The sequence below is a fragment of the Leptosomus discolor genome, chromosome 5 (assembly GCF_034619465.1).
Source record: "Leptosomus discolor isolate bLepDis1 chromosome 5, bLepDis1.hap2, whole genome shotgun sequence".
NCBI classification, from domain to species: Eukaryota; Metazoa; Chordata; class Aves; order Leptosomiformes; family Leptosomidae; genus Leptosomus; species Leptosomus discolor.
The window spans coordinates 10,878,249-10,929,235 of NC_141395.1; the positions used below are offsets into that span (position 1 = coordinate 10,878,249).

The 50,987-nt window shown below is 45.5% G+C and overlaps 2 protein-coding genes across 2 annotated transcripts; one reads left to right on the forward strand and one right to left on the reverse strand.

The window, feature by feature from the left end:
- The first annotated feature begins 5,011 nt into the window (after nt 1-5,011).
- Nucleotides 5,012-37,257, forward strand: ESYT3 (extended synaptotagmin 3). The gene is made up of 23 exons (XM_086465360.1): nt 5,012-5,296; nt 11,186-11,227; nt 12,120-12,254; nt 12,797-12,873; nt 18,694-18,760; nt 19,313-19,402; nt 20,465-20,520; nt 23,214-23,334; nt 24,310-24,483; nt 25,033-25,115; nt 25,556-25,604; nt 26,257-26,346; nt 27,199-27,261; nt 27,355-27,423; nt 28,674-28,739; nt 30,120-30,206; nt 31,013-31,162; nt 31,722-32,158; nt 33,301-33,390; nt 33,982-34,113; nt 35,513-35,618; nt 36,246-36,295; nt 37,186-37,257. Exons 1-23 carry the CDS (start codon nt 5,012-5,014, stop codon nt 37,220-37,222), a joined length of 2,556 nt encoding a protein of 851 aa, XP_086321486.1. The 3' UTR covers nt 37,223-37,257.
- Nucleotides 37,258-38,536: 1,279 nt separating this feature from the next.
- CEP70 (centrosomal protein 70) lies at nt 38,537-50,275 on the reverse strand. The gene is made up of 16 exons (XM_086465480.1): nt 50,253-50,275; nt 49,702-49,801; nt 49,420-49,543; nt 48,919-49,099; nt 48,445-48,614; nt 47,101-47,160; nt 46,308-46,407; nt 45,823-45,911; nt 45,389-45,463; nt 44,206-44,308; nt 43,367-43,537; nt 42,650-42,796; nt 41,990-42,158; nt 40,613-40,727; nt 39,147-39,226; nt 38,537-38,752 (listed from the first exon to the last, which is right to left on the reverse strand). Exons 1-16 carry the CDS (start codon nt 50,259-50,261, stop codon nt 38,691-38,693), a joined length of 1,755 nt encoding a protein of 584 aa, XP_086321606.1. The 5' UTR covers nt 50,262-50,275; the 3' UTR covers nt 38,537-38,690.
- Nucleotides 50,276-50,987: the final 712 nt, after the last annotated feature.

The window sequence follows — 50,987 nt, forward strand, 5'->3', positions numbered from 1 at the left end:
TGCCCGCGGGGCAGGGCACGCTCCGAGATGACACCGAGGTGTGCTGATGTGTCTTGTGTGACAATCCAATTCGTCCCCAGAGCCAGGGAAGTGACAGCTCCAGCTCGCAGGCCATCTCCAGAAGCACTGGAAAATGCTGTCCTCACCGTAAGGGAAGTTGATTTTTTCCCTCCCTCTGCTGCCATCTTAGATTGTGCTTTGTATCCTCCCGCTTTCTCGTGCCTCACCTGTGCAGTTACACACCTCGTGTGTACAGGACGCAGCCTTTCTCAGTGCTCTGCTGACCCCGATGTCCACGCGCCTCGCAGGGCCAGAGCAGCGCGGGATTTGCTGGCAAGAAGGACAAGGCCGGGCCAGGGGCACTGGGCCGCGCCACCCTTTTTCACCACTCTGCGTTCTGCCGCGCTGCCCTCACGCTATCGGCCCCGCTGTAGAAAGAACAAGTGGATGCGTGAAATAAATTGCTGTTCCTGTTTTTTTTACGTGGCCAAAAGTACCAGCTGTTCAGTGCCTCTCTGCTGCCGTTGCACGAAAGCAGCGAGAAGCCATGATCCAGGCAGGCACAAGGCACCGTATGGGGGAGGGAGCACGGTGGAGCAGAGCCTTCGAAAGCCAGGGTCATGGACCCCCTGCCCACCTTTGCACGTATTCCCAACGAAAGCCCTGGTCTGGCAGTCTTCTGCATGTGGTTATTTTTCACGTGAGAAGAAATCACGTTAGCTTTACAGTCCAGACCAGGTTTATAGATTACTCCTAGATCAGGCACGGTTTAGCTAGTCAGTATTGCACAGCGAGGCTTGAGGTTGGTGTTGTTTTATGCCAATGGAATGATTCCCAAAACAGGCCATACATAGTTATTTTCATGACCAGAATAATATACCTGGCTGAATGATGTAACGTGGGCTCATTTTAGCTGCCCATTTCTGGACAGAGACAGGCATGATGAAGGAGCCACAGCTTTCCCTGGGGACATGCACTCCGGACTCAGTGGGCATGTTTGCTTGAGAATGGACCATAGGAGTAGACAGAAGGCTTTCACCCTGTGATAGGCAGAGTCTGGATACGGCTTTGCTTGGCAGGATGAACAGTGCATGGACGGAGACTATGAACCCAGAGGAAACTAAACGATAATTCCTTGTCAAGAGGCAAGGAGTGCCAAAAGGGGCGATTGCTTTCATTTGGTCTTGATACAGAAGTCATTCTGTTAACGCAAGGAGTAAGGCTCTGTCCTTACATAAGTGTTTTCTGTTTTGCTGTGGATGCACAGGGAAAGGACATAGTGCGCCTTTAATATTTGCTAGCAGTATTGACCAGAATTTCACACCAGTCACAAACCCTGAAGGTGCAAGAAAGTTAAGTTAGAAAGTCATCTTCAGTAAACCCTTTGATATCTCACTGGTATGCACTTAAATTGATATTTCAGAATAATTCCTTTGCATATTCTCTACAGTTAAAAGAAAAAGCGTTGGCAGTGGTTTTTCATAACTCCCCACCTTTAAAGTGGGTTGCCTTAGTTACCATGGCCAGCTTGAGAGACAGCAAATTTAGTACTAATACATTTTCAAAGCCCTGCGGTTTCTGTAAAATCTCTGTGTCATAATTGGCTACAACCTATGCTTTTGTCATGGTGTTAATAAGCTACAGAGGTGCTGTCTAAAGTCAAATCAGAGGTGAAGATGGTCACAGGCCAGAACAGTAGCCTTGAGTCATTACCTTAATGACTGTCCTGTGTATATTGGGACAAACAGGTTGTGGAATTTCCCTGTAATTAAAATAAGATTGGCTTCAAGTGGCTCAGATACCTGGTGCTTGAAAGGAGCCTGCTGCAGTCAAGATCATACTTTCCCCAGTAGGAAATTGATAGGTCTTATGTTGTCCTCTTGATCGGTGATTCAGTATTTCCTCTGACATTTAAGAAAACTACAGGAAACAATTATTTTTTAAAGGATAGCTACTATCCATCATAAACAGAGTTAGCAGAGGTCTGTGGGCTGCTGATTTATCTTGCTCTCATGAGTTGGGTTTGAGAACAGCTCTCTGTGTAACCTGGGGTGATAAAAGTAATTTTTTCACCTGTACTCATTTTCTTTTGTTCAACTTTAAAAATTTTAAGTAGTATGAGCTAAAGTTTACAGAAATTTTATATTATTTGGGTAATCGTTTAAAATTCCTAAAACCTCTTTAGATCTAGAAAGGAATTGTCTCTTCACGAGGTGAAGTTGGCGGCAAAGGAACAAGCAGTGCCCAAGAGAGCGTGACTCTTTCTGAGCTCAGGGTCTTGGGGGACAGTGCAGGATGGGACCCGGAGTTCCGCTCTCATGGAAGCACCTCCTTCACCGAACAGCAGCTGCGGGCTGTGCTGCAGGACTGAAAGTGCTCTGTTCATTTGTGCAGAGGGAGGGCTCGTATAACCTGAACCTGGGTTTTTGTGATGAGCTGAGTGAAGAATAATAAAAAAACCAGAAAATTGTAGTTTATGAAATCAGTGAAATGTATTTCACTGCAGCCCCACTATTTTTCCTTCTCAATAAGCTGCCACCTGTTGGTGTTTCTACACTGCATAGCTCTCTGAGTTTGAGCTAAATATCTCAAACTCTGCAAGAGCAGTAGTTTGAAGGAGGAAAACACTGGATCTATCTTTTATTATAGCTTCTCCTGGTAGCAAAGGCAACCTTCTAAGTCTTCAAATCACTAAAAGAGCCACAATATTTTCAGAATCTTCTCTTTTTCTGAATGGTAAGACTTTGGGGCTGAGATTATCCATAGGAAGTATCACCCCATGGCTGAAATGTCATGCTGAAAATGTTTTACAAAGCTTATAATGGCAGTGGGGAAAAATAAATAAGAAGTCAGCCTCAGTCTTTTGGTCACAGTTAGAAGAAAACCAGGTGTGTTTTTGCACGTGAACATATCTCCTGGTGCTGTGATCATGCAAACTAACCATTGCATGTTTTTTAAAGTATGACATCAAGAGGGCAGATGCTCCTTCAGCCGTTAGATCCTCAGTTTCTAGTCTTTCTTCCCAGCTTTACAAACAGAAACGCCCTCTGGGGTCAGACTGCTGGTCCACTTGCTCTCGGTGGCGATAGGAGTTGCCGTTTAGAGAGAGAGCATGAGCCCAGTCATTTCCTGCAGCCCTTTCCCTCAGCCTCCCCCAGCACCCACAGCTGTGGTATCCATGATGTTCGGGAGTACGTTTGTGGGCCTTGTTGTCTGAGAATTTGTCTAATCCCTTTTTGGACCCGCTGACACTGTCTGCCTTGCAGCCTCCTGCGAGTTCTAGAGGTTTACTGCCCACTGTGTAAAGAAGTACTTTCTTAAGTGTATTTTATAATGATTTATCTTTGCAACACCCCCAGGAAGAAAAGCGTATTAATTCTCATTGGAAAGAATGGAAAGATTAGGGGGTTTGATTCCAAAAGTACCTGTTACTAGTGGATGGCTCGTGCGTGAGTTTGTCTAATGTGAGGCATTTGAGGCTTGATGTTTTTCAGATGCCTGAACTGATTTCTATCCCAGATCAGTCATGCGCAATGATTAACATACAAATGAGGATCACTTGCAGTACTGTTTGATTTATTGACTAACCCATAATTAAATATCAATTCCATGGCAAAGCGGGGGCCAAATCTAGTTTTCCCCAGTCATGGTCAGCTTCCTTTTCTTGGAGGTTTGTGTCTGGCTCATCGTTTGTTATCTTGTGCACTGGTATGAAAAAGGGGCCACAATAGAAGCTGGCATCGTTCACTGATGTTCTCGACTTATCCACCGAACAAAGAGTAGCATTTGCCTGATCCAGGGAAAACTGCAGTGGAAAACAGTGTAGAACTGTACAACTACTGCCTATCTCTTAAGGCGTGTACAGAAAGGTATAGAATTAATGTTTCTGGGTTACTCCCAGCATCTCAAAAAATGTCTTAGGGTTCCCAAATAATTCTGCACCCCCTAATGCATAATTCTCAGTATTTCAAAACCTGACCACTCACAATTTCCCCACCAAAATCAAAACAGCGGGAGGAAAAAAGTACTTTTATTCTGCCAAGGAGTGAGTGTCCAGAACCGACAGGTTGTTCTTGCCTCATATCCTTTTATAATTAAGCAGCAAGCAATCACGGTGGGATTTGGTTAGGTCCACCGAAAGACATGGCCCACAGCAATGGCTGGAGCAATCCAGGCCCCTCCAGGGGCAGCCTCCCTTTTTGTGGTGGGTGATCCCACACCTTGCAGCCTGAAGGGGACCTACCCTGGGCAGGTGGGAGCCACCCTGCTGTGCGTATGTGTCTCTTCTCCCAAGTAACTAATGGCAGGACAAGAGGGCATGGCCTCAAGCTGTGCCAGGAGAGATTTAGAGTGGGGTATTAGGAAGAATTTCTTTACTGAAAGAGCGGTTAGGCATGGGAACAGGCTGCCCAGGGAGGTGGTGGAGTCACCAGCCCTGGAGGTGTTCAAAAGACGTGTAGATGAGGTGCTTAGGGACACGGTTTGGTGGTGGGCTTGGCCGTGTTAGGATAACGGTTGGACCTCATGATCTTAAAGGTCTTTTCCAACCAAAATCACTCAATGATGGTTCCCTCACCCCTTTCCCCGCTCGGGCGCGGCGACTGCCCCCTCACCAGCAGGCCACCGGTCAGGCCGCTGCCGGCTGCCCCTCGGGGAAGCCAAGCTGGCCGGGAGGGCCGCCTGCCCCTCGCCTGCCGGAGCGGGGGTCGCCCCGAGCTGGGCCGGGGGAGCGGTGCCCGGGCAGGGCACTACCGCCTGCCCCCTCCGCGCCGCGCCCGCGGCTGGGCGCCCCAGCGCGCCGTGCCCCGCCGGTGCTTCGCGCCGCGCCCGCTGCGGGGCGCCACGGCGGGGCGGGGCGGGGCGGGGCGGGGCGGGTGTCCCGGCGGCGCGGGGCGCCCCTCCCGCCGGGCGGAGGCGGCAGCCGCGGCGGCGGCGGCGGCGGCGGCACGGGGCGGGAGCACTGGGCAGGGGCGACCCCTGGGAGCGGGGGGGGGGGCTCCGGCACAGTACCATGGGTCCCGCCGCCGGCTGCCGCCCCGCCGCTCGGCGGTCGGGCTCGCTGCCGCGGGTGCTGCTCTCCTCCGCGGCGCGGGCGCTGCTATGGCTCGGTCCCGTCTACCTGGCGGGGTACCTGGGGCTGAGCGGCAGCTGGGTGCTGCTGGGGCTGGCGCTGTGGCTCTGCTGGGGACACAACCGGCGGTGGAAGCGCGACCGGCTGGCTGCCGCCTTCGCGCTGCTGGAGGACGAGCGGGAGGCGGTGTGCCGGGGCCTGGCCGCCCGGCAGCTGCCGGCTTGGGTGAGTGAGGGCCGGGGGCGGGGGGCCGGCACCGTCCCCCGGCAGCGGCGGCGGCGGGAGCCCCCGGGAGCGGGGCGCTGCGGGCTCCCGAGAGAGCGGGGTGTAGGGTAGCGGGCGGCTGAAGGGCAGGGGGAAAGAGGTGGCAGCGGTGCCTTGGACCGGGTAGCGAGGGCTCGGACTGCGAAGTCTCGCTCAGTGAAGCCGGCACCGAGCTGGAAGTTGTTTTAGTCTAGGAAACGTGCGTGTTGCTGTAAGCTGGAATAGAGGCTGTATCCCCGCAGAAATCTTCTTTCCAAGATGTGCTGTTGCATTGCGGGTATTTTGGTGTAGAGGATACTCATTTTAGACTTTCCCATCCAGAAAGTTTTCTCTCCGTCTCTTTTGAAAAAGTGTAATTTGGAAAAAAAAAAAAAAAAAAAAAAATCTATAAGCATAATAGTCTCTGCCTGCTGAAAACCAAATATTTAACTTTAAAGAGCCATCCCTTGATAGTATGGAAAGCCAGCCACTGTTCACTCTTCACATTTGTTCCTAGCTGCTCTAGATTTTACAGTGAAGAAACTTGAAATTCTAGCCGCACATTTTATTCTATGTCTTTGGTTACTTGTTGGTAGCCTTTGTCGGCTAATGGAGGAGGATGATGAGGGTGGTTTTTTCCTTCATCGTAATTTGCTTAGCATTTAAAAACATCTCAGGGACTGGTAGGGAAATGCTTTCCTTGTACGAAAGAGAATATCAAAGAGCTCTATTTGTAAGGGGTGTTGCATGGAGCCATTTATAGTCAGCAAACTGTTCTGTATAGCCTACAGCACTTGGCTGTCTTTAATACTGTGGGAAACGAAGGCAGTTGGCACTTCTGAGAAGTGAGGCCAGGGTCTCCTGGCAGAGCTGGTGCAACTCCCTGCACATGTTCCCTCCCGCCGGGCGCAGAAGTCTGTCTCTGAATGAGGTTTCTGCTTGTTTGTATTGACAGAGTGTTTAAACCAGCTCAGAGCGTTAATGAGTGTGGCGGTGTCAGCTCTCGCCCTGATGCTGTGAGAGCAGTGTTGTGTTTTGTCTTCAAGTGCACTGAATCTTGGTAACAAGAAATTGAGCATCCTCATCATTGCTGAAAAATCAGAGTCGCACCCCTCAGCACACACAAACACAATCTCAAAAGTTCTCAGGTTTTGTGGTTGCAGGTGTGCATGGGCAGGCAGTCGATGGAAGGGATTATTGGTTGCCCTGTACTGGGCGTTCACAAGGCTGCACCACGAGTGCTGTGTTCCCCAAGCGCAGGAGAGGTTTTGGCAAACGCGGACACTCCAGCAGAGCCCACAGAGATGGGCTGGGGCTGGAGCACCTGGTGTGTGGGGAGAGGCCGATGGAGCTGGGAAGGCTTAAGGGGGATCTCACCACTGTCTCCCTAGCGTGTGCTCACAGAGAAGGTGGAGTAAGACTCTCTTCAGGGGCTTCGCTACAAACTTGTGAATTCTTGGAGTTGGCCGCCGGAAGGCGGGATGTAGGATCTGAGGATAAAGGGGCTGCACCATTTGCTTTTAGTTTTAGCTTTTGTGCGACTTCTCCTCCTTTCCTTTCCTATGTTGGTACCTTTTGTTCTTCATCACTTTGTGTTTGCTTGTACTTGGTTTTCCAACTCAGTTTTAATTTTCCTTCTATCCCCTTCCTTGCTTTGATCTTCTACTTCTCTGGGCCAGACTTGGAGGCTGATTCTCACCTGCTGTCTATTCACCAGCTCTGTGGTGTTGTCTTTTTTTGTCGTTCATTTTTGCCTTTCAGTGTTCGTAAGCCTTCAATTGAAACAGTTCTAAAAATGTCCCTTGTGTTCTTCTCTCCTGACATGCAGAGGTGGGAGTAGGAATACAATTCACTCTAGGGGGAGCATGACTTGGATTTGCAGTGTTGTAATCCTAGGAAAGGTTCTGGAGGTGTGAAGCAATGGCAGTGTCTTCGGGGACTGGTAAATAGTCATCTCCTCACCTGCCGTGTACTAAAATGAGGAGGAACTGTCCAGTGAAGAGTTAAGACCAATCATTGATTGCACTACTTGGTTAAAAACCGTTCTCCCTACGAGCGGTGCAGTGGCTCCTTCAAATGTGACTCAGGTTCTGCTCAGTCCTGTGTTGGTTGTTAGGCGATACATTCATATTGCAGCCTTTCCTTCAGGGGGGATGCTGGGAGGGTTTCCCTCATCTACTCAACCATCTGTTTCGGGGAGTTTGCAGGGTTATTTTGCAGAACTAGTTTCTTGGCTGAAACCAGCCAGCGAGTTTGGAATAGAGGCATTCCTGTGCTAGACAGCTTACGTGGGCAGGCTGTGCTTCCTTAGAAAACCAGGCTGGAAATCTGCTCGTGTTGAGCAGAGTCAGATCTGTGTCTTGGAGAGGTGAGATTTTCAGACTTCAGCCTATGCGGCGTTTAGCATGACTTTTGTAAAATCAGTCAGTGCCCGGAGCAGAGGTAGCTGGCCTTCCATCTTCGTTCTGGCCCCTGGGGGTGGTGGTGACTTCTCCAGGTAGTTTGGCAGCTGTTAGCAGGTTGCAGGTGAGAACATCCAAGTATGCTGTGTTTCTTCCTGATGTTAAATTCCGTTTACCAGGAGAAATTGATATTACTGGGTACAGAACAGTCCTTTTAAAACTTTGCCTGATAATTCCTTGTTCATGCAAAGGGCTTGTTTAGACTTTTTTTTTTTTTTTCCCCCTCAGCACAGGGAGCTAAAAAACTGTCCCTTAAATAAAAAACAACAACAAACAAACCAACCAACCCCCAACAAAACCCCAACAAACAAAAAACCACTGGTGGGTAGATTCCTGTGTTGTATTTGAACAGAATTGCACTGTTGTGTCAGACACTGGTTTTGCTGTTGCTCTGATTGTTGGTGTGGCCTGCTCCAGGGCAAGGTGGAGCCATGCAGAAACGTACACGTTTTCTTTACTTGCTAGTAATTGGCCCTTACCTAGTGTTTTTGATCTTCAAAGATCTTTTCAAATGCTAAGTAATCTTTGCAGCATTTCTAAAATATTGGCATGCGAAGTATGAGCTTTTGTAGATGGGGAAAACTGATTTTGATAGTGTGACTTGCCCAAGGCTACACGAGTAAGTCTTAATCTGGGATAGTGTTAACTTTGGCAGCTGTTGGTGGCTGCTTCCAGGCTTAGTAGGAAGTGTTTTGGGCTTCTCTTACCTGTGCTGTACTGATGGCAAACTCGAGAATGAGACCTTGCTGCCAGGGCTCTCAGCAGTAATAAGGGTCAGAAGTGAGTCTGAAGTCCAGAGCATATGGTTAAAAAGTGTGGAACTGCAGATGTTTGTTTTTTTTTTTCCAAAACATATTAGGACACAGTAAGTTCTTGGAGCAAGCTGTTGGGTCAAGAACAGAGCTTGGTGGTATTGCTGGGCTGAACTAGAGCAGAACTTATCTTCTGCTAGTGGGACATGCACGTTATGGGAGTACCCTGTGGGCAGGAGAGGCTTTGCTCAGAGCTTATGTCTTACTAGACAGCAGATAACCTAGACGCAACACTTGGATACCAACCTCTGCTGCTTTTGCAGAACTACTCATTGAATTCGTACCATTGAGTGCAGCTGACCTTTGGTATTGGGAACGCTCTGAAATTTGGGGGCTTTTTGTAATAGGCACAGAGCTGGTTTTCACCAGAGCCATGTAGTTGGCCAGTTTCTGTGGTGTTTGCCTCTGTGAGAGCCCTGTTGTCTTAGCCAAGGAGCTCCTGGTGATCTTTGGTACCTTTGAGCTACAGCAGCAATATTTTGTCCGTCTGTCGAAGGAAACTGAGGCACAGAGTGCCTGGGCGGGAGCTGTGTTGCAGACACAGGAATGAGGGGGTGTCAAGCGGGATGGAAATGTATCACAAGCGGCTGCTAATCCTACCACAGCAACCCGAGGTGTGACACGGTGACATGTGATTCATTGCAGTTGCTTTTGGAGTTTGCCTTGGGCTGTCTGTGGCTCAAATAGTGAATTCCATTTTGCTTTTTCTTAAGGTGGGCCTAGCTGCTGCCACCTCCTCATGGTTTTTGCCTGTTTCCTGATGCTCCTGTGTGCCGTTCCAGCTCTCTTTAGCCACCAGCTTGCTTCTTGGCTGCCTCTTGCAGTTGCATCTCTAGCAGCTTTGGCTCTAGTGAATAATCCCAGCCAACTTTGGTGGTTTATATTGTGCTACATTCCTCCTCTTAACGTTGGTGGACCTCACACGTGGGCTGTGACTTTCATTGGGATGTGGTGGCCGAACTGTTGCCCTGAGTCCTGGTGTGTCCTTCCTTTTGGGTCACATCCCTCTGGACAGCTCGCCATGCTGCTTGCAGCCATGCTCTATGCTTGTGACTGATCTGGAGCTGCGGGACACTGGCACTTGGCAGCTGCATTGGAGCTGGGGACCAGCTGCCTTCAGGCTGCCCAGGATTTATGTGCCCTGGTGGAGGACCTTTTGGTGAAAGATGAAAGGCTGGCAGGTGAAGTGGAGGTCCCCAGATTCACACAATCTATCTTACTGTAAAATGTCAGCAGCGGTTCATCAGTATTGATTGTCCCTTCTGGTGCTGTGTTCTCACTTTATCATGCAAATAGAGCTGGGTAGGCTGACATTTCAGTGAACCTGCATTGTCTTGTTTAATGGAAAAGTTGCTATTTAGAGCATCAAAAGAAGTTGCTTATAAAGAGTATGGTAATATCACGTTGTTTTTTTAATGTAATAATTGGAGGTAGTTTGAAGCATTATTTGAGCAAAAGAGATGGGTTCTGAAATTATACATGAAGCTGGAATAAAAGGAAAGCTCCTGTCCATTGCATCTGAGCATCTCTGAGGACCTCTCTGAAAGCTGCTGAATTAAACAGCAAGCCTTTGACTGAAGAGTATAATTCACAGCTCTTGTATAAGGAAGTAGTGTGTTGTCCTACCCAATTGCTATTATCAGGCTAGATGGTAGTTGAGGGAGTCCCTTTGTATTTGGGCGCTCTCGTAGAGCTGAGCAGGGCCCAAATGTCCATTCTGAGAAGTTGCTGCACCCTCCTTCCCTTCTGCAATAACCTGCTACCACCTTGTAGCACGGACTGAAAATACCGCGTCCGTAAGACTTTAAGGTGTGATGGTAGTGAAGCGATTGTGGCTCTTCACTCAACACCTTCTTGGTGAGGTCTGAGGGACCAGTTAGTTACTTGAGAGTGGCCTCATATCCGACTGTCCTGATGGTGATTAAAGAAGTCATCACTTCGGGGAACTTCTTGTTGGCGTTTGATGTGTCCAGCTTGAAACCACAATGCGTGAGTGACTATTTCATTTTAATTTGGCCTTAGCATCTTAAAAAGCTCTGAGAGGTGAAAACACTGGACTGTTACACATGATAGTGTATGCTAAGAGGCTTGAACTCTTACAGTGCTTATTTTCCATGAAGCCATTGGCACTACGTTAGTATTAGCAGGGAAATGCTGCCGCAACCAATAGCTTGAGTTTCCCAGGCAGGTTTTTATTTTCCAAAGTGCAATGTCCTGGTTGAGGTGAGCCAGTACAGGAGAAGCTCGTGATCTCGAAGGTCAGGAGGTTCTTGTGGCTTCCCAAGGCATGACCAAGAGAAGGATGAGAAATCTAATGCTGCTTTGCATCACGAACAGGATATGACACTTGCTTTAATCATGTAAGTGTGCCCAGAGGCATACTGGTTTCCATCAGTGCACGTGTGTTCTTTTGCCTTTTACTGTATTTTATTATTTTATTTGCCTTTATAATTTACTACCTCCTTGAAAATTTGTAAAAGGATGTACACATGAAGGCAGAGGGATCTTGTTCCATGCTCTGTGGTGTCTTCTCCGTGTGTGGCAGTACGCCGAAACAGATGGCACGTGGCACTCACTTTATTTTTCTTTACATCCAGGTTCACTTCCCTGATGTTGAACGAGTGGAGTGGCTGAACAAGGTAAGGAGCTCTGGACTCCAGTTTGTGAGGCCATCTGCTCTGAGCTGCCTCACAGCGCAAACTCTGCGAGCCAAGTCTGAGAAAGTTGTCAAATCGCTACAATACAGCTCAACCGTGTCAGTGACTGTACTTAAGTTTTGGAGCCACTTAAGTATAGAGTTGTCGCCTGCGGTTTTGGTGAGAGCCAAAGGTGTGCCTGGTCAGTACAGGTTTGATGAATTTGACCACGATGCTTTATTCTGAGATATTAAAAAAAAAGCAAGCGTGTGTATGGTATGTGTGTGTATTACACATGTGTATGTGTGTGCATGTATATTATTATTATTTTAGCAAAAGTAGTGGCATCTCCTCTTACCGGAGGAGTTCCCAGAGAGCTCTGAGGCAGGTGCTCCCATCAGCAGGTGTAGTCAAGCTCTCACTGGAACGAAACTCTGTGGAATTCAAAGCAAAACAGCATAACTTGCAAATTAGCATCCAGTAACTGTCCTGTTTTTCTTTTTAGCAAACTTTCTTTTTTGGTGTGAAAGCTTATCTCGCTCCTCTCTAAACAAACCTAACTCCAGGGAACTTTATGACACTTTAGAGTGATTAGGGACTGTTGTGCCTTAGAGACTTCAACCTTGGGCTTTGCTGGCTCAGCCCCTGTGGTTAGAAGTGGCCAATAGACTCTATGGTGCTGAAAACTCGCCCTTCAGTTCCTAAAACAAATTCCTTTTCTGGGGAACAGAGATGGATCCTTCCGTAAGGATGACTTAAGAGCAGAAATGTGACTTGGTATTTTAAAAGGACAGATGTTAACAGGCAGGTCTTCTGTAATGTGTGTGTCTGATTCTCAACAAAAGGTACCTTATACAAAAACATTCAGTGTGTTTCTGCTTTTGCTGTTCTTTAGGTCCTTGTACAGGCTTGGCCATACTTTGGGACAATCTTGGAAAAAACATTTAAAGAAGTTCTTGAACCAAAAATCAGAGCAAAGAATGTACATCTGAAAACGTGCACCTTTACCAAGATCCACTTTGGCGAGAAGGTAGTGTGAATCCTTTGCAACACTTGCGGTGCAGTCTTATCTGAAAAGTTCAGGTGCAAGGGGAGTCTGATGTTCAGCTCTTTATCAGCTCTGAGTGTTTAACAAAATGGTACTGGTACAGCCCTGCTGCCTCCTTTGTTCCCTCATGTTGATTTAAGTGTCTTCACCATGAAGGAAAAATCACACAGGAGGCACACGCATCCCTTCCCACCAGCTGTCAGTAGCATGGGGCTGGAGATAGAAGAAGGGGCACAAATCCACATTTCTTTCTGTAACACCCTTGCAACAGGAGTTTTCAGTGCTACGTAAGGCTTGCAGCATGGGGTACTTGCAACCAGCCCTGTGTTTGCGGACTGCCAAGGCTGTTCACGCTGCGTATTTAAGGGAAAAACTTGTGTGGTTTACTCATGCTTTACACGCAGTTGTGCAAAGTCTTTAATGAATGCTTCTGTACTCCAATTGATGGAAGTGAGTAGGACTTTTCACTTGGGCTTAACTTGAAAGATATTAACTATGTCCTGTCTTGTTTGTCTTTATTTCAGTGCCCTAGAATCAATGGAATAAAAGCCTACACCAAAGAAATTGATAGAAGACAAGTTATCCTAGACCTGCAGATATGGTAATATTGCATCATTGATTATGTAGATGGTTTTTAACTTGCTGCCCATTTGATGCCTGTGCTGGACTGGACATGTGGTCCGCTAAGATCAGCATGAAGTGGAAAGGTCCTTATCTTGTATCAGCCTGGAATGATATGAGATAATCTGTTCCCCAGCTGGATGTCCTCCATACTGACAGAAGTGAGATGTTGTGCACCAACCTTTAAGTCAGGAAGCACTGTCACCTGCACAGGTCTAGGTGTTGCCTCCTCTGGCCCATCGTTGCTGCCATGGGCATACAATGTGTTCCTTGGCTTTGCCATCCATGGCAGTAAGAACCCACGTTTTGGAACTGTGTTTCCTGTTCTGATAGCTCTGGTAGCTCTCAGGCATGGAGGTGCTTGGTCTGTCTTGCCACCCTGTGGCTCCCCTTCAGTCCAACCTTTCCAGTTCTTCTAGAACTACTTGCACTATTTATTTTCTAATTCCTTCCCCTATATTAATCCTCTTGTTTTATTCAGCATTGGTTCCATGTGCCACCCAGTACATTTGCCTTTTTTGATTGCAACTGTTTGCTGAGCAGAAAACTGCCTCTGGCTCTATTGACAACAACAGCAGAATTAGATAAAACATTTAATACCTTGCAGGCTGTTTTGAATGAGCTTGTGTGTTTTGTTAACATCAGAGCCACTGCAGAGCTAAAGTCTCTCCTGGTTTAGCCTGGAGAATGGAATTACTGGGGGAATTACCACTTGCATGCTGCTGTAGCTCTAAGTTTAGTGGGCGATTGAGCTGCCTAATTTAAATGGCTTTTCTTCATGGTAGTGCCAGGAAAAAGCAGTGTGAAATAACGGAGTGTCTTGGCAACAGCACAGAGCTGCTTAGAACTGTGTCTGCTCCTTAATGTGGCAATGGCATGGCAGCATCCCCAGCCCTGGCAAAGCACCATCGCTCCCTGCAAAATGCCATACTTGATTTCCAGCCAGAACACGTTGTGCTTCGGTGCTGTCAGTGAGGTGCTCTTTTGTAACAGCCAGACCAGTTTTAGGACCTTTGGCAAGTCACTTGTGCTTTCCACGTTGAGATCGAGGGATTTGATGCCTTTAAGGCTCTGCAGGAGGTTGCTGCTGTTCTCTGTTAAACTGCTTCTCCCACATGCTCATTTTCGCTGTCTTTTAACAATCCTCTGCAGAGGGATTCCCCCACCTCCTCATTCCTGTCCCTCTGGCAGCCCCATCACCATCTCCAAACTGGCCAAATACTTCTGTTCTTCATCCTGATGATAACTTAACCTGAACTGCCAGCTGATAACCCAAGTGTTTTCCGTGTTCACACAGGAGTGTTCAGACTGCCTTGTCTCTCTGGTGGGGGTCTCTTCTCCTGGGCTGTGTTAAGGACCCAGCTTCTCTTGTGCTAATACATTAACATCAGTTTCTGCAGCTAAGCTGGGTGTTGTATATTGTGTCTGTGGGAGGCAGTGGTTACTTCCAGGAATGGGGAGGAACAAATCTATGAGCACTGGTGTTACTACCTGCCTTTTTCTGGATTGCCAAAAGGGACTTTTTTTTTTTCTTTAATCAAATAGGCAACTTCCACTTCTCTGGAGTGAGGCAAACCCCCATTACAAAATGGGCTCTTAGCTACATCATAGCAGCGAGTGTCTGCACTTGTGCTGCTGGTGTTGGGAGGAGAGCTGGTTACAGGAGATGGACTTGAGCTGCCCCAACGGGGGGCTGCTGCCCCTTGCACTACCTCTCAGCCGCTGCATGCCGGTGAAGTTTAAATGGCTGGATCTGTCCACAGAGCTGCATCCCGTGTCTTGCATCCAGAAGCCTCAGCATGCCTTGTGTTAGTGCTTCTGCTTTCAGTCTTACAGCGGTACAGGAGAAGGGGTTCTTTCCTCCAGTTTTATCAAGGAGGCAACTAATCTCTGAAGCCCAGAGTCTTTGACTTGGCCAGAAGAAGGGCAGGAGTAGAAGAAGACTTTTCTCTCTCAGTATTCCTTTGTGGTCTGTATGGAATCATTTGTGTAGTTCTAATAGCTGGTCATAGGCATATGGTCCTTCAAGTGAAACTGTGGAAAATAGCACTTAGAGGTCCCTTGCTTGTATGGGCGGTAGCTGTCGGCAGAGCCAGTGATGATGCAGTAGACCTGGTATTGCATGGAGTTACCAAAAGAAACTTCAGAAGCTGCTTTAATGAAATCTGTTAACAACAGCTTATGTGTCTGTAGCATCAGAGCGTTGGGAATGGTTATGTAGAGCACTGTCTCATTACAGTCTTGACTGTCCCACGTGAAAGAGCTATACTTGAGATTTTGGCAGGAAAACGAAGGCTCAGAGACGTTTATTTGTGAGGCACAGAGACGGTTTGGCAAAGGCAAGGAAGGAGGCTGTAAGTCGTCTTTCAGAATCTTTTGCTCAGTCCCTGGGATGATGCACTCAATTGGGGTAAATTAAGTTGTGTACATTTTGTTGCAGCTTATAGGACTGAACAGAAATGTTGGTAATATACTCCTTACCCTCAGGTCTTCTGTACAGACAAAGTTTGTCATTTCTCTGTCTGAAGGACCTGGTGCCTGTATTCTGTTCATGTGTCTGCTTTCCAGCACAAATGTACCTGATCTACAGCTTTCACATGACACGTAAGAAAGTATCAGGGTTCTTGCAGTGGCTAAATGAAATAAGAGATCCCTGCTAGACTGGGATTTGAAGTCCTCAAATCCGAAATATGAGATCCTGGCTGTAAATACACTGGCAATACTGTGGGATCTCCAAACAATTTGCCATAAATCTAAATCTGAATCCGTCCCCTGAGCATAGGGAGCTGACAGTTGCATTCTCCAACAAATGAATTAATATCAAAGCACTCCACAAATGTTCTCCAAAACTGCCTTTTTCAAAATGGGAACTTTTCAAGTGCAGCCACTTGACATCCTACAGCTGCTTTTCTTCCCACTGATCCTGCAATTGCCTAAGCTGCTGTGTAGCCATGTAATCACTGGCTGTAATCATCAGAGTTTCAAAGTATTTGAAGGCACATTAACTCCCAGGAGAATATCTTGCAATCCAGTTGCTTCCTATTTCGTTAATCTGATTTAGTACTGGTAATCATTTTGCTTTGGAAATGTTTTGAATTTTCATTTCTGTGCTCTTCTGAAGTGATGAGATGTCATGTAGAAGAATAACGTAATATGTCTAAAAAAAGATGTATGCATTGCAGTTTGCTATTACAAGAGAACATCTGAACTTCCGAACTGTCAAGTTTTCGAATCTGAAAAGACAGTCTCTTGTCATCTAGTGCAGGGTTGGAGAAAGTGGTCAAAAGAAGTGTGCAACAATACTTGGAGCTTTGGAGTTTGGGTTAACTAAGTTGTAGGATCTTACAAGAAACTAAAAGCAGTTTGGAAACTTGTTGGTCTTGAGCAGAAAAGGAACGCTTGTCCTCGGGATCCTGACTTGATAGGTGAAGGGGAAAGGCAGAGGTGTTCTGGGTTTTCTCATACCTTTTGGTACTTGGTCACGTTTTCTTGTCTCTTATTTGTCTAAAGCTGCTTCCTCGTTTACCCAAGTCCAAAGTCAGGCAGAATAAGCAGCAATCTGCTTTACAAAGCTCTTGAGAAGGCTGGATCAAAGGGGGCTTTTAGCATGCGGGCCGACGAGAGGATGGGGAGTTCTTTTACAGGGGTAGAAGTGCACGTGCCTTTTGTAAAGGGATACGTGGACACTCAGGTTAGTCAAACTTGTCAGTATGGGCTCTTGTAGCATCCTGCCTTCAACCAGTGGATTACCCTTGTATCATAAACACCGAGCCCAGCTCTTCCGCCCAAGTACAGAAGAGATGCAGATACGTGCACTTGTACAAGCTTCTCCAGTTTTCATCCACGGCACAGGCGTGCTTGTCTGCATCACCTTCTGCAACAGTGATTTGGGAGAGGAAACGGTTGGTTCTTCCTCCCTTCACAGGTGGGTGAAGCATGGTCCTGTGGATGGTGGCAGAGGGGCTCAGCCCTACATGCTCTTGAGTGTCAGGGCCTGTGTTTGGCTCAGGTGCACTCTGTCTGGGGGAGGACAGCAGAAGGCACAGCGAGGTTATGCTGAACAGAGGGGGCAAACAAAAGCATGAGCAGCTTGGACTGGAAATGAGGAGTGAAACTAAGGAACAAAGAGTGCATCCCTCCTACCAAGTACCCTGGTGTGGGGATGATGCCTGTTTGAAGCAGCTTAAGGATAACTAAAGGCTCAGGTCTGACTACAGGGGTAAAGACTTTTCTGACATATTAGAACCTGTACTGAAGCGTTACTGGAGAAAAGAGACATCTAGGACTGGGTGGGAAGAGTTTTTGGCTCTCTGGAAAAGCATAAAGGTTGTAAATTGAAACACCACAACTGTTACTTGTGTTGGACACTGGCAACAGCTGAATTAAATCCTCTTGGACCAATTACTGCAAATTGAGGAACTCATTTTGGCTTCTCATTTAGGCTTTTATTGTGACAAAGCTCTATTAGCACCGAGTGTAATGCGCAGTGTAATAATTGTAGAAATTAATAAACATAAAAATAAGTTTCTTTGATTGTGTGACTAGCTTATAAGGAAGATTGTGTTAATTTTGGCATGGCCTGTGAGGTTGGTTATTTAAGAAATGAGAATGCTGCAGCATTAAAGGCTTTAATTTGTGTCTTATGAGCTTTTTAAATTCTGTTAAGTGACTACCTGTAAACAAATATTTGAGGACTTCGCTTGAAAAATGGAGGCAAATTCACAGGGTTACACATTCTTGGCAGGTTTTTTTTTTTTTGGGGGGGGGGGAGCGGAATCTATGTGCAAATTACAGCGTGAATTAGTGGTAACTGCAGCACTGTTTGCCCATGTACCCGTGATCAGAACAAAAATCTTGTCCTTTTTCTTTGATTATGGGGTGAAATTATGCATGCAGGCAGCAAGCATAGCACACTTACTCTGCTGGGGTACCTTTACACCCTGCTTTACCTGCAGGGTGTTTGTGTGTCTGCATCTAGAAAGAGCTATTTCTCAGAGGACTGAAAGGGAATTTGGTAGCTCTCTTCAATTGTGTTCTGCCAGAGGCATCAACAAATCTGTGAGGTTCTGCTCTCTGGGGAGTGGCTATTGGCTTCTGCATAAGGTGATGTTTGTACTTTAATAAAATGTAAGGTGGCTTCCAAATTGTGAAAGTACCACACTTGACATTCGTTTTATTTAAAGCTTGATGTTCTCCATGGCAACTGACCAAAATCTGATCTAAGCTGTTGTCTTGTAATTCAGCCTCAAGGAAACCAGGTTATTTTTAGTGATGAATTTCTCCTTCAAGTGGGCTTTTAGGTTGTGAGCAAGGGTGGTCTATGGGCTTTTTGGTTGTGAGCAAGGCGAGGACCCCATATGTAATGTCAGGATGGCTTTGCATCAGCCTGGTAGCTGAGCCACCAGGTTGTGGGGTGGGGTCAAGCCTTTGGCAGGAGGGAGCAAGAAGGGCAATTGCTGTGACTTTGAATTTTGAATGAGCCTGTTGATCCCCCTCCTTGGAGCAAGCTTGCCTCAGCCAACTGCCTGTCTTAAGAATGGAAAAGTAACCTTGAAATACAGATGTTGCTTTGACATTTTGCAGGTAGATCAATATCCCAGCTGACTGCAAGGTTTCTCTTGTGAAGATCTGACCCTTGTTCAATGTGCTCAACTTTCCCTTTTCAGTTGCTTGAAAATCCGTCTCTGCCTGGGGGGTCATGTTATCAGTCATTAAACTGATTTCATTTATACTCTGTACAGCCCAAAATTTCTCATCGTACTATTGCGAACTGTGGAATAATGTGAGAATTTTCTTTCAGTTACATAGGGGACTGTGAGATTCACATGGACATAGCGAAATTTAATCTTGGAGTGAAAGGCATACAGGTGCGTGCAGTGTTAACGTTGTCTGTTCAAGGCCGTGTGTGGCAGGAGGTGGCATGTCTCAACGGGGAGGTCATGACACATAGCTTGAAAACCACCAACTATCAGGCTTGGGATGATTGGCTTTATCCCTTGTGTTTTGGCTGGGGAAATGATGCCTTCCATGGAAAACACCTAAATACCACTTTTAAGCTGCTTAGTGTGACCCTTAAACAGGGTCAGCGGTAGAGCATTGAGCTTATGTGGGCCAGATTCTGCCACTGGAGTTCAGAGGAGCTGCGTGATAGTAGAGAACATGTTGAAAGCTAATAGGCGAATTGCTCCATTGTGTGGCAGTCAGGATTACAGAGAGACTCCACAAACTTGGAAAGCATTGCCTGATACCAGTAGCAATGGTTTGGGAGGGAGGAGGTTATTGTTGTTATTAAATTCTAAATAAAATGACTTCAAGTAGGACTTTTAAAATAATCTCCATCACTGAAAAGCTCACAGTTTTGAAACTGCACCCTGAGATTACCTTCAGACTCAGTTTTCCTTGGTCTATTCTGTTTGCAGTTGTATGGGACGTTGCGGGTGATACTGGAACCCCTTCTGACTGATGCACCTTTTATTGGAGCGGTGACCTTGTTTTTTATGCAGAAACCGGTGAGTCAGTAGTGAACTGCACTCTGCAGCCTTCTTCCTTCTTGTCTGTCTTAATGCATGGACAGATCTTCAGTGAGTGACACAAGCTGTCCATCACTGATAACCCAAACTGCACGACTGTGAATGCCTCGCAGTGCGGGTTATTTGCTATGAATAGCAAATTCCTGATTGTTCGGTGTTCCTCTTGAACTCCAAAAGGACAGGAATGAATTTGCCCTATTCTTTTGTAGTAGTGCCTAAAAAGTTACTTGCTTTGCTCTAAGAACGGGAGGACTTTTCAATGGTGACAGCACAGGAGCCATTTCCTAGGCCTTTACTGCAAGGTTCCCAGCAGGTGGATTTTAAATCTTCCCATTTGTAGGTTTGAAATGCAGTCACCTTGGAGATGGTCGTGCTTTGAAAGCTCGCCTGTTTAAGTTCACGTGCCTTGCAGTTGGTTTGTGGTTTGATAAAATATGAGAAACCTTCTAGTCTTGTAAGAACCAGTTGTCTTACAGCACACAGCTTTGCTTGCGTGTGGGTTATCCTCTGCTAGAGTTCATGGAAGTCATGCATTTTTGATCTTGGATGAGGTGTTTTTGTGTTTAGATGTAGTAGCATTATTTTAGCACATGAAAAAAACCTTTTTGTTTATTGTGTGACTAGAAATACAGACTCCCCAGATCGGGTGGTGTTTGTAAATCCCCCTGCCTCAGGGCAGAGGCCAGCCCCTAAGTGAAAGGATGAGGAAACAACTTCAAAGTCTAGGTGGAGCTGTCAGATTTACTATGCATGACCCCAAGGCATCTGCCAGTGGCCATTGCTAGGGGCTGTCTTTCCCTCTGCTTGCAGGGTAAGTCCCAGTGATACTCTTATTTCGGGGATGGCAGGTAAAATAGGTAAGAGAAGTGTAACCAGCTGTTGGTTTTAATGTACAGATGCAGTCACTGACGTCTGCAGGTTTTCCTTTCTTTAAACAGCTGGCTTTGTTTTAGAAGCATTTGCTTCCCCTTTAAATTCTACCTTTGTTCTGAATTAAATTTTAATGGTTCTGTGTAACTTTTCTCCCTGATCTTGTTGTAGCACTTGGAAATCAACTGGGCGGGCATGAGCAACCTCCTGGATGTCCCAGGGATTAAGTGAGTGTCTGTTTTGCTTCACTTCATTCTTGTTTAAAAAGCCTTTGGAAGTTGGGATGGCTTTCTCCAGTAATCATCAAAGTTATTCTCAAGAGTGGTGTCTGAAAGGTGTTAATGCCGATATTCATGCCATCGTATCTGGCTGTGGAGTTTGCAAAACCTGAGGAGGGTGCTTTTTGCATCCTGTCAAGATTGTTTCAATCACTTCGTTGCATTTGGGACTTAGGATGGAAACGGTAAATCCCCCAAACTACAACCATCTATAAAGTAAAAAAGGAGCCCTTCTGTTTCCCTGTGCCAGTTATAAAGGTAGATGAGCAGACCTAGGTGACAGGCAGTCTGTGCTTATGTTTATTTACCTTAAAGCGAAAAAAGACTAGGTATCGCAGAGTTGCTGTCCCTCTGACGAACTGAAATACAATCCATGACAAAGAAAACTGCACCAGATTTGTAAGGAGAGGTGTTCTTCTCTTTCTGTGTCATCTGCTCACCCTTCAGGTTCTTCAGAAAATATAGCTCTTCCCCAGTGCCTCTCGTACATCAAACTTGCACAGCAAGGATGAAAACCTTAGCGGTTTTCAGTACTATTAAGTTTCAAACTGTTTATCCAGATTGGAGATTCACTTTGTCCTTGTTCCTTAGTGTAAGGAGAAAATTCTGTTCCAGAAGAACAAAATATATTTGGTTCCTCAGCCATTGCCTTTCTCCCCTTAAATACAAATGCAGACGCTTCTGTTCCCCTCTCTTTCCCCTGCAGCTCGTGGTTTGCAGACTCTTAGGAAGTGGCTGGCTACTTTAGGTGCCAGTTTATGCATTAAAGGGCCTCTGAAGACCTTTGATGTTGAGTGAGAGGAAGTTTTCTTTTTCTCTTAATTTGAGGCCAGAGTAGCCTTTTGCCCTGAAGTTTGCCCCAAGAGCTCCAGTTTTTATCAGAGGAATTAATCTGTTCTTTTCTATCGTGGGTTCCTTAATCCTTGCAGGGAGAAGGTATGTAGGTGTTCCAACCTACAGCCTCTCATGTAATTAAGTGCAAATTTGGTGTCCTAAATTTTCACTCCCTGGTTCTCTCCCAGGGATTTGAACACAGAAACCCTTGCTTGTTCAACAGCACCGCACATGAAAGCGGGGAGCAAAGCATGCCTGTGAATAGGCTGAAGTACAGGTTGAACAAGAGCTCTCCCTTTCAAATGGATCAGGCTTAATGCAGAGTTTAGAAACTGGATGCAGTCATCTGTCCTCACATACAAGCTGTGTTTAGTTGGGTGTGCACTGCAACTTGAGAGAAGGGACAATTCTGTGACCTTCCTGTGGGGTTTTTGTTTGAAGGAAAGTCAACAGCCTGACCAAGGGCTTGCAGGCTCCTGGTTTCACATTTGGAGTAGGAGAGGACTTCCCAGCCTCATCTGTGAACTGTGACAATTGTGTTGCACAGTCTTACTGTGAGAAGCTGCCTTATAACTGCCTTATAAGCACTAGATTTATCAAGAAAACGAAAGTCTTTCAGATGCTTGGTGTTCTTGGGTTTTCCTCTTAATACTGTCTTCTGCTCATGCTGACATTTAGTTGAAAACCTCTCATTAATTACCTGGAGAGTCCTGCACGTCCGTGATGGCCATATACTTCTTGCCCAGGAGAAATGGGTCAAATTAGTTGTCCCCACCATACAAACAGAGCAATTGTAAGAAAAGATTTAAACTGAAAAGCTAAAAATGTGTATATTTTAGACTGGAAAGATTCCTTAAACTCCAAGACAGACTGTACCCTCAGTTCAGCCAGTGTGATCTCCTGTGTGTTAAAGGTCCAGTTACTTCCAACAAGATTTTCCTTCTTGGTGCAAAATATACCACGATACAGATGCTCATCTTTTGATTGTTTTTCTATTAGGAAAAAAAAAAAAAGCCAAAGTAACTTTGTTTTGCATGTGGCTGGCCTCTCCTTCCGTTTTACAGTAAGGTCTCAGCATGTGGCCCAGAGCAGACAGCAGTGTGCGCTGGGGCCGTGTTCTAAAAACAAACTACCTTGAGGTCTTGAGCCCACTGGAAAATGCTGAAAATTCTTGATTGCCTCCTCACCTTGTCTGTCTCTGGTGTTGGCATTCCCAAGGAAACCCGGAAGGCACATGGGTTTGTAGGACTTGCTTGGGTGCATGATGATCTCATCATAGGGATCCCGAGAAGCTGCCCCATGATCATACTGTCCTCTGCAGCAGCTCCAATGGACATGAATTATTGATAGCCTAAGCTTCCACAGTGATCCACATCCACCTTCAGTGACTGGTTCTGGTGTTGAACTGTCCTTCCCATTTCCTCTTACTCGAAGCTAAATGTTGCACGTGAGTTTCTTCTGCCCATGTGCAGTTGTACGTAGGCACACTTTCATAGAATCACAGAATCATTTAGGTTGGAAAAGACCCTTAAGATCATCGCATCCGTTAACCCAGCACTGCCAAGTCCCCCACTAAATCATGTCCCCAAGCACCACATCTACACATCTTTTAAACACCTCCAGGGATGGTGACTCCACCACTTCCCTGGGCAGCCTGTTCCAGTGCTTGACAACCCTTTGGGGGAAGGTAGGCAGTATCACTCTTTTCACAGTGCCCATTTCTTTCGCTGTGCCTCACTCTTTCATTCTGCCTGAAATTGTGATTGACTGTAGAGATTTAGGTTGCTTTTTTCCCCCCGCACCTGCAGTGTAATGTCAGACTCGCTGATTCAAGACTTCATTGCTGCACGACTGGTTCTACCAAACAGGATCACAGTCCCTCTGAAGAAGAACATGAACATTGCCCACTTGAGGTTCCCTGTACCGCATGTGAGTGATTGTTGGTTTGGTTTTTTTTTTTTTTTCAGTTGAGGGTATTAATCTGCCTGAGTGTGCATCACTGCAATGTGGATGCATGCCAGCTTAGTGCCTTAGGTTCCTGCATCAGCTGTTTCAACCTGGATTGTAGGTAATATTTCAGAAATATAAAAGCAGATGTTGAATAGTTCATCATTTGCAGGGGGTGGGTTAGGGAGTCCTACCCTCCGTACATGGCATAAGTAGTCTGTTTAGACACTGAGCTCATTTACCGATTTTAAACCTTTAGTCTCATTTGAGAATACCACAGATATTCCATGAGCCATGAGTGTCAGGCTACTTAATTTTTTTACTGTTCTATGAAGGGGTGTAAATAGGGAGCTCAGAGAGTGACATCTCTTTGTTACAGAAAAAAATGCAGGGAAAAAAGACCCTAACAACAAATCTTCTAAATGCTTTACATATCCAAATCTTCAGTCTCCTTCATCCATCGAATACCTAATACACTCATTAATGAGGGAAATATAAAGGAATGACAGAGGGATGCTCCCTATTGCAAACTTGCATCAGCAAATTGAAGTTGAATGGCCACTCTGCAGTGAAGAAGGAACCTGCCCATGGGTGCCTAGTTCCTCCTTCAGTCAGTGGGAATTGATCTTTACTCTACACTTGATTTGACTGTGGCTGTAATCCTGTGTGCATATATATGTTTCTGATTTAAAAATAAATTGGAGACTATTCCTTTTAGATTATCTAGATTGGATTGTGTATCTGTTTAAGGTTTGGGTTTTTTCCTCTAGGTAAGTGGTGGAAAAAGTGTTTCAACACAGCTGTCATTGGAAATACACTTCATCAAAATACATGTCTTTGCAAAACTGTCATGGTGACTACCCTTGCTGCCTGAAATAACTAGTTTTAGGAGGCAGCATATTTTAATTATCCAAAAATCACGTTTTCATGACCAATTTTGTATCTTATTTTATTCAGGGAGTAATAAGGGTTCATCTGCTGGAAGCTGAAAACCTTGTCCAGAAAGACAGTTTCCTTGGTGCAATCAGGGGGAAGTCTGACCCGTATGCTCTTCTTCGCGTTGGCACGGTGCAGTATCGAAGCAAGACGGTTTCCCGGGACCTTAATCCCATTTGGAATGAGACGTTTGAGGTACTGAATCTTTTGATCTTTCCATCTGTAGGATGCACAGCCGTTTACACCCCTGTGCTTGGAGGACCTTCTCTTAGCTGACTGCAGTGGAGCAGGTGGACTTCCTTGTTACTTGATTGAGGCATTGCTGTCCCTTAAACAAGTTCAAACTTACATTCCAAACTTGAAATGTCATTCAGGTTGATCTAATTTACATATGTGGGTATGTAATGGGTACATGCATACATTTGGAGGAGGCGCAAAGCGCTGCTCTAAATATCAGTCAGTGCAGCAGTCTGTGCAGCTGTAGTCTGCTCTAGCGTTGATTCTTTGCTTGTTAGGGATACCAGTTTGAGGGGCTTAATGTGTAGTTCAAAACCAAGCAAACTGGTTTTTGAAATACTTTCACCTGTGATCGATTGTATTTGTTACACAGTTAGCCATGAAACAGCAGGGAGTGTCCTTAATGTGTTGTATGGCTGTGAAGTGTCGTGTTCCTGTCCACAGCCTCAGCTTATATGAACCTACGAGAATGCTTTTCTTTTTAATCAGTACCTCTTTCTCCTCCAGTTTGTTGTTCATGAAGTGCCTGGTCAGGACTTAGAAGTGGACTTGTACGATGAAGATCCAGATAAAGATGACTTTATGGGCAGGTAAATTAGCATGACCCTTGCTCGGGATCCAGTAACCCCTGCAGTGGGACACCCAGGTTATTCATACTGGAAATTTAATATTGGAGGAAGCTATTCCCTTTGTCCAGATATTGATACTGAGTGATTGGTTCCTAGTGCAACTGCCTTTGAACATGGTAGACAATGGTCCCAGACTCCTGCAGGGAATCCTAGGAAGCCGTTAGAAGTGATAGTTACTGCACGGCTTGAAATTTACTTCAAATTTATTTTAGTTTTGGAAGTATTTCAAGGGGGAGACTTCAGAAGTGTAAGTGCGTTCCAGCGCACACAGGTAATGCGGAGAAGTTGTAATTTGGAACAGATTTGAATGTGGGCTTTTTTGGTGGTGGTTTCTTCTCCCCCCAACAGCAGTATTCTGTATGGCTAAATATACACTGAAACGCTTGCTTTTCGTCTTTCAGCTTGCTTATAAGCCTAGTGGATGTAATGAATGACAGAACTGTTGATGAGGTAAAGATCACAGCTTATTTCTAGATGTGGTTGGTGGTGTATGCTTATATGTACTCATTTGTGCTCGCCCTCTGCTACTACATAGTTTCTGTGTGCTTAAAACTTCCTTGCCCGCTTGCGCTGTGGTATTTTCACAAAAAGTAAATACATTTGCTCAGAACACTTAAAGTGGCTCTTACGGTAATTTTTACAATCAAGCTGGCAACCTCGGACAGCCCTGAGGTTATGCCAAGCCAGCGGCGGGTATCTCGTGTTGGTATCTCATGTCCTGCATGTACCAAATGTTTTGTACAAGGCTACAGATAAAGTTTAGTGAAGCAGTCTGATTGCTGAGGGAAGAGATGATCCGATCGTACTGCGGTTCACCCTGCAGTCCAGCACTCTGCAAACAACGCCAGGGTGCCTCTCCTGTGCTGCTGGTGGTTGGAAATAGCCATATGCTTTGCATGTATATGGAGATCTTATTTTTATTTTTTCTGGCTTGTGTTTCTGAGTAGATGGACACGCTACAATCTAAGTGTCAAAAATGCAAGCTAAGGCGCTCGAAGTACAATTCGTATTGTCTATTGTACGTAAGTCTCAGACTGCAATGTATATATAAAAATTATTCTTTCTCACAGTTCTCAAGATACTCTTTGTTGTCTCCATTTAGTGGTTTCCCTTAAGTAAGACAACAAGCGGACATTTGCATTTAAAACTGGAGTGGCTTTCGCTAGTAAACGACCAGGAAAAGGTACATGAGGTGAGTATATTTGCTTAAAGGATTCCGATACTCTGATCCCTGTCCACTGATCAACAAAGGAGTGTGCAAAATCAGGAACCCTGGGCGATCTCATGGGAGTTTATTTTTTGTCTGACAAAGTTTTGATGTGATTCACTCCCCTCGCCCCTCCTGAAGAGGAAGGGCATTTGCTTGCCCCAGGTCCCCTGGTAATTCAGGAGTAACTCAAATCTGGCAGCTCTTTTTCCTTGAATTAGCAAAGATTTGACTCACAGCACGATGGCCTCTCACAGTTCCCTTCTTTGGTAATTTTCCCTTCCATCTTCATCTAAGATCCGTGTAGAAACCCTGTCTATAACCTGTAGTAGTCATAGACAAATACTCAGCACCGGTGCTTGGTAGGGCCATAGTTCCAAATTATGTCCGTCTTGTCCAGCAGAATTGCTTGGATAAAGCCCATCTCCCAAGGATGCTGCTTCTTCATAATGAAGCAAAAGCATTAGAGTTCCACTGAAGTGCATGAAATTTGTTTCCGGGCTTTATTCTGCTGACACTGGGTTACTGATGTTGGTGTATGTGGTTGAGCGTGTTTTTAGGTGTCTTGCTGCACTGGGGAATCCCAACCAGTTCTGCTCTAGAGAGACCAAAGAGCCTTAAGGCCAGTGAATTGAAAAGACTTCCACCTTTTTGTACTTGTCTGCTTACAACTGTCATGCTGTATTGCCTTGTGCTGTATTGCAAGTTTTAGGAGAAAGGTGAAGAGCTGCTTAGCTTTCAGAAACTGTCCTTTGACTTTGTGTTGGGCTTTATGTTGTCCTTGATGGGTGATCATGCCTACCTTGTGTTTTGTTTTATCTTTCCTGGCCTTTGCAGGATAAGAAGGGTCTGTCTACAGCGATTCTGATAGTCTACTTGGACAGTGCCTTCAACCTTCCAGTAAGTACAAACCACGTGCAGGCAGCCTTCACTCCTAACCTTTTTTTAAAGCCCACAAATTAATAGTTTTTAAATACTCTTTTACTAATTCAGAAAAACCACTTTGAGTATTCGAATGGTGATTGTGGAGCGAAGAAGATCAAAAATAACAAGTACCTCAAGGTAAAATTTATATTCTTCTCCCATGCTTGCAAAACAACATTCTGGATTGTGCGGTATCATAGCAACTGAAACTAGCTGTGGTTAAAAGGAAATAATCTCTCCACTGTCAGAATCTAAGTGACCAGGGGTTCAAAGAACTGATTGAAAGCTCACCCCCACCCCAGTGAAAGTCTAGGAGGTCCAAAGGGGAATGCAGCACAGAAATGTTTGATTGGGGGGGGGGTTGTCTTTATTTTTATTTTATACTTTAGAGAACCTCCAGACATCAGACCAAGTCATGTTATCCTTTCTGCTGCTGCTGCAGGGGTTCTTTCCATGCTGAGCTGTTCCAGCGTGACCTCCCGCATTGGGGTGGGAGGAATATGTGTTTGTGGTAGCCTTCCCGTCCATTGGACACCTGACCACCAGATTCCTTCCCCCTCAGTTTTAGAGGGATTCAGAAGCCACTCTGTCATTCATGCCTCCTCTCTTTTTGCTTCTGTTCACTTTTTCCCCCAAATACTGCGTTTTGCTCCTGTGATGTAAATGGTGGGTATAGGGAAGAATGTCTTTCTCCCTTTTTTCTTCAACAAGCTACACAAACCACAGCTCTGAGCAATGGATAAAGCTTCCCATTCTCTCTGCGTAGGTCCCCTCCTAAATGCGATCTTTACAATTTAGATGAGTTACCAGCACTGTGATATACGTCACATTTGATAATCCTTAATTCTGGATGGTGTTGTATCCACTTTGTATGATGTTGTGCCAAGAGCAGATCCTCAGCCTTAACTTCTATAGCGTTAGTGCAGAGAAGCACAGCACGAGAGGTTCAGTGTTACTGCTTCTGGAAAGAAATTGTTACTTGATGCTGAAGACTCGCTTCTAGCTGCTTTACAGCACGTCCTGAGCCTTGGAAACAATTCTGAGAGTCCTGTTTCATTCAGGAGTGATGAAGACTTCCCACAAAGTCTTCAACTCTCTTCTTTGTTTCCTCCCAGCTTCTGACAAATTTTTAGCTGCTCACTTGCTGAAACCTAAATACATAAAACTTTGGCTTAAATGTGTACTCTTGATGGTAGAGGGTGAGACTGTGCTGTGTTACGGCTGGAGTCTTTCCTGTCTGCTGCACTCTTCAGGTGTCCCGCACCTGAAAGCTATTGTCAGCTTTCCAGCAACTTATTTCAAGTAAGAGTAGTGGTTTGATATCGCTTCCTGTAAACTATAAGTGTCTCTTCTTTTTTTTTTTTTTTAATCCTTGTATTAAATGACAGAAGATGGAACGAGAACCTTCCTCCTTCGTTCTGCTCACAGTAGGAAACAAGACTCAGAAAAGCAAGGTGAGGCTGTTTGACTCCTCTGCTTTTCTTAAATACTTCCTATTTTATGGGTGGCTATCTCCAAGCAGCCTCTAGGAAGGGTAGGACCAGTGAAGCTGACGTGAAGAGCTGTAGTTATGGTGATAGCTGCAGAGGCTGGGAGGTGGGGGTCAACCAGGAAGTGGGAGCACCGTGTCACTGAGTTGTGCTTGATCAGTGAGTGTCTGGTCAGCTGCTGTAGAGGTGTGTGGTTCTGTGCTCATGGCCATGAGGTCATGTCGGTCAAGGTGCTCTAGTTCTACGACAGTTGGAGAGGAAAAAAAATGATAGATCTCCAGTCTGGCTCATGCTTTCTCAGAGCATCATTTGCATCAAAATGGCATTTGTTCCCTCATCAGAGTCTCCTGGCTCCTGTGTTTCACAGTTTTACTGACTTTATTTTTTTTTTTTTTTAACCTGGGCAAAATGTATCCAGATCTCATCCACTTCACTTTCAGTTCCATTTTTTTTTTTTTTTTTTTTTTTGCCTGATGAGTATGAGCAACAGCTGAATTCTGCCCTCCCAGTAGCTGTTCTTATTGCCCGACAGCTGGATGCAGATGAGGGCGGCCCTATGTTCTTCCGGCCACCCAACAAACAGGAACGAATCCTGTTGGCCACGCACAAGCATACGGCACTGGCACCTATTTTCCTTTGTTTCTTCCACTTGCTCCATTTGGAAATAGGGGTCTGCTTGCGTTTTTACCTTTTCTGGCTTTCCCCTTTCCCCACCACGTCACCTGCCTCTCCCAGGCTAGGTCAGACTTCCAGCTTTCCCCTTGCTGCCAGCACTCGTGGCCTGGCGGAAGCAGCTGGTTTACGGAGCAGCCTCCACCACAGCCCCGTGGGCGCTTTCCATGCTCTTTCATCCTCAAAGCGGATGGCGCTGAAGCTGTGCCATCCTGCTCTTCCCACGAGCTCTACACCCCTCAAACTGCCCCTCTAGCTTTCCGGCCCTTCCCCTCCAGCTCGCTGCAGCTTTGGGAGCCGGCTCTGGGTGCCTGCAGGCTGCAAGCAGCACTCTGGCTCTCCCTGGGTGGAGAGGTGGGAGGGAGGGAGCGGTGCCTTGCTGCCGGTGAGGCAGGCTGCTGGTCCAGGCGGCACTGGCTGGGGCCAACTGCAGCTCGCCAGACTTGTTCTTCGGCATTTCCACACCCCGAAGAACTTGTTCTGGTTTTGCCAGAGACTTTGCTTTTGCATGCTTCCGACCTGGAAATTTCACTTTCTCCCTACAGCTGGGGTGTAGCATCACTGGGTAAAAAACAAGAGGGTCACCGTGACCCTCTCTGGTGATGGGTGTCATGGTATTCTTTGCTGCTTACGGGACAAGCTAATGTGTATGCCACGATCTTCTTGTTGCAGACCTGCAATTTCAGCAAAGATCCCACGTGGGGCCAGGCTTTCACCTTCTTTGTCCACAGTGCTCATTCCCAGTCACTCCATGTTGAGGTGAGAGAAAAGGCTTTCCTTCAAAGACCGCGTGCACGTCTGTAGGAAGAAACCTCTTTTATGGCGGATGTGATCTCGGTGCTGCTTGTTTCTGCGTGCTTGTATCGGGGTCCTCCTACTTAAGCACCAGCTGTTGCACAGGCAATTCTGTTAGGTGATGCTGAGATGTACCTTTGCTCGAGCGTCGCGTAACGCATAATGTCTTAGTTCAAAACTTGGGATGTTTCTGGCTGCAAAGTGCAAAGAAGGTTTTATGCAGGTCTGTGTGTAGTAAAACCAGGAGTATTTTGCGGTCAGAAATTGCAGCCTTCGTAATTGTCAAGCAGAGTCCTATGTCTTTGCCTTGGTATTTTGGCTCGTTAAGAAATCCTGTATCTCGCTAGCACACGTTGCAGTCACAGCCAGTTCTATGGCTGTTCACTTGGCTGCAGAAGTGGCTTTGGACTTACAGGGTGTTTTGAGGTTAAGTTGGCTAAACAAGCTATTACCTAAAAAGCTTATAAAGGTTTGGACCAGTTGTCATCCTAGCAGCCTGGGACATTTTCTCCAGAAAGTCAAGTAAATCCCAGGGCCTAGTTTTTCTGCTAAGGCAGTTGCTTCTCTGCATAGTTAGAAATGGGATTTTTACTCCAAATGTAACAATTTGTTACACTCCTTAAATACTGGTATCACCCATTTGGAAGTAACCATACTTGATGGTATGTTCTGAAGTAAATAAGCTGATTTTGGTCTCTGTCTGAAATACCTTCTTGCTTTGCTGTTCCCAGTGGTATCTAATAAAAACTTTTTTTGTTCTTTTCGCCTAGATAAAAGACAAGGATCGGGATAGTGCCCTGGGAACTTCAGTGGTATGTCTCTCCCACTTACTTAAGGACCCAACCATGACTCTGGATCAGAGGTTTCACCTGGATCATTCCAGTCCAGACAGCTTCATCAAGATGAAACTTGTGTTGCGGGTGAGTTGTTCTTTGCCATAGTCACTCGGCTTCCCCAGCGGAAGCATCCAGTTCGAACCAGGCAAAAGAGGTGAAAGGTGGGTGTGGAGAAATGCAGCTTTGCTTCACAGATGAGTAGAAAGTAGAAGTGTGACAAGGTCTTTAAGTGCAATTAAGAGCGCATGGTGGAGCCGAGAGGGATCCCTGAGGCTTCCTAAAATTTAGTGTAGTGCCACTGCTGAAAATCTTTTCATGACAGTGAAGAGCTGGACTGAGAAAATCTAAGCTGGGAAATCAAAGCTGCTAAACAGTGAGAGATACTGATGCTTAGGAATTGTTTTCTCACTGCGCTCTTGGTCAGTGTTTAGACACTGTTAAATACATACACGGTAGGTAGGGCAAGGGAAGAGAACGTCACGGCTAATCCCATGGGCCTCTTTCATCTTTAATGGCAGATTCCTGCTGTTATAGTTTGGTGGTGAATTTCCTCCGAGGTGGTAATTCTGCCATGGACACTGGTGCTTTGGGAGCAGCACTCATTTCTCTGCCTTGTGATTTTTTAATTTTTTTTTTTTTTTAGGCCTTGAATGTTGAAGAACCTGATCCACAAAGAGTCAAGGCTGGTGTCAATGCCTCGAAGCCAGGTCCTGTGCGTGTCATGGAGAAGGGTGGAAACCAGCAAAAGTTTGCCTCCCCACCCAAACCAGAAGTCTCAAAAGTACCTCCAGTGGGCAAAGACTGTGCAGCACTTGAATCCCTGCTGACAAAGGACAGCAGAGAAGACCTGGACACAAATGACAGTTCAGCAGCACCAAGTGAAAGTGTGGCTGGCCTTAATGAGACAGAGCGTGAGCAAAATCCAGAGTATCACCCGCCGTCAGCGTTGCACACCAGAGCCACAGTAGTGCCCATGCTGCCAGTCGTACAGGAACTGAGGCTTGCGCCCAGTGTTGCTTCACTGGGTTCTCTGCCTTCGTCTTGCTTTGAATTAAGTAGCAGCAATCTGGACCTTCAGAAGTAGGTGGTTCTTCCAGCTGAGTTGTTCTTCTCTTGGGAAGGTTTAGGTTTCGTAGGTCGTTGTTGCGTACAGTTAAATGCAAGACTGCCAAGTTGTTTGGAGTCTTGGGTCTCAAATCGCCTTACAAAGAACTGGTCCAAGTATTCCAGCCAACAGCAAAGTAAATTACAGGGTGACTATCAGATCAGGCGTAAAGTGAAAGCATTTCCTTCCCTGGCTCTCCTAAGAGGTGCTGCGTGTGTTGGCTTTATATTGTTTAAGAGCCTCTCACACAGAACATCCTGGGTCCCGTAACACTCATGATTTTAGCAGCAGGAGGTTGGAAGTCTGAATATCCCACTTCTGTCTGCTTAAAGTTTTGGATGCTGTGTTTTGAGACTCTCATAGTGCTGTGAACAAAGCTTTTGTGGATAGGGGGGGGGGGGTGTGTGTGTGTCCTTCCCACAGCACCAAGGGTGAGGCTGCAGGTGGTCTGCTCTGTCAAGGAGGATGGAGAGCCGGATCTGTCTGTCCCAGGGTGCACAATGGAGCTAGTAGAATCCCTAATGAACTCAAGTAGCAAAGAAGGTCCATCTCAATTAAGAGAGCATCAGAGCAGTTATCAACCTGAACATCAAACCCAGCTCCAGCTGTTCAGTCTAGTACTTCTGGACTGGAAATTCCCTAGCTCTGAACAGGGTCTCATTTATAAACCATTTTTAAGCAGTTTTGGATTTGAAACCGCTTTAACAACATGCAGAATGAAATACATAAAGGTCCCATTTTGCATATACAGACATCCTCGAAGGAGCCGTGTAGCATGCGAACCTGTACTCTGCTGCTCCATCTGCAGCGGGCCAAGCAGGTGCTGTCCTGGCCCTTTGTACCGTGGGGCTGAAATCGGGAACCTGTGCAGAGGGGCGGCTAGGCAGTGCTGGCACTAACGGGAGCGTTGTTTCTGCGGAGCCCCTGTGGCTCAGCTGCTTTCTAGACAGCAGGCCTGAGGATGCCAGAAAGAAGAACAGTGCCCTTCAGGTGTTTTCAGTTGAAGAGGCGTCACCAGCTTCTGAAGCCCTTGTCGCGTTGGCGCGCTGCTAGGTCTGTGCATGCGGTCTGTTAAATAGCTGGGTTTAAAAGCGTTGACTGTGCAACTGTCTTACAGCGGGACTGAAATGCCCCTGGGGGAGATTCAGCTGACGGTGCGGTACGCGTCCGTACGGCAGAGCCTCGTCGTGCTGGTCAATGGCTGCAGGTAACGCTGGCCGTGGCTTGTGTCTAACCGTGAAGGAGAGGGGAGGAGCGCTCGAGCTTGTGGCAGGCGTTCAGCAGAGCTGGAGCAGAACCACGTGCAGCGGGAGCTGCCCGGCCGAGACGCCTTCGCGTTGGCTGACTCCAGCCTGTGCGGCCGCACTGAGCCCAGGCAGGTGGAAACCACCAGCTCTGGTCAGTGCCAGCAGCAGGTCTGCGAGAGTGGCCAGCCAGTAGTGCTCGCTGCAGCAGAGATACTTTAACGTTCGTCCACCCAAAACTTCCTCTGAACAGCACTGACAGCTGATGTGTGCCTTGGGATGTCACGACAGGCATCATGACAAGGCTTGACACCTATGGCTGAATTTGTAAATGTTAACATAGGAACCCCGATAAGTGGCCACACACTCGGTAGTGAAAATTTTGTTTAACCTCACATCCTTAAAGCTTTATTTGCTTATGTTCCAACTCCCAAGATAACTGGTTTCGGCCCATGAACCCCTGAAGGGTTGGTCTGATTCTAAGAGAGACAAAGTATTGAAACACACAGTGCAGGAACCTGCCTTGCTTGTCCTAACTGTGTTTCTTTTAACAGAAACTTAGTGCCCTCCTCCAATCGTGGAGTAGATCCGTATGTTCGTATATACCTGCTTCCAGACAGAAGGTGGACAAGCAGGAAGAAGACTTCCGTTAAGAAAAAAACTCTGAACCCCCAATACGATGAGAAGTAAGAAAATGTTAATTGTGATGGCTTGCTGCTGAAATAGTTATGAGCTCAGTATAATGAAAGGGCTCACCTAAGGTCTGCTGCTGTTGCTCCTGAGGATTGTCTTGTGAACATTGCGGGTCTTAGGAAAAAACTGGCACTTTAACTGCAAGTACTTGGTGCTGGCCTTGCTCTGGGCACGGTGTTGCCTGTCCCCCTGCAGAGGGCCACCTTCTCCCCCCGCTTCCCTGACCGTGGCAGCAGGTGCAGGCTCCTTTGCGCACAGACGTTCCCCCACCCGTGTTTGACTCCCTGTCACTGCAGAGGCAAACGTTCCGTTGGGGTACCTCGCAAAGCCTCCTTCTCTGCTCGTCCTTCTCTGCCTGATGCTTATTCTGAGGGCTTCCAAAAGCTGAAGGCAGAAAGTCAGAGCCTTTGGACAGACGGATGGATGTTGTCATTGAGAACTGGTGAGGGCAGGGTGAAATGCTGCCGCCTCTTTGACGGCGTCACATCCGCAGCTCTGCCACCGAAATGGAGTGTGTTTTGTGTAAAACCAAACGCAGCAATGCTTAGGTGCGTTTGAGAGGAGGTTTTAATCACCGATGTAGAGGAAGGTACATATGTGAAAATATGTGAGTGTTGGGTGATCCTGGGTGACTCAGTTTTTTCCTGTGTTGGGTCCTTTCTGTGTATGTCCGTATAGGGCAGAAATGGAGAAAAGATTTTAAACCATTTCATCTTAACACCCAAAACACTAGAGTTGTGGATTTCGCTTCTGCCTATTCTCGTGTAACTCCACGGACTTAGTGCCAGCACAGCTGTTACAAACAGCATCTCTTTGTCCTCATCCCCAGGGTTGACGTGTCCCGTACATCCTCAATTAAGGACAGGGGGTTGGGCGATACTTAGCTCCAAAACACATTACCTGTTTTACAGCTCTGACTTGAGGAAGAGCTATTTGGGTGGGCAGAACTCAAATGATTTACCGTGGACACTAGATGATGTGCGCCAGAGGCGTGAGTCAGAGCCATTAAGAATTTAATTGCCACAGGTTTCAAGCTTTGTCTTAATGTGGTATAAACCTACTTTGTAAACTTGGGGGGTTGGCTCAGCTATTTCCTCTGAGTAATAAAGGCTGCATGGAAAACACGCTGACCTTCCATGAAGGGGGGAAATGATGGTAAATAGCATTTCATCATGGGTGCGTGTTTTCCTCCTTCCCCCTGGCACGGTGAACAGCCTGAGCAGGTGTCACAGTCTTTCATGAGGCCTGGAAGATGTTTCTTACCACATGAATAAAATCGAACTGTAGAATTGCCTTCCCTGGGTCTTCCTCCTCTGCTGGCATTCTGGCCACTGGTGCTTACAGGATTTTAAGCTTTGACTTAAGTCTCTCCTTTCAAAACTCCACTTTTAGGTTTGAATTCTTTGAATCTTTGGAAGATGTCAAGAAAAGGACACTGGACATTGCAGTGAAAAACAGCAGGCCATTCATTTCACAGGAAAGGAAGGAGCTGGGGAAAGTGAGTATCAAGAAACTACAGTACTGATTTAATAGAGCTGAACAGTCTGAGCTGAGCGCTTCCTGTAATCCTGAAATGTGCTTCTAGTAACTACGCCGCAGTAATAGGACTGGCAAGCTGGAAACAGCTTTTTCTGCCAGATTTTCACCTGAAATCAGGCGCTCTCCACATGGAACCCTGTGTGGTCTCATGTGATTCGTGTGCCATGCTGCTTCACTTCAGAAGGGCGCTCCCAAAATAAAAACGTCTTTCCTGGGCTCCGCAGCTGCCCCTTTGGGGACGGCTCCGATAGTGCAAACACGAAGCTGAGGAACAAAAATGTGTGATTAAAGCCCAGAATTGGCCGACAGTGCTTTAAGCTTCCTGTGAACGTCTTTGGTTCTGTGACAAGGGAACTGGAACCACTTCTGTGACAGATCCGTTTCCAAGTTGTGCTGCAAAACACTGAGCTTGCGGGGCGGAGGCTGGCTGGGGCCTGGGCCCTGGGAGCGCAGGAAGCTCATCTGCCCCGAGCCTGAGCTGCAGCGCTAGAACTTGGAAGCGGGTCTGCCCTGGGAGGAGCGCGAGCTGAGCTCGTCACTTTGTACGCTGATTAATACACAGAGAAATAAAATTTGCTTTTTAAAGGTGCGGATTGACTTGTCACGGGAGGACTTAATAAAAGGTTTTGCACAATGGTAAGTTTTGACGTCCCTGCTTCCAGACCCTGCCCCGTGCTTCGCTGGGAGTTTGCATGCCTGCAAGTGGGCTGTGCGCTTCGGTGAGCGAGAAGAGTGTTTGAGCTGCACATGCAGGACTAACTTGAACTAATCTGGTAGTTTTATCTAAGTTGTATGTTAATCCAGTTGCTAGTGCAATACCTGCCCTGCGAAACAGTTTTAATAAGAGGCCCATATATCAATTACAGTCTTCAGCATATTTTAACTTACCATAAAAGCCACTGGGACACATAAGCAAAAGAACTATGTTCATTAAAGTAACCTTGCAACAAATTTTACCTTGGATAAAGATCTTGACTAAATGAATGCTCTGATCAGCAATATATATACATGATAAAACTTTAATTACAAAGCATTTATAGAAACTATTATAATAAGCCACTTACAGTTTTGCTTCTCTGTTCATTGTGGTTCAGACTGAAACCTTAAGCATCAGTCTGAGGCAAAGATTAAGATCCAAGGGTGTTTTTTTCCCCTTCTACGTCTGTAGCTAATGGCAGTAGTTCTTCCTACTCCTCCAGCGGAGCCCGAGGAATGCAGTGGGGGTAGGCCAGGAGCTTGCCCTCCACCCAGGCAGTGAGCCGGGACTGGCCAGCGGGATAGGAACACCACCTTCCCCTGGCCCAGCTGCGTCCGAGTCTCGCGTCTGAGTACAGGAGCAGGAGAAAAACGATGCATCCAGAGCTCCTGGTAAAGAGCTGAAGTGTGAGGCCATCTCCAAAGCCTCCGTTGCTGTGCTGCCTGTGAAGCACAAGCAACAGAGCAGCCCAAGTTCTCTCTGTTTTACCAGTTAAAACTTTATAGTGGTTTAAGACTTTCTTTAATTACTTACTGTGTCTGTCTTGCAGGTATGAGCTGACAAGGAGCAGACGCAAGAAAAACTGATTTCTTCTCATGCACATAAGCTACTACTTTTTCAACTTTATATGAATGTACATATCTCTCTTGTAATTAACGTGTTTTGAACAGTCACTGCAAATCTGAAGCAGTCTCCAGCTCAGGACATGTAAATTTAATGATGCTACTCAGAGATTAGTTCTCGCTGAAGTAAAAAAAAAAAAAAAAAAAAAGCCACAAACCCCAAAAAACCCACATTGGGAATAATAATAATAAGTCCTTTGTTTTTGCTGTTTCTGGCCTATCTCCCCCACAGAACCCTTGAGGATGAACACTCTATTAAGGAAGTGGTGTACCTGGAGGTATTTTCGACTGTCAGTAAAGGGTTGCTGCTTTGCTTGCCAGTCTCGTTTCCCCAGGATCCTATTCATGTTGTTTTAACGTGAAAGCATTGTACTTCAAAAATTTATTATTTTAGAACAGCATTCTTCATCTGCAGGGCTACAGAACCTGTTGAAAGAAACTGTTTAAGACCTATAGCAATTCTTTTTTGAGAAACTAAGAAATTGATAGTCCACTGTTCAAAGGTACCTTAGCGCAGATTGTGGCTGCAGGTGTGTATATAATGAGCTTCCACAAGCAAGGAGATGAGTTTACCAAGATGTCTTTAAGGTTTTAGTTTGTGATGCCTTAACATGTTTTGTTCTTTGTTGCAGTACATTTCAAAATCTTGTAAACCTTGATAGCAAAGCATTCTGCCTGAGGAACAGCAGAGTTTTGTAAAGTAAGCTTTAGTAATATTGGAGCAAAATATACCAAAATATTTTTGGAAGCTCGGTGTACTTGTTTCTGTACAATAAACTTCTACCTGTCTTGCATAAGAAACTTTATCTATGCCTTTCTAAAACTGGCTTTTGATATACGACCACGACAACCTCACATCCAGGCAAGGCAGAAACTCATAAACCACGACCTGAAGCAAGTTTTAAATATTTTTGGCCAAGATTACATCAGTCTGGTCTGCCTCTGTCCATAAGCACTAAGAATAGGCACTGAATAACAATTTGCTCACATCCCAACCTGATCTGAAAACGTAAATGACATTTTAAAATAGTCTCTCCAGAAAGCCAAGATAGGCAACTGCTGGAAGCGTTCTGGCTGAGGCGGTCAGAGCGCCTCTATCTCATACTCATGTGCCAGAAACATTCCACCTGCTCAGTGCTTGTAGTACCTCCAGCTGTGCTGGGGTCAGTTTCCCAGACTGATACAGAGTGTAGTGGTTCTCCCTCTGGGATGGAGTAGATCACTCGATAGCAGTTAGAGTTAAGTTTTTCTTAAATTGACCACAAAACAACAATTAAGAAAAATGAAAAAACACAGCAGCTTTTATTTACCTCAAAAAAATCTGAAACTGTGGATTAGGGTAACAGAAGTTAGAGGTACCTGTGATGTCACACGCATCGACAGGTACATTCAGAGGTAAGATAAATCTTGCTAGACAATACCAGACTAACTCTTAACTAGCTGCCAATTTCAACTTGTGCACAGTAGGTAAAATATCATCCACGTTACTGATCTCTGAAACAGAATGAAAAGCAGAACAGTAAGGCATATGTACATAGACCATCTTCGGGTTCAGCCAAAATTCAAACAACTTACATGTTAAAAATACAGCTCATGAATAAAATAAACTCCTCACACTTTTATAATACTTTTGAAAAAAAACTCCATTTAGCTTATGAATAATATGGTTGACTACGAGTAACCCCATGTTCAATGAAAACAAAGTGTTTTCATCACTTCCTGATGAAAAGATGGAAAGAAGAGGAGAGAGGCAAAAGTTAGCACCTTCCCTCACAGCCTCCTTGTGTTTTAGCACACCAGGAGTAAGCAAAACACGTGTCAGCTATTTAAAGATTTATGAGGAAGCATTGCCATGAAGGTAATTACAACTGTTGCAAGTATTACTCACCTAGAAGACAGAGTAGATCTTTAATGAGAGCTTGAAATGGTGGAAAGAAGCACTCGTGTTCTTCTAGCTTATTGATTATACTGAAATGTGCAAGGGAGACTGTCAGATAAAAGGTGCAAGGGCTTTGTAAGGTCATCGCCTTGGCTGTTTTGTTGTACTATGTCATGACTGAAAATGCTGTTACTTAGTACTTGTATATAAAACCATCTACACCAAAAATGTCTTCTCAAGTTCTGAAACCTGCAGCTAACATGTGTTAGCTGTCAAAAGAGGATCTCTAATTTCACTGTTTATGCCCTATATACATCCTTCCTTTGCTCCTTACGTGACATCAGGTAATTTTTGGACTAGAACATTAGTCTATGTACGCTAAATATACTGCCTGGGGGAGGCTGATATAACTGCCTCAGAGGTGGAGTGAGGAATGTTTTATAAGCAGCTATTCTCTAGTTAAAAATGAGGAGCGCAGAAAGGTTGAGGGAGTTCATATGAACTCAGCATATAACCTCATAAAATCATCAGGTTGGACCAGACCTCTGAGATCATCAAGTCCAACTGTCCACCCAACCCCACCATGCCCACTAAACCATGTCCCGAAGTGACACAGCAACACATTTTTTGAACACCTCCAGGGATGGTGACTGCACCACTTCCCTGGGCAACCTGTCCCAGTGCTTGACCACTCTCAGTAAAGAAATTTTCCCGAATGTCCAATCTAAACCTCCCCTGATGCAACTTGAGGCCATTTCCTCTCATCCTATCGCTTGTTCCTTGGGAGAAGAGCCCGTCCCCACCTCACTACAGCCTCCTTTCAGGTAGCTGTAGAGAGCCATAAGGTCTCCCCACAGCCTCCTCCAGACTAAACAACCCCAGTTCCCTCAGCTGCTTCTCATAAGACCTGTTCTCCAGCCCCTTCACCATGTGTCCATGTGTCAGACTTCCTGCCTGCTGCAACTGGTTTTTAGTATGTTTGCAGAGCACACGCTGAATGCAGGCTCTTACGTCTGCCACCAGGTACCTGTCTGTTGTCAGCTGCTGCAGGTAGAACGAGCTTTGTCCAGTCCCCAAAATATCTGGCAGCAGCTTGGGGCATACCTTCTCTTAGCAACTAATCAATATGCCAGCTGAAACCTTGCAACGCTTTCTCCTCCCCACCCACGTGCAGTATTTGCTTTGGCTCCTTCCGAACCACACATCCCATTAACGCTCATGTGATCACCTCATCCGTGCAAACCAACCAGGTGTTTTGGAACCTTCTGGCCCTGATTTTTCTCTTTGCCAGCTTCATCCTTTTGAAAGTATTCCAGCTTTGTTTCACATAAGACAGGCATTACTCCTTCACTGTCACAGCTCACCAACTTTGTAACTAACGATTAAAGTTTCTTTCAGTATCTGTTTTAGCCAGCTCTCTCCATTACTAAATGTGATGTTTGATGAATGGTCACCAATGGAACAGCCCCACGTACCTGTGGATGTCTTGGGTCCCCAGAAGCTGCTGTACCTGCTCAGTCATGTTCTCATTAATTATGTCACACAGTTTCCCAACAGTATCCACTACCACAGTGGGTGGAGCTGAACTGTCTGTGGAAAAACAAACACGTCATGTTTCTTATAACAGTAATAACAGGGAAGTATTTTAGACACAATCTAATTCTTGCAGGTGCCCAGATTTTATTCACTTTCCACCCATCTAGGCATACAAGTTCCATCATTCACAGAAAACAAGGTGCCTACAGTCAGAAATAAACTAGGAACGGTGAATCTCTCACCAAGCCTTTAGTAGCTAAAAAACCCCCAACTTGTCAGTTCTGTGCATTTTCACAGCAGAGATGGCACTGAAGTGCACCCTACGATGGCAATGGAAATCAGCCAACTGAAATTGTCCAGAGGGAGGGGGTTATTCATCCAGTTCCTGCAACATAGCAGAAGCACGGTACAGGAGCGAGGCCAACATGGAACCTGCTCGATAAATACTTTGTTAACAGCCAGAACTTGTTTTGCTATTGGATTTTACCTGCGTTGGCTGCTGGGATTGAAGGTAACAGGCTCCTTGTTCTTTCCTCCCTCATTTTCAGAAGACCTAGCCTTGGAGAAGGCATCCTCTGAGCTCCACTGGTTGCCATCATTGGGGAGACACGAGTCTTCCCCTTCTTCTGCGCTGGCTGCAGGCAGGGAGGCCGCTTCCCTCCTCAAATGAGGCTCAGAAGACCGTGGTAGCCCAGGAGCCTTGCCCTCGGGCTGCTCAGCCTCCAGCGCAGCCAAACCTTTAACGCCAAGAGCAGCAGCAGCTGCTGGTCTCCAGAAGTACAAACCAGAAGAGAATGGGTACTGGGAAGTAACCAACTATGCCTCCCAGTACTGGCACTTAGGTTTTGACACTCAACAACTTTTTTTTTAAGTTTAGCAGCATAAGACAGAATTTTCTGAGGATTGGACATAATTACACCTGAATGAATTACTGAGTAGAAATCGACTGTTATTTTTTCTTAAACTTGTTATTTTTCAAGTAGAGAACGAAAGATGGTCAAGAAGAATTATGAAGTCAGCCCACAGGAAACAAAGCTTTGTGAAAAATAAATAAATTAAAAATTCAATTTCATCCATTATTCCTTTCTTCTGCCTCCCTGGTATTCCCCAGCAACTCCTAAAGGCTTACAAATAACGGGGCTTTGCTACTTAAACTCCCCATTGACAGCAATCTATTTTTATCTTCCCAGTGAAGAATACACCTAGTTTACTCATTTCTCAGCAGCTCAACATTATTTTCTATGAAGAGATCAGCCTTTCACTTGTCGTCTTCCTTTGGAACTGCTCCGAGCAAAGGGTAGGGGCTAAGTCTTTACCTAGCTCCAGGAGCTCATGGAGATTTCTCATAGCATTGGTCATTTCCCCAAGCTTCGTGTAAACCTCATTCATTCGAGGATAAACGCCATTCAGAGAATTCACATCAAACAGCTTCTGGAAGTGAGAGACTATTGCAAACAGGGTTGGTAAGGACGCCATCTGGCTGCTCTGTAGCAAGCAGAAAGAATAACTCGTCAACATCACTGCTTAACAAAGCAAGGGTTCTTTTAAACTGTAAAGCTTCCCCTATTAAAATACGGTGTTTCAAATATTCTTAAATCTGAAGATGTATTTTAAAGGCAGTTTTCAGACACAAATATCCAGCAAACCAAAAATGACTCTTTTGAAAGCTGTCTTTGTTGCTTAGTAAGTACATTTCTGTATTCTCAATGCTGACCAAGAAACAAACAGAAAAGGAGAATCCTGGAGCCTCCAGGGCAATGCAAATTCATCGTTGGTCAGATGACTTTGATTAAAGCAGTCTTCCTCAAGGTGAATTTATCCATTATGTTAAAACAGTCTTTGACTACTGAATATCTTCAAACAGGTATTTCTTAAACCCCCACAAGGCTTTTGAATGTGCAAATCTAACCACTGCGTGAAGAATGCATTTAAGAATTCCACGGGAACTTGTGATTATAAACCCTGGCAAGAATTACCTTTTCCTTATTTTCTATTTCTTCCAAAATTGCATCCACTATGAACTGGAGGTCTTCAGCTCTTACGGATTCTCTGTTATCCTGTGGATCTGCAGCGTGCCAGGGCACCAATTCCAGAGACAGTTTTCTCAAGGACTTATGCAAATCCTGTTAAAAGAAGGGAGGGGACACAACTTATTTCAATAACTGCTTAAAGTTGTTTCTATTAATAAAAACAGGCAGATTTTCTGTTTCTCATATGCAAAAACATTCCAGTACTGGAGACAGTAATGTTTTAGTTTTCATGGAATTTAAGCACAGTATATTGCTTAGATTCTTTGATTTAAAAGGAACACCAATGGTCTAAAAATTGAAGTGCTTCATATATTATCGTTTCAGTGAAATAAGGAAGAAGGAGAATGCATCATCATTAACGCTTGAAGTACACAGACTCTAAAGCTTAAGTGTCTTCTTAGGGACTCAGCCAGCGAACAAGAACATTTAGACGACAGACACAGAGGAGTATCTCCAGCCTGCAGGCACACCACCCTCTTTTCACTTTACTGTGGTTTTAAAGTGGGATATAAACGGACAGCAGAATTGTTTCTAGAATTTTAACACCATGTCAGGGAGTTACAAAAGCTACACACAGAAAAAAAGCCCAACATATAGGGAGGGACCAAGGGGTGGTCAGCAGATTGAAGGAAGAACACAAAGCCAAGTACAGCAACGTGTTACCTTCAGGGCCATGAGCTGGTCCGCCCACATTTCTATAGTGAGCGGAAGGTGCTCAAATCCGCATCCCTGTCCATTCTCTTTAGCAGGATTTTGCACTGGCCCTTTGCTGCGCCTGTATATCAATGGAGGAGCTCTTGGACTTCGCAAAATAGAATCAACATGGGACAAAACCTTCAACATCAAAGAGCAAATGTTATCACTCAAGTATGTGTGAAATTTTGTAACAAAATCCCTCCCCAACAGCCGTGATTGTCTAAACAGTAAATCATAAATAGCTCCAATAAGTTACTATCGATGAATTTTACAGATGCATTCAACATGTAATAGATTCAAAGATTTAAGAATATACTAGCTAGGAGATACGTAAAAGCAATGCAAATACACTTTCCTTTGAGGGATATTTAACATTTATCCACTTGAGGCACTGTTACTTCCACATTTACATTTTGCCAAGTTTCATTATATTTGCTTTTTTTTATTCAAAGAAAAACAAAACTACTATGTCCTCACGCATGTTTAAAATCATAACATAAGCATCTGTTTTGCCCAAGACTTTGAACAAACCCCTTGCCCTGAAAACACTTCAGCTAAATCACTGATGTGATGTTTGCTAACACAGTCTCCATCACCTTGCTGTATTTCCAGGTAGTTTACACTAAGATAGAACAATTAAGAACAAGCCCTCATTAATGGCCAAATCCAGAACATTACTCATCTTGTGTAGAGGACTTCCTATGAACTCTTAGATTCAAAATAGCTTACACAGTTAAACAAAACTCTTGTATTAGATTTTATTGTAACAGTGCTAGATACACACAGCACAGATACAGTTCGCATACCTGTAAGTATTGCTGGCAAACGGCCTGCAGCTGATCTACCCCTGCGACACTCTCAGGTTCTTTCTTTTCTTCTATTCTTTCTCCATTACTACTCCCCAAAGATCTACATGCCAAATACATACAGAGGGTTACACAAGCAGCCTTAGCAGGAGATACTACTTCCAACTTGATTAAAGAACCAGGTATGTAGCACATATACTTACACCTACGAAGTAAAATCTCCATTTTACGATGCCTGCCAGTAGAACTCCACCAAACTGAACTAGCTGAAGAGTATAATGCCCGAGGTAAATATCAGTAACTTATCTCAAGTCTCGAGGTTATTCCACACTGCATGCTAATTTAGAAGGGACACCACCAGATGTACAGCTGTTCTGTTACCAGAGGTTCTACTACAGCCGGAGACTTAAACCCCAGAATTTTACTCAAAAGGGTCAAATTCCATGCTCACGGTCTTTATCTGCTTCTGCTTGAACATCTTTCCTGGCTTGTTACATATACCTCACTACCCTTGTCAAATCTAAGGTGACTTTCTCTAAAGCTACCACCTAAATCATACTCATTCCATGACAGAAAAGACTATTTACATATACACAATGTAAAATGAAGAACTGAACATTTTTAAAGTTTAAGTGATGTCTTTTTCAGGCTATGAAATATTTAGCATGCACATACATGAATGATTGAAATTACAGATAAAACCCCTTTGTCAATACCGGATCTTTAATACCTTCAATGTGTTTTCTCAGCAAGTTTTTTTCTGAAACATAAGTCAGTTTCTAAGAATAATATGGACATAACTTCAGTAGCTGCAACATTTTGCCAACTCACGCTTTCTCATTCATAATCCATAATGTAACAGCAGCTTCCTTTATAGCCCACGGAAGCAGCATAGTTTGTTCCTGTCCACGTTGCCTGCGATAGCACTCAAATCAAATCCAGAAAGACAAAATGAAATAACAAAGACACACTGCTGTGCCCCCATCTGGAGACCACGCCATCGTTTCAGAGATTCACAGGGTGTCTTTGGAGACACAGTAGCATTTTCTGCCCATAACCAGGCTCCAGGGAACGGTGACAAGGTACGTGCTTCATAAGCTACCATCTACATTACAGGTTGCAGAGTATCTTTGCCTTAAGAAGTTCAGAGGATTCATGAAAGTTACTGAAGAAATACACTTACTGGACAGTTTTCTTTAAAGTTTTCTCTAATTTCTTCACTTGGTGCTTGTACAGTTTTAATTCCTGTACAGTAGGTCTGTTAGAAAGAACAAGTACCATATTATATGTCTTGCATCAGAAGGTGTCTACAAAACTCAGCCAACCAAAAAGGTAAGAAAGCTTTGCCAGCGCTGCAACATCATTCTGGAAATGAAATTCTGCAACATTTCTATGTGGCAACAGCTATAAACAGCAAACTACCCACCAGCAGCTGTTGTTAGGTACAGCAGAGGGAGGGAAGGCTGACTGTTGCTGCCCCATCATATTTCTACGAGTCACTTTAAAAGGCAGATTTCATAATACACTTTTACAACTGCTGGTGTTCTCAGTTTCTTTCTCTGGAAAGCAACAGCTACTGAAATGCCCTTACAAAGGATGATACTTATCCTTTCTCACCTTATTTCCAAATCTTTCTTGAGATTTGTATTTTCAAGCAAAAGCTGTTCATTCCTGGCGTTTGTTTCAATAAGTTGTTTCTGGAAAGACTGCAACACAGACTGTGTTACTTCTTTTATTTCACTCATTCCATAATCAACAAGCTTGAACAATTTAAAGTACGTACATGTTAAGGAGGGTTCCCATTTGCCTACAGAGCAAGACAGCTTGGATGAGGAATTAGTTGACTACAATCAAGAGCCTGCTGCGTTAGACCACAGGCGGAGAACCTGTGATTAAGGAGGTCTATGCAGTCCCCAGCGAAGACAACCCACAACACAGCACTGAATCTTTGCATAAAGACAGTGAATCCTGTCCAGAGAGTTTACAAGGTAAGACGACATGACAAGAACAAGGGGATAGAAATCAAACACACATCTGTGTTTCTTTGTGGCTCTTGAAGGGTTACCCTTTAGATCTGCATTGACCTACTCTTAGTTCCATACCGTGAGCAGCGCTCTGTAATTAGGAGTAGCATCTAGATTTAAGATTTCTTCCTTGCTTTTTACTTCCCTCTGTACCTGGTCTTCATCTTTTTTATATTGCCTATTGGGAAAAATAAATTGTTTCAGCTTACTGTAATTCGATTACCTCAAAGATCTACCTTGGTTTAGTTAGCAGTTAGGTATGATAATAATGCTTCCATAAACTGCAAAGTAAATAGAATAGAAACTCTGCCCTACGATCCACTGCTCTCCTCTATTATTTCTGGGAAGCTGTTTCATATACCAATTAAGTGTACTCATTCCTTGAGAGAAATTCCAGCACAAGCAAATCCCAGTTCAGTTTTCAAGGTAATAATCTCAAATTATAGGAATGTCTCAGGCATCTGCTTGTTACTTTGTACCACGTAGGCACCATGACAGAGCTGAAAGCTGGTATTCCTTTCATTTAGGGAGATCAGTCGACTGAACACAGCTAATGCAATAATGCTACCTGTGAACCATGGCAAAGGAGGATGGGAAGGAAAAAAACCCACCCTACCTCCAAATTATAGCTTGAGCGTCTAAACACCCCCAACTTCCTAGCTGTCCTGGCCTCCTGACTTAGCAGCTGCTTAGCCTGACTGACAGTTACTCCCCAGATGAGTCCAAACTCCCATGACCATTACAATCCTTGGCTGCTTCTTACATGCCAGTGATGTCTGGAACACAGAGTATTTACCATCGCAAGATGCAAGAACAGCAAGGAGTAAGAAAATATTGACAGCAGAACCACAAGGCATTAGGTGAGACCTACCTTAGCTCCTTTTTCATTTGGCTAATTTGAGATTCATAATAATCAATCAGACAAAGGAACCTGACAAAAGGAAAAATGCTATTTTGAATTTCAGATAATTCTCAAAAAAATTATGCCTGAAAGCTACTGTGACCGACCCATAGGAAGAGGCCAGCTCACACAACTGCACTGCACTTCAGAAGTGACTGCTTCAAACAGTTGGCTTTCTCTCATACCAAACAAACATGGTGGCAGTCTTCCAAAACAGGAAAGTAGAGACATTAACTCTGTACTAGTCTAGAAGTAGCAACATTTATTCAAGAGGAGAAAAAAGCTAAATCCTCCTGACAGTCTCCTCATCCTGTGACTGCGTTGCCCCAGCAAGCTTAACAGCGAGGCACAGTCCCGAGGGCTAGAGCTCAGCAACCACTGCAGGAGGTGGAGCGCACAGGGCCCACGTAGCCCGGGAACATCTGTCTCCAAAGAAACCACCAGTGCTTTCAGAGTGTCTGCAAAAAATACAGCCACAAAAAAACTGAGCAGCTGAGAAACTGCCTTTCCTCTTGAGCACTCCGACCCCGTCTGTTTTGGAGAGACAGGTGAGAAAGCACAGGGAACCAAAGCCAGCGATCCTTCCACTCCTACAGCAAGGGCACGAGAGCAGGGCTGCGCACACATAATCCCTTTTAAACACTTCCCAGGTGAACCTTGCTAGCCAGGCCTAGAAAACCAGGTGACACCAGCACAACAAAGTGATGGCTACCTGAGGCCTAAGAATTGGCAAATCTCGGATTAGAGCAGAACTATGGAGATCTTACTGCGAGAGACACAGGCTTGGAAGACTTTCAGAACTTTCCCTAAAGTAGCTGGGGAGCCTTACAGCAAGCCTGCAGTCAGCAGCTGCACAGATCGCTTTCCAAAACTCGAAGGGGTGTTGGAAGGTGGTGCTGGTTTTTTGTTCAGTTGTTTCTTTAATTTACATTTTAAAGCGCTGGAATCCCAGGATGAGATCACCCTAGCAGATACTGCAGTTCCAGAGTGGCAGGAACCATTCCCTTCTCTTTGCTGACACCTAGTGTATACAGTGGCTAGTCATCTTTTAATTTTTGCCATGGATTCATCCAGCTCACATTTTTTTATACAAGAAAAAAATGATTTTTTTCATTTGTATTGATGTACCTGCATTGAAGTACCTTTACAAGAATTCATACATCAGCTCGCACTCCTAAGGTCTCCAGCTTTTTTTTTGTTTTCATATAAATATCAAGAACAGTTACTTTAAAATCTGTTTCTTCATTTGATACTACAGGTCATTCACCAAATCATGTTATACTGGGGTGTGTGTATATAAAAAAAACTGCTTACTGCTGATCTAGGAGAGACTTGGGAGCTCTTTTGCAAAACTGACAAAATATTTTGGTTTGAGTGGCAAGACGCCGTTGCTCCTCCATCCCAACTTTGCACAGCTCCTTCTGCAAACGGGCAATAATCTCTTCCTGTTCTTGCAGCTTTTCCTGCTGCTCTTGATATTTTGCCTGTGAACAGGTAACGGGAGCATTATGAAATGATTCTAATCCACAAGCTGGAGACTGTACTGTACATGCCCAAGTAGGCACTTGGTCCCAAGGAGGCTTAGTACTTGGGTTTTAGCCATACTGAAGAGGCAGTGGAAGAAGGATACAGATATTTTTCTAAGTTATTGCTAGAAAATTCTGTATAGATTGAAAAATCTTAGCTATAAACAGTGTACTAACTCTATGACCCAAGACTGATTTTGATCAATGTAAATATTTTTATAAGTCAAAAGTTTGAATCCTTAAACAGCACTATCTGAATTACCTGTGAAACCTGTTGATCTTTTTGAAGTTCTTTGACTTGATTCTGTTGCTGGCAAACTTTAGCTATTGTCTCATCTTCCAGCTGACAAATTTTGGACTTAATGTTTTTCACCACATTTTCCAAATCATTAGCCCGTTGTTCTTGTCGAGATGCCCGACCTCGTTCCTGTCGTATCTCATCTCTGAAAAAATTAAATAAATCCTTGATTTAAATTAAACTTACTTCACTAAAGACAGTGAGGGAAGCACAGGCCTGACAACATTTATCTGATGATGCTCAATAATAGCCTGTGGCAGTAGGTATGAGAAATATGCTGGTACGGAAAGAAGCAGCAGACGAAATAACAGGAGAGCTCAAAAGGAACTAGGCCAACATTGCTGCATATCCCTCAGGAAAAAGTCTTAGGCCTCGGGTGTGACAAGAGCTCCACCTGGCAGGAAATGGACATTGATAATACTTTCGCTTTGCATTAGCAAGTAACTTGCTTCCACTGTGCCTTACCTAAGGTAATGATTAGCTTCCATAAGCCCCTGTATCACTTTCTGCTGACGGTCAGTGTCTTCCACCAGTGTTTTTAATGTAAGTCTTATTCCTAGAGAAGACTGACTGTCTAAGACAATCATATCTGGAGACACATAAAAGAAGCAAAGTCACAATGAAAGGCTTTTAATAGCTGAAGATCGCATCTCTGCTACCATTTGGAATGACAGCTTTAGAGACGCCTTACAAACTTAGGCTTACTCTTTCCAAATACAAAAACTTGTAAAATTAGCATTACCTTACCTGACATATTTCTGCAGCTTTGGGGAGCACCAAGACTCACCGGTTTCAACCCACGACGCATTAGTAGCTTGTTTAAGTGTTCCCATTCTGCCTTCTCCTGCTGCAGTTGAGAGAAAGGGAAGAAGAGACAGACACCTGAATTCTCAAGATCAACTCATGGTCTCCTGTCCTTCAAGCACTGGAGGACGCCAAATGCCCCCAAATAAAAACAAACCAATCCCAAACCCCCAAGAAGGCCCATCCACTACAGGAGGGGCTTGTGAGACCTGCCAATAGGATCTGCAAAAAAATACCAGGGTTTCCTGATGGCTATTGGGAGAAATATGTGCAATGAGTAAAATTTACCTTTTCAAAAAGCCCAGACAACCAGCCCACGGGTAACTCCAAGGCACTGGGGCTGCCGCGGGCCTCGGCCCCCTTCCCCAGCCCCAAGAGAAGGCCTCAGAGGACCCAGGTGCTGCTTTGGGGGTTCACTGATGGTTTGCTTTCTTTTCGTTCTGTTTTTAACTACCAAGCAAGTAACAACAACCACCTCAAGTCCACCACGGTACCTCTGTCATGGCGAGGGACGATCGCCGCCGAAGGGGGCCGGGCCCCGCGCCGCCGCCCGCAGACGGCCACCGGGATACAGGAGAGGAAAGGCGCCGGTTACCAGACGGCGGAGCCTCAGCGAGTCCCGCTCGGCGGCGGGCCACAGCCCCGTACGAAGCTACCGGCGGCGGGAAGGCGCGGGGCCGGCCGGGAGTAAAGGCCCGCCCGCCGCCGGCAGGAGGGAGGCGGTCGCCCACCCGCGGGGCGGCGCTGGCCGCCCGCCGCCATTTTGAGACGCGGGGAGCCGAGGGGGAGGAGAACCCCGCGGAGGTAGGAGCTGGGCCGGGAGCGGCGGGGCGTGGGGCCGGGATGGCCTGATCGCGGAGCTCTCCTCAGGCGCCTGGGAGCTGCTCTCCCTTCCCGCCCCGGGGACGTCCCAACGTGCATTGCCTGCCGCCATAGCCCGGCCCGCCCGGGCTGAGGGGGCGTCTCCCCGGGCTCCTTGGAGACCGCCTGGCCGCTACAGGAGGAGGAGGAGGAGGATGAGGAGGATGAAGCAGACGGTGTCTCCGGCGGAGTCCGCATCGCCTGCGGCAGCGGTCCCGGCCCGGACGTGCCGGGAAGCCTGCCTGGGCGCCAGGAGTCGACGGGGCTCTGTCGCTTGAGGCTTAGGCGAGGGTGGCTCGGAGTGGGGAGCCGCGTGTTCTCGCTGGGTGCGCAGGATCACGGCCACCATCAATAAGCTGTTTGAGAGG

Excerpts from the sequence above, each read along its gene's own strand:
- ESYT3 (XM_086465360.1), top strand. The coding sequence starts at position 5,012 with ATGGGTCCCGCCGCCGGCTGCCGCCCCGCCGCTCGGCGGTCGGGCTCG. Across the intron at positions 5,297-11,185 it reads CCCGGCAGCTGCCGGCTTGG|GTTCACTTCCCTGATGTTGA; the intron begins GTGAGTGAGGGC and ends CTTTACATCCAG. Across the intron at positions 23,335-24,309 it reads TGAGGTTCCCTGTACCGCAT|GGAGTAATAAGGGTTCATCT; the intron begins GTGAGTGATTGT and ends TATTTTATTCAG.
- CEP70 (XM_086465480.1), bottom strand. Across the intron at positions 46,408-47,100 it reads CAAATGAAAAAGGAGCTAAG|GCAATATAAAAAAGATGAAG; the intron begins GTAGGTCTCACC and ends TTTTCCCAATAG. Across the intron at positions 45,912-46,307 it reads ATTACAGAGCGCTGCTCACG|TCTTTCCAGAAACAACTTAT; the intron begins GTATGGAACTAA and ends TCTGTGTTGCAG.